The sequence below is a fragment of the Elgaria multicarinata genome, chromosome 2 (genome assembly GCF_023053635.1).
Source record: "Elgaria multicarinata webbii isolate HBS135686 ecotype San Diego chromosome 2, rElgMul1.1.pri, whole genome shotgun sequence".
Lineage (NCBI taxonomy): Eukaryota > Metazoa > Chordata > Lepidosauria > Squamata > Anguidae > Elgaria > Elgaria multicarinata.
In genome coordinates this window covers 84,064,931-84,122,138 of record NC_086172.1, presented here as the reverse complement: position 1 = coordinate 84,122,138, position 57,208 = coordinate 84,064,931, and the positions used below count along the sequence as shown (strand labels likewise).

General features: G+C 43.0%; 1 protein-coding gene across 1 annotated transcript; it reads left to right on the top strand.

Annotated features, from left to right (window-relative positions):
- The first annotated feature begins 3,028 nt into the window (after positions 1-3,028).
- ANO9 (anoctamin 9) lies at positions 3,029-54,704 on the top strand. Its single transcript, XM_063118739.1, has 24 exons — positions 3,029-3,106; positions 21,715-21,771; positions 25,450-25,566; positions 26,957-27,111; positions 28,339-28,391; positions 29,500-29,558; positions 29,992-30,062; positions 30,990-31,118; positions 33,110-33,206; positions 33,515-33,575; positions 35,688-35,770; positions 38,037-38,141; positions 40,719-40,883; positions 40,985-41,021; positions 41,239-41,350; positions 41,672-41,729; positions 41,915-42,012; positions 43,107-43,270; positions 45,578-45,730; positions 46,481-46,628; positions 48,626-48,742; positions 49,706-49,799; positions 50,980-51,092; positions 53,558-54,704. Exons 1-24 carry the CDS (start codon positions 3,101-3,103, stop codon positions 53,583-53,585), a joined length of 2,280 nt encoding a protein of 759 aa, XP_062974809.1. The 5' UTR covers positions 3,029-3,100; the 3' UTR covers positions 53,586-54,704.
- The last annotated feature ends 2,504 nt before the right edge of the window (positions 54,705-57,208 follow it).

The following is a 57,208-nucleotide window of genomic DNA, read 5'->3' as shown; positions in this document are numbered from 1 at the left end:
CTTCAGTCTAACTCGATCTCTAAGAGATATGCCAGCCAGCCAAAGCCACAAATTTAAGGATAACCCTTCATCACCCATGATGTGGAATGCTGAGAAAAAGGCCTCTGGTCATAGAATCATAGAATAGCAGAGTTGGAAGGGGCCTACAAGGCCATCGAGTCCAACCCCCTGCTCAATGCAAGAATCCACCCTAAAGCATCTCTGACAGATGCTTGTCCAGCTGCCTCTTGAATGCCTCTAGTGTGGGAGAGCCCACAACCTCCCTAGGTAACTGATTCCATTGTCGTACTGCTCTAACAGTCAGGAAGTTTTTCCTGATGTCCAGCCGGAATCTGGCTTCCTTTAACTTGAGCCCGTTATTCCATGTCCTGCACTCTGGGAGGATCGAGAAGAGATCCCGGCCCTCCTCTGTGTGACAACCTTTTAAGTATTTGAAGAGTGCTATCATGTCTCCCCTGAATCTTCTCTTCTCCAGGCTAAACATGCCCAGTTCTTTCAGTCTCTCTTCATAGGGCTTTATTTCCAGACCCCTGATCATCCTGGTTGCCCTCTGAACACGCTCCAGCTTGTCTGCATCCTTCTTGAATTGTGGAGCCCAGAACTGGACGCAATACTCTAGATGAGGCCTAACCAGGGCCAAATAGAGAGGAACCAGTACCTCACGTGATTTGGAAGCTATACTTCTATTAATGCAGCCCAAAATAGCATTTGCCTTTCTTGCAGCCATATCGCACTGTTGGCTCATATTCAGCTTGTGATCTACAACAATTCCAAGATCCTTCTCGTTTGTAGTATTGCTGAGCCAAGTATCCCCCATCCATTCTGTTTTGCCCCGTGGGCTGCTTTGACTGACCTCTCCCACATTTTGATCTGTGGATGCCTCACCTCTTCTGAGCTCCAGGTGCCTGACTGCCCACCAAATGTGCAACAGGAAAGGTACCCTGCTTGCCCAGCACTTCTTAGCTAAAAACTTGAGATCCCCTTGATGCCAAGGGCTGAAACTGCTCAAAGTGCAAGACCCCAAACAGGAGGTTTGACAACCTGAATTTGAAGGATATGGCTCCAGCGGTTTTAAAAAATAATAATTTTAAAAACTTGAACTTTTTTAAAAAAATCCTAAAAAATCAATGGCTGATCGGATGCGCTTTAAACTTGGCATGGCTAAAGCCCTTCTTAAGAGCTATCATGTTGCCAAGTTTCATCTCTTTACCTTTACAAATGAGTTTTTTTAAAAAAAATAATTCTAAAACCTCAAAATTTAAAAAAATCCTAAAAATCAACAAATGAACAGATCTATTTCAAATTTGGCATGGCTAAAGCCCTACATAATTGCTTATCATGATGCTAAGTTTCATCTCTTTATCTTTACAAATGATGGAGCTGTCAGTGTTTTTATTAATTCCCATTAAAGTAGAGCTGTCTTTTGGGTGGAGAGGAAAAATCTGGATTTTTCTTCAAATTTCATAATTTTTCCCCTTTCCAGATTTGTTACCGAAAATCCTAACAAATCCAGGTTTTACCTGTCGTATGGTCACCCAAACAGAATCCTGGACTTGAAAAGCCTTTGGTCTGATCCAGCAGGGCTCTTCCTATGTTCTTACGGTGCTATATGAGCTAGCCCATAACAAATGGCAGTCAATGAAAAGTTTTTATTTGCCAGGCCTGGCCAGGGTGGCCATTGGTTCTATTGCCAGAGGACAGTTCTCTATTGAAGGGATCCTGCATTTGAACTGCTGCCCAGCCCAAGTCCATTTTAAAGATAAATACTTAAAGATAAATACTTAAAAGGTTGTCACACAGAGGAGGGCCAGGATCTCTTCTCGATCCTCCCAGAGTGCAGGACACGGAATAACGGGCTCAAGTTAAAGGAAGCCAGATTCCGGCTGGACATCAGGAAAAACTTCCTGACTGTTAGAGCAGTGCGACGGTGGAACCAGTTACCTAGGGAGGCTGTGGGCTCTCCCACACTAGAGGCATTCAAGAGGCAGCTGGACAAGCATCTGTCAGGGATGCTTTAGGATGGATTCCTGCATTGAGCAGGGGGTTGGACTAGATGGCCTTGTAGGCCCCTTTCAACTCTGCTATTCTATGATTCTATGAAGTCTATCAAGGTTTGAGCAGAGGGTGGAGGGTCTTGCCCATCAACCTGGACAGCAGCCTGAGCAGGCCCAGAGGTCACAGCCATCCCCAATGCAGAAATTATTTAAATTCCTATTTAAATAATAGTAATTATTAATAAATTTGCACCCATACATTTGCATACACAAATGTTATGGAAATTGCTGTTCTCTTTAGGCTTTTTTTTTTTTTTTGGTGACACAAACAAAGCCACACCAGGCTCAGCCTGTGGCCGTGCCGGCAAACCTCCACAGGACCCCCAGAAGCTGCAGGTGCCACAGGTTCAAACAGCGAACGGCATGAGCTATTCCCCAAATTAATGTCGACTTCTGAAATTTCGCTCATTGAGTTAACAGGGACTGGAGTGGGTGTGATGTTTAAAATATTTAAATATAAATATTAAGAGTTCATCATCATCATCATCATCATCATCAAAATCTGGAAAGAAAACTACCTTGGCTCAGTCAGTCAGTGTCAAGAGCAATAAAAAGAAGGCGTGCACACCTCTATCAGCAACTAGAAGCGGCAGGGCTTGTCCTTCTACTTCTCAACTCCATTGTCCAACTCAGGTAAGGACGCAATCCAATGCGTGTTTAGGCAGGAAAAAGTCCTCCAACTCCCAAGATGGCTGGGGCATGCTGGGAGTTGTAGGATTACACACACATACCCGTCTAACCACGCATAGGATTGCTCCCTAAATGCTTGAGGAGACGGGAAAAGGCAGCGCTCTCTCCATCCCCGAGCGACAGGCGGCTCCTTCTCGTCAGGAAGGAAGGAGTCGCAGCGCAGCCAGGCAACCTCACGCGGAAGTCCCGTCTTCTCGAGCTGCTGAGATCCAAGGTGCAGGCAGAGCGGAGCATGCCGAGCGGTTCATGCCTCTAACGGGCGAAGGCTACAGGATCGGGTTTAGTTGCTAGAAAGGACGGATCGCCTCCTTATCTTGTTGCACCACGAGAGGGGGAAGCGCCGGTTTCTTTCCGCCATGCAGGTAAGGAAAAGAAAAATCCTTCGAAGGAGGTCTTTGAAAATCCGGCGTTTCGCACGCACCGCTGCGGTTGCCTTTCATAGCCCGCCAGTTTTTTTGTTTTTTGGCGGCTTGGCCTTCGGAACGCTCGTTGTGTTGCGTCCACGTGTGTTCTTGGGAAGGACAAATCGGCGCGATCGCTCGGTCTCGAGTGATCTTGGGAAGCCGCTTGTGATCGCGGCTGAAGCGAGCGTACAATTGAAACAGGTGTTGCTGCGTGGGTCGACTGCCGTGAGGTTTAGATTTCATGTAACGAGCAGTGGAGAGCGGGGGGGGGGGACTCAACTAGAGTGATTTATATTGCTTGAGGCTTGGTCGGCTCTTGAGCTGGTGTAAATCCCGATATATACCGATTTAGATCTTTTGGAAGGAAAAACAAATGACTAATGACTAATCTTCAGCGTGCCAACACAAACCTCAAAAGCCAGGATTAAGGCTGCAATTTTATACACACTTTCCCGGAAGTAAGTTCCATTGAACTCAATGGGGCTTTCGTCTGAAGAGAAGTAAGTTACCAACCGAGAAGTACCATCGAGCAGCGCATTTTCAGACCCTTCCCAAACTTCCCAGCCTGTGACGTACAGGTTTCCTGCTAGGAGTCCCGACCTTAACTTGAGTATTTTTTTTTCTCCGTCTCTGATCTTGAAAATTTTATTAAATGTATATTAATATAAAACTCCCATGTATTAGAGGTTTGTAAGATTGGTGAAAATGCGAGACCCCTTTGTCTTTTGTCCATGCACGAAAAAGATAGTATCAATGATTCATAACTATTTCTGCAATTTGTAACTCTATTCCAAAAGTAATTTTGATGCTGTAGCTACTGCTGAAAGTATAATCAATGTTTCCATTGGTACTAGTTAATTCGTACTATTTAACCATTGCGTTTGTCCTTACATCTTTACTGGTGGTATTGTTTCAGGACCTAGAACTGTGGGACTAGATGGGTTGGTTGCATGAGCTTTGGTGTTCCTCGTTCAAAAGCATGCTTTTGTGTTGATAGTATTGTGGTATATCCTTTGATTTGGGTAATGCATTTGTGTGACTTTGCCAACTAATCAACCAGTATTCAGTTAAGAATAAAAATCTGCTCATTATTTTTTATATATATAAATCACCTAAAATTGCCAGATACTCTACAAAAAATAAACATCATGGGCCTTGGTTGCAATCTAGACTCTAGAGATTGCATTTAATTTGAATTAAATTATTGTGCAGCATGACCCTATGCAGATTTAGGGTGCAATCTATGCATGTTTACACAGAAAAGAAGTCCTACAACTCCCACCATGCCCCAACCAACTGTAGCTGGCTGGGTAATGCTGGGAGTTGTAGGACTTTTTCTGTCTAAAGGTGCCTAGGATTGCACCCTTAATCAGAAAGAAAAACTCCCACCAAGTGGACTCACAAGTAAGTGAGGCTTAAGGATGTAGCCTTAATTGTGATCAGATACAATAATATCGTAACCATTCATTAACAGTTTTGCTTTTTGATTAGCTAATTAACAAGTCTTGAACTGACGGACACTTCTAATTTCAGGGAGGCTTAACAGTTGGGAAATGTATGCAAAATATGTTTACCTTCTAGTGCAGTTTAAAGTTTCCCAAGAGTTTCATATCTATTTAGGCTAGGGTGGTGGTGTACAATTTGCTGAACATTGGAAGGAGGATGAGGCTAAGTTGATTCCTAGTTCCTTATGCCTAGTTACCTATTCTTTATTTGATACAGAGCTGTATGACCAGTCTGAATAAGTAATTTAATTCCATTAATTTCAATGGGTCTACTCAAAGTAAGGCTAACATTGACTACAACCCAGTTTGTGCACAATCTGGGAAGCAAGAATAAATATCTGATGCCATGTTTCTCGCCTGCCCAAGGGTCTCTACTTCCCTTGCTCGGCTTCGTCCATTTTCTTCTGCTGCCCCTTATGCCTGGAACGCTCTTCCAGAACATTTGAGAACTACAAGTTCAACCGCAGCTTTTAAAGCTCAGCTAAAAACTTTTCTTTTTCCTAAAGCTTTTAAAACTTGATTTTGTTCTGACTTTATACTGTTAGTTTTACCCTACCCAGTGCCTGTTTACCCTACCCTGTGCCTGTTTGCATTCTCTTCCCCTCCTTATTGTTTTATTATGATTTTATTAGAATGTAAGCCTATGCGGCAGGGTCTTGCTATTTACTGTTTTACTCTGTACAGCACCATGTACATTGATGGTGCTATACAAATAAATAATAATAATAATAATATCTAGGAACCAACTTCAGCTTTGTGCGTAATAGCCAGCTATTCCCTTTACCCAGGTAACTTTGGGAACCATCTTTCTATGAGCAGGACTAGAGAGCTAACTGAATTATTAGTTCTCTGAGAGTAAAATTCTTAAGTTTCTTTGGGGAAGCTCTGACAATTAAAATGGCATTATTCTTACTATTACATCACCTATATCCCACCTTTTTCTCTTGCAAGGAACTCAAGGTGACATACATGGTCCTCTCAATTTTAACCTCACAACACCCCTGTGAGGTAAGTTAGGCTGAAAGTAAAGGACTACTCAAAATCATTCAGGGAGCTTCATGTTTGAGTGGGGACTACAGTTCAGATCTCCCGAGTCCCAGTTCAGCACTCTGACCACTACAACGTACTGGTACAAAACAGACACAGATTTATATGCCCTTGAGGTTTCAACCATCTTGCAAATTACCTATATGACATAGAATGGACTTGGGTAAGATAATACCAGGTACAGTGATTCAGTGCTTTGTAGAACACCTGTGATACAGCAATTACTGAATACCTTACCCTCTCAGGTTTCCTTTTACAGTGTTTATCTGTCTTAAGTACTGGTTTTACCTATAAATAATACTTTGAGCAGTTAATTAGGAGAGAATTGTAGATTAACTAATAAAGACATTTTGGATACAGATCAATGAGCTGTTCCCCAGCTTTTCCACAGAGAATTGAAAACAAAGCCCCGCTGCACGCTAGTCGTGGTTGCACTTTGAATTTGCGATTTTAACGCATTTTAGCAACACTTGTTCATTGCTGAAGCTGAGTCACAGACAGGAAGATTTGTTTAGCTCTGCATAGAAAGTGGACTCAGATGAAGAGCTAAATTTGCAAGGTGGTGATGAGTCATAAAGCATACATTTCTAAGGCACAATCATTGGCTTGGCGGTGAACATTCTCATCCACACACTGCCTCACACATGGGACTCAATAATGTAAGTAGCTAAAAAAATGAGGCAAGAAAATCCACATTAGTGGATTTTTACATGTATCAACTTAGAACAATTCAAGGCATCCCTCTACATTTTTTTATCTGGAAAAGACTGGGATAGTGAAATACTCAGGAGGATTTACATACAGCCTAAATCATGGGACAGAATTTTGCTTCTTTTTTGTGGTGGAGGATGGGATATAGAGTAGATAGGGATCAGAGCAAAGTTTGATTGTCTGCTGCTTACCTATAAAATGTTCTGTTAAATGTTGCTACATGGCGGAAGTCCCTACAAAATCAGTCAAACTCTTTTACGTATCTTGTTAATACCTTGTATGGCATCATTGATAATGGGGACTAGTTGCCCCCAAAGTACCTATCGTGTTCATTTGCTTTTGCTAGGCAGTCAGATATTCAGGTGGCCTGTTCAGACGACACACTAACCCACTGTGAATCACTAAAAAATGCGACCTACAGTGTGTTAGCCTGTCACGTGGTGGAAAAGTTCCCTCCCCACAGTGGGCAGACTAGCCATGCTCACTAACCATCTCCTGCAGGATGGTTAGTCAGTGCCCATGGTGGTTCCTGTATTTTTTTCAGCCTGTTTTGTAAAAAAAAAAGGTGGGGGGGAAGGGAATGGTAGTGACCATAGAATCCACCGGCAAGAGTGACCACCACTTCCAGCAACACTCTTGGTGGCACAGATATTTTCTATGGTCCATGGCCATTTCCCCCCTGTTTTCTGAATGGAGTGCCTGCTGCCCTCTCGTTTGGCACATGGGGGATGGCGGGATGTGCAGTGTCCTAACCATGGAGGTAAGTACCCTAACCATGGACGGGGTGGGCAGCAGAACCATGGGGCGTGGTATGGTGCCACGATCATATAGTGGGCCTGCTTGTCATGGTTCCATTACCCCTCACCTCTCTATGGTTCGCCTACCCCCCACCCTCTGTGCACATCTACAGGCCCAGTACTTGGGCTGGCAAGATCAGGTTCCAACAGTGGAGAGGTCTTCATGCACCCGGCCCCATCATTCCCCCTTGATTCTTTATGTGAGTGGGAGCAGAGCACAGACTGCAGACTACCAAGACTACCCTTCTATTAAAAACAAACAAACTATCTCTCCTTACTTTCTCACTTCTGTTCTGATGGATCTGGTAAGGAAGGGAGCAATGGCACTGAAGAAGCCTGGAAAGAAGATGACGCACATTAGGGTTGTCAGGGCTCCAAATGCACAACAGCACACCTCCTGAACAGAGCTTGCTGGCGTCTTGGTCTGCTGACCACCAAACTGTGTCTCCAGAGTCTCGCAATGGTGCTACCACATCCAGACAGGGTAGATACCAGCACCAGCAGCATGAGTAGTTGGGTATGTCCCCAAGCTCCTAAGAGGTTGTGCCCGAAATGGAGCCCTGCTAAACAACCTATCAGCCAGAAAGTGGTGATTTCTGAGGTGTTCAAATGCTGAACTGGCCGCAGTGGAGGACACCACGGCTGACCCACAAGGTTTGGAGCTGGCAGTGGGGAGAAAACAGAGCAGCATCACAGAGTGGCCTTGTCCAGGCAGTGCCATCTTCTGCTTTTCAGGTCTACCCAGGCCTCCAGATGCCACAGACCATAAGGTCTAATCCTTTCTTCAAGGCAACACCTACTCCCCTCCTTCCCTTTAATGAGGATCAATTTATCAAATAATAATAATAATAATAATAATTAAGGCTGCAGTAATCAGTGAACTTATATACCAAATCTTTGATAGGCATTTCCCAAGACAGCCCAGAGTGGATATTCCAAGGAAGATAGCAAGGACATTACCCTCGCCTCAGTCTTCGCGTTCCTCCTCCCCGCTCAGATCCATGCCTAAATTAAAGAGGGCGAAAGAAGGATAGCGTGTTAAAGGGAGAGTTTCTAAGCAAGCCCCTGAAAGCAAACCCACCACCTCAATTGCCGCGGTTCACTCCTCAGCAGAATCCAGCCAGGCCTTCCCTCTCACCTTGCTTCCTCTTCTCCACTGGTCACCCTGCTGAGCATAGGATTAGTTAGGGTGACCATATGAAAAGGAGGACAGGGCTCCTGTATCTTTAACAGTTGCATAGAAAAGGGAATTTCAGCAGGTGTCATTTGTATATATGGAGAACCTGGTGAAATTCCCTCTTCATCACCACAGTTAAAGCTGCAGGAGCTATGCTAGAGTGACTAGATTGAAAAGAGGGCAGGGCACCTGCAGCTTTAACTGTTGTGATGAAGAGGGAATTTCACCAGGTTCTCCATACCGTATATACAAATGACACCTGCTGAAATTCCCTTTTCAATACTACTGTTAAAGACACAGGAGCCCTGTCCTCCTTTTCATATGGTCAGCCTAGATTTGTGGTGATGAAGCAACCCTCCTCATTCAGATTTCTCAGGCCAGGAAGCAGGAGAATGGCCAGACTTAGCTCAAACTAAGCAACCTTTTAAGAATTGCGTCGTTAACTCTGGTGATTTCTTCCTTTTGCTCTCTAAAGCACTGACCACCCTAGGCCTCAACTTCCCTTCGCAGGAAGGAATTTCTCCCTCTTCAGCTACCACCTCCAGAGGAGCATCAATCTTACTGGAATCCAAGACAACCAACAGGGCAGTACCTTTCCCTTCACTTTTTGAGAAGCTGTTGGACTCCGAATGGGTCACTGCATTCCAAGGCAGAAAGGGCAGTGTAATCAATCAGTCAATCAAGTTTATTACGGTAAAATAACCAGCAAACATTTTACTCCCTTCTACAGCAAGCAATGGGGGGGGGGGATTAAGGTACGTCTTGTAGATGCCTTAGTGATAGGTCTTGTTTTTGGGAGCCATTGCTCCCAGAGAAGGTGATGCCCGGACTCAAGGATCTTAATGAGAAGTGCTCTGACTGCACCCTTAAAAGAATTCACAAAGTAGCTTTGCTGACCCTCAGAGCATCCTCTGCCTGCTCTCTCTTCACCATGCCCTGATTTGGAGAGCAGGACCCTGCACAAAGGGATCCTTAAATTATATAAGACATCCGCCTTTGTGGCTGATGCCACCCAGGATGCTCTAGCCTACTCTATGCCGTTTCTACACCAGCCCGAAAATCCGGGCTGGTCACAGCTGAGTCCCTGTGCATCCAAATGACGCACAGGGACTCTCGAGGGCAAGCTGGGATGGCCAAATAATCCCTGGGAAAACCCAATTCTTCCCGCAGTCTCAGGATCGTCCCGATACCGTAGGAGGTGTGTGGGCACGCATCCCAGCTTAGTCTCACTTCCCTGTGAGTAAACCTGAGGAGGCAGGAAACAGGCACTGGGCACGGCGCTCCTCAGGCGCTCCGTGCTCATTGGGAGTGGAGGGGGGATATGGAGCGGGTTTTTTGTATTTTAAAAACCTTTAGATGGAGCGCAGGTGCCCTCATCTTCTGTTTTAAAAAAAAGTTGGGTGCGACATCCCTCCTTCCTCCTGGGATGTCATGCGCACATTTGGACTAAGGGGAGGATCTCGTGATCAGAATATCGCAAGATCCTCCTCCTCCCTCTCTCTACATCTGCATGGTGTAGAAAGGGCCCTAGTCTACTCACCCAGAACCATAGCTGTAGCCACTGTTGCCAGGAGGTCCATGTGGTTAAAACACTGGAACACTAATACCTATTCCAGGCCTAATTTGGCCATTGCTCCTTCATGGGAGTTTGCCTGTTTGGCGAAGAGAAAGACATCCTCATGGAAACAAAGGATAAGAAGAGGGCAATGCCTTCATCCCCAAAAAGGAATGAGAAACACCAGCTTCCCAGGCCCTATCCTGCCTTTAATCGCTCCAGAGGCTTCAGCAGATCCAGAGACTTCAGGTCCTTTCAATCATCCTGGTCCCTGCTTCACCCCAAAGGGCCCTCAGAGAACCAACTGTTCCAACTCCTCATAGAGATCCAAGTCCACCCATCAGCAATTCTGATAGGAATCAATCTCAGATGGGCGGGAGGCTGCAGGGATTCCTTCCCATGTGGGAAATTGGGTACTCAGGTCAACCCAGGAGGGTTATTGCATCAAATTCTCCCACATATCCAGAGAAAGGTTTCTCCCCTCTCTTGCCTCCAACTCTCTACCAGATAGAGTCATTATTTCACAAGTTATTCAACAACTCCTGGACATCAGAGCAATAAATCCTGTTCTGCCCCCTGAAATTTCTCAGGCGCACTCCACCAGAGCTGCAGCAGCCACTGTTGTTCTTTCCATAAAAGCTCTTGCATTGAGCGGGGGGTTGGACTCGATGGCCTTATAGGCCCCTTCGAACACTACTATTCTATGATTCCTCTAGCGGAAATCTGTTCAGTGATTACCTGGTCAACACCTAACTCTCTTACAAGACATTATGAATTGAATTCATTTGCCTCAGATGAAGAGGCCTCTGACAGGAGAGTGCTCCAATGGGTGGTCACTTGAGGACAACCACACACCCTTCTTAATCAAATGTCAGCTTGGACATGACCCAGTCTTTTGGACACCTCCTCAAACCATACAGAGAATGGAACATTGGGAACTTATTGTGAAGGTCCATTCTGGTATAGTGTGACAGAAGTGTCCAACTCCACCCTTCATGGGTGGCTGATGGGATGCCAACTGACATACGCCTCAAGATAGTATGCCCTTACTGTGAGTATTGGCTCCTCAAAGGGAGTACCTGTCCTCCTTTGCCTCTCAGGATACTCTTTCCATACTTACTGCTTCACTTCTAGACTCCTGTTTCTCCTTGCTCAGTCATGAAAGAAACTGGGGGTGGAGCCAGAGGAAGCAGTACTTGAAAGATCACAATCATGTGATCCCTGCCTTACTGTGTTGTGCCAAGAGAACAACATTTTCATCACACTGTACCAGAACAGATCTTCACAGTAAGTCCCCAATGTCCCGTTTTCCGCTGCAGGCTCTCAATCCTTTTTCTAGCTGCTTACTGTTTACTCCATCCTCTTCAGCAGGCGCACAAGGAATCATATCCCATACAAAAGTCTCAGTCTCATTTATAGGGCGGTGTATCTTCTTCAGATCTTAGCCTTTTCTTTTACCACAGCCAGTACATGGTCACTAAGATCTCCCTCTCCCTGCTGACAAGAACACTTGGTGTCTAAGTTAAGAAGATTAGTCACCACCTACCATCCGCTTCTATGATATGACCACATTGCACGTTTTCCAGCTGATTCTAATGTTTATTCAGAAGAAAGTCACATTGATTTCATGGGATTACAGTCCGAATATGCATGTGTAGGGCAATCCATACTTTTTGGAAGTAAGGGACTTTAGCCACAGGATATCATGAACATGCCCCTTCTTTGTGGATCACAGTAGCTGGAGTCACATATATAGGTCTTGAAAGGGAACATCTGCCCCACCCACCCCAGCCGTATTTCTAACCAAATTATTCTTCAGGGTCTCTAATATCACTTGACAACTGACCATCTTTACTCCTGGCTATTGTTATAAACAATTAAATGGACTTATGTACTAAGATCAGGGGGTTGCACCTAGCCCTTCTCTGAAAACTCCCCTGCACCTCCCTGAAATCTGATATCCCCTCCCCATTATTGAATGACTACTACCACTACTGCTACTATTATAATTTAATAGATTTCAGTGATACATGCCCTAGTAACCTCCCGGTTAGATTACTGTGATGTATTGCATGTGGGACTGCCCTGGAAGATGGTCTGGAAATTTAAGTTCGTACAAAATATGGCAGGTAGGGTGTACTGAATGAAGCTGGGTGATAAAGCCACATTGCACCAGTGTTGTACTGTCTTCACTGCCTCTCAGTTCATTTCTGGGCTGTTATTGGGAAAAAGCCCCGCTGAACACATTGAGAAATATTGCTGAATAAGCTGCATGTCATACTACATTGTGATGGTACTGGTGAGAGGTTCTAAACATGTCCATTCCTATTTGCATTGGTAAATACAGAGGTTTTGGTTTGTGAAAGCAAACTGGTGTTGCATGATCCCAGTTGTACAGGAGATACTAGGGTGAACCTGTAGACCAGACAAGTTCTTCTGGTTTTTGTATTGTCAGCAGAGTGATTGGTTCTGCAGTTACCTAATACTCCAGATTCTAATCAGTGCTTGGGAGATCTATACGGGGTTTACAAATAAGGAAATAACTAGAGTCAGATATAGCAGATTAACAGCCTCATGTAGAAAAGCCCTAAAAGTGCTGTTTGAAAACAGAAGTGAAACTGGAGGGTCATGATGTCATCTCAAGAACGTGTAAACAACCGTGAATAGGGATTGAGGGGTGCACTAGAATCCAGATTTAACTGTTTCTCTAATCACAGATCACATGATTGATGATGAGTAAGTGGAGATGATTATTCAGGGGGTTCCACTTAACAGGTCAACCTACTAGACAACATTAACTTTGCAAGCTTATACCGTGAAATGGCTGCAGTATATGTTGTTTGTTTGTTGCAGTGATAGTCTTTAACAATGATGGTGTATTGTCCATTTGAGACTTTTAAGTTCAAAGCTTTAACTAAATACATGAGAGAATTGGTATTTGCCAATGATAATGATACAAGGCACTGTCTTACAACCTGGCTGGTCAACAGAGGACTGCTGATTTTGCTCAGAAGTCTAAAAATGGATGGTTGCACTAGCAGTGCCACCTTTGTAATGTCTGGCTTCATAAAGTTTGATAAAGTCTACTAATATAGTAGTCTCAACTACTTATTCCCTAGGCACCCCTGTCAGGACTACTATTGACATTTTTTGAACATTAATATTCAAGGAATGTTTCCTTGAAGGAGGAAGGGGTTCGTAGAATCGCCAAAGCAAGTGATGCTTTGAGAAATTTACAACTGGGGCCTGTAACAAAATCTTGCTGTATGAACTGCTTCTGTTCAGGTTTCCAGACATTCCATTTCACCTTTTCTCCCCCGCTTAACACCCACTGACCAGTTCGAGGTTTTTCTCCTCATCACCTTTAGAGCTTTTTCTTTTCTTTTTCTTTTTTCTTTTTAAATGTTATTCTCCAAGTCTTTCAAACTTCAAGCTTTATATTTCCCGGTTGTGTGTGGGTCGTACCATTTTGACTACATAAGGATAGGCACTTGGAGAATGTGTTTGTTATCAATATATAGAAGTGGGACTGCAAAAAATATTGCAGCATGGAGCGCTTTTATTCAGGGTTTCAGCTGTAACCCTTAACAGATTGCCTGTTACTTGCAGGCAGGTGCATGCCCCAAGACATCACCCCTCAGTGGCAGAGTCTCTTCCCTTGCAAACATCTCTTTAAACTGGTACACTTAACAGTTACCTGTCCTTACTTTTAGGTGGCTGCTGCTGGTGAGTCATTTCTTGCAAGCACCCCTTAGTTCTTTTACCAGCCCAAAGATGTGGATGGATTGACTGAAAGGTACTGCCACTAACCAGCTCCAGTTAGGCTGAGGCCTACATCTTGTGACAAGTTGTGTCAAGCAGCATAATTAGCCATTTTTTTAAGAAAAGGAATGAGATGGATGAGTGTGAAGGCTGAAAGCAAACCATAAAGGTGGAAAAAAGAAAAGAAGCTGGTAAACAAGACAGAGCTGTTGCAAGGTCTACAGAGATGGGTTCACACAACATGCTAACTCATCTAGTGTGGTTTGTTGTTGAACCATGGGTTATCATGTCTGAACGCAGCAAGTTTCTACAGAATGGGTTATTGTGTTGCCTTAACGCAGCACATTTTCCGTGGGGTTGTTAACCATGCAGTGTGGCATGGGTTCTCAAGGTGCCTTGTTTGAGAAAAATAAACCACACTGCATGTTTAATATTCTACACTGCGAAAAACGCTCTGCATTCAGGCAACACAGTAACTCATACTGCAAAAAAAATGTGCCCAGGCAACACGATAACCCATGGCGGCTCTGGGGCTTATCTGCACAATTCAAATCCCAGCTATACTGAACGTTCATAAATAGCAAGGCACCCTAAAGGACACAAAGAACTGCAGCAGGGACAAAGAACTAAAACTATGTGATCACAGCACGAAAACTGTATGAACAGTGCCAGGATGAGGGGTGAGGCAAGCTGATAACAAGCTGAAGGGTGTAGACCAAGGCAGAAGAAACTGAGGATGCCAATCGATATAAGATCACAGGGAGGTGTCGACATTTCTGGCAGCCATCCAGAGGGGCAGAGATGCAAAAGCGAGGGTAGAAGAGGGCCTCAGATGAGAACACTTCCATCTGCAGCCAATGGGACATGCTCGTACTCACGCGGCCTGCTTCTCTAAGTCCCATCCTACAACACACATGCTTACAGGTTGGCCATCCTAAGCGGTGTGGATGTAAGTGTGATGGCAAAGCAATGCTTAGGAATTAGCTGGAGATTCAGGACTGCTTTTGCTTGCTTTTATTTCACATGTATGTTTCTTTCAATAATAGTTACATATAACGTCCTCGCGATATTTAAAGCAGTTAAAAGCAGAACATAACACAGACTCAAGATACACACTTATGCTTTATTGGATGCACAGAATTAAAACACTGCACACATGAGTGCTCCTTCATAGATAATAATCCATGTGATAAGATGCTGTTTACCACGTAGGATAGAGGGTGGGTCGTGGCTGGGCTGCACTGCACCCACTGACAAGCGTTAGCTTGCTCTGCCTGGTTTTTTTGATTGGTGATTGATGACCAGGTGATGCTTAGGTAATAAGGCAATGTTTTCCCGTAGCCAAGAATGACAGATGTTTAGGGGCGTATGTGCTGTCTTTATCCATGGGCTGTCTGCCTATCTGGGACTGTCATGTATGAAGGCAAGGGCCTGTTTATGACTAACACATGTTTATGTGTGCCCAACAGCTGATGGCTCGGGTCTTGTCCATGACTTTCTGATACAGTGTTTTGTCCCAATTTAGCTCATCCTATATTTTCTAGAATGCTTGAATATTCTCGATCATAATGCAGGTAAACACTAATATAATTGAAAGCAAGCACTACAAATCATTTCTAAGGAAAATTCCCAAACTGAATCCCACTATCAATATCACTGGTGGTACCATCACACCCTTCCTTCCTCATAGTCTGCTGTGTAGGAGACATTGACTGTCCATGGGGCTGTCTAAATGGTTGGTTATATGACACAGCTGCCGATTTGCTGCCACCACAGTGCAAAGAGATGAAGATGCCCCAACTTCTGCTGGAGCGAGGTCAGCGCGGCTCTTTCGCTGCCTGTTCTCACTCCGGCGCTGTGCTGGGGGCGTTCCTGGGCAGAAGGCAACCTCCCATTGGTCACCAGAAGACAAGCGAGGTGGTGGGCGGGCTTGGCAAGCTGAATGGCCACTGGAAATCCCACACTACCTCCTGTGTCGGGATTACTCGACGCCACCCCACAGCAGCAGAAGCACTTTTTTTTCCTAAACCGGTGCTGTCAAGGCAGCCCCCATGAGCTTGGCATACACAGCAAACAGGCCAAGAAAGTTCATAGGTTGGTCCAATTAGCATTGAATATAGAGGATCTCCATGTTTAGGGACACCCCTCAATGTTACAGTTCTCCCGCCCCCACTCCATCCCAGCAACCTGACAGTCCGATTGGCACTGTTGACAGCCAAACATAGACAGCCATTGGCTTATCAAATCCTGAGGTTCTGTTCCTTCATGTACACCTGGTATGCTGCCACTCCTTTTTCAGTTGTCCAAATTTTCTGTAAATCCAACAGGCCAAAGAGAATAGTAACACAATAAAGCAATTGCCTGCAGACCAGGACTATGAGCTTTATCACACTAGGGTTTTAATCCACTCTCGACACGGTGGTTTTCGGATTCTCAGGACAGAACTCACATGACGCCGTGCCTGTCCTGCTGTGATCTCTCTGGGAACGTGATGTTTCCCCCACCTCTTGCATGTTATTTTGGTACAGGGAAAGTCTGGTTTTTCTTTTCCGTGAGGGATAACATCGCTGTTCTGTTGGGTGTAGTTTCGTTTCTATTGTATTTCGGAGCATCCCGATTTCTCTGCTGGGGGTGTGTCTGTGAAAGGGTGTGTGTTTAGGGAGTTGATTGATGAAAGCAGAGGGTGGGTGGGTTGTCCTCAAGTGTGCCATTTCAATCTACCTTCCTCATTCTCTCTGGGAACACCTGCTGGAACGTTGGAACAGAGTTGGCATAATCTTTGAAGTGGCGGTCCTTTGGCGTCCTTCCTATCTCTAACAGCATGCACCCTCAAATGAGCGCACCAGCACTCTTTCGAGCTCTTGGAAGTGCATGAGAAGGGGAACCCTGAAATGAGTCCCTAGTTTGTGCTCCAAAGCACCTGGCCTCAAAGGCACGGCTGGGAGGAAGCGGGTTTGCCTGGCCCCCTCACACACTCGGTGCCCTTTCCACAACACTTAACAGACAAGTGAGACTGTGCAGGGGCGCCGGAAAACCACCTTCTCTCAAGTGGCTAAAACTGCCCCAATTCGCCCTGGAGATCTGCCTTGTTGTTCCCAAAAGGAACATTGATCCTGCACTACTTAGGGGAGAGATGTGTGTTGGTTTTAAATAATCTGTTCAGCAACAAGAAAAGCTTCTGCCCAGGAAAAATGCAGCACAAGAGGGGGGAGTCCATCACCCACACTGGAGGGGGAGCGCACCATGTCCATCACCCTCACTGCCACAACTACCAACAACCAATAAACTGCAGGGGGAGGTACAAAGGAGGTGTCGGGGCAGGTGCAATAGCGGGAACAACAAGGTGAGAGTGCATCTCAACGGAATAATAGCGATGTGTGGATGTGCAGGACGGGATGTGTAAAGATGCATGAACCCTAAAAGCGCTTCACTCGCTATGGCTCAGGGCTTCACTCGCTATGGAAACGAAGGGGGATAATGCGAGGGCAAACCAAGGCAAAAGTGTAGGTGTGATGGACCTTTATGATCTGAAAAGCCAACTTGTAAAATACTAACCAACATCAGTTTTACAACGAGTGTCAAATCTGCCTTAATATAAACAAAGAGGGAAAGCCATTATGATGTGTAAAATTCATGTTAGGCTTACAATTATAGGGCCTAATAACTGGGGAGTTACAATGCTATAATGAGCCATTGTGGAATGTAATACTCAAATTATATCCCTTTGCAATGATGTTGTATGACACTTACAGTTTAATCTCATACATTCTCACTCAGAAGTAAATCCCTATGGTAGGGTAGGGAACAGTTTGGGCTTTGGGGCCAATGAGGCCCCCATTAGGCCCTTTGTGTGCCGAATGACATCAAGGTTGTATGGCCACCCAAAGTACCCTTGCTTTTGGGGGCACGGTGCTCCTCATGTCGTGTAGTTCCTGGACAAAATGCCGTCTGAAGCTTCAGCTGGCACTTTGGGCAGGAATTGATTTTGCTGCACATGAGCTTTCTCAGCTTGGGGAAGTTGCAGTGCGGGTGAAGCTGATCTGACCAAGCTGGTGGTTGGAATGCTTTAGAGAGGCTGGAGAACTTCCACTAGAGTTGGACAAAGGAAAAGGCAGAATTTGCGGCAGGCAATGCATGGCTCAACACCAGAGCTCTGCTGTTTTGCATTGCTTGCCACATCCAACTGAAGGATGAAATTCAGGCTTCTGTCAGGCCTGTTTCACTATAGCAGCCCTCAAGTCAACACTGGACCTTGCTGGAGCAAAGGCTCATATTCTTGCAAACTCTTGCAGGTGCTACAAGTGGAACTTTGTGTTTGTTTGGAACTAAGAGGTATTGAGTTTAGTGTAATTTACTCCCAGGCAACTGCAGTCCTAGCCTAGGCCTCACTGAGGTGATCAATCTGTGTCTGAGCTTTACCATTTCAGTCTACATGTGGGGATTCACATGATTGAACAATCCTGTACACACAATTTAAACTAATTTGCTATGTGCAGAGATTTTGTTGGGTGGGGGCAGAATATGAAGGAAATTATGGGAGAGTGAAGTAGTAAAGCCCAGTAGTAAAGCCGCATTAGCGAGAACAAGGTCTCTAATTGATTTACTGCCTCTGGAACTTTTCCTAGCATTGTGGGAGCTGTTGGCCTGGGCGGAATGAAGACAATGAGAGTGCATAACACTTGTTCATGTAAGTGTGACTCAAAAGTAATTTTATTAAAAGCACAGCAGGTTTATTGAATGGGTGGCAGCATTTCCCACCCCCCTCAGGATTTGAAATGGATAGAACCAAAAATCTTGAACCAAAATCTGTTTTCTGCCTCATTTTGGCATATTAGGGTGACCATATGAAAAGGAAGACAGGGCTCCTGTATCTTTAACAGTTGTATAGAAAAGGGAATTTCAGCAGGTGTCATTTGTATGCATGCAGCACCTGGTGAAATTCCCTCTTTGTCACAACAGTTAAAGCTGCAGGAGCTATACTAGAGTGATCAGATACAAAAGGGGGCCTGGCTGAGGGACTGTGGTAAAACCGGGAAATCCGTAGTTGCATATATCCCAGGGAAAGTCTCTGGTCATCCCCGGTTGACCCCGGGATCCCCTGTGCGTCACTCGGACCTAGGGATGACCCCAGGATATATGCATTGTGTTGACATGCCATATGTGTCTGTTTGCTATGTTTTTATGTAAATAGTTTTTTAAAAAAATATACTGTATTATTAATAGTTTAAAATGTTTGTAAACTGCCCAGAGAGCTTTGGTTATGGGGCAGTATATAATAATATAGATGGTCTGCTTGTTAGCCCCAGGGAGAGGTTTCATCTCTCTGATGAATGTAATGTGCCAAGGGTTAAAAGATGGCTTCTCTGCCAAAGGGTGGCTACAGGTGGCTACGTGCCAGATTTGCATTCCTTAATGGTGGACATCATGTCCTAGCAGACAAAGGGAAAACTTTCAACCAATAGAACATCGAATGTAACCTATGACTCATTGAGATTGTGCACCTTAACTTGAAAATTGAATGTAACTTATCTTGCTAATCCAGAACTGACCAATAGAAAGGTTAGAAAGAGACTAACACCCTCTTGTAGTCAGGGCCTATATATACTGTGAGATTCCCTTGTTCTTGGCGCCTCCATTTTATGGAACCGGAGAGCGCCCCCATACTGCAGTATCAGAAGTAAATGGATTAAGTGTATTCTCCAGCCTCGTGTGTTTGATTGGCTATTAACGCGCCGGGGAAGCGGGGCTTTAAATCTCTGGTTGAGGGACAACAAGCTCATATCATTTGCTACATTGAAGAAGGTTGTGAGATGGAGTGTGCACTGAAAGAAAGAGGCACTTTGAAGTTCCCTATGCTCCATCTGTGCCTTGTACTTACCATAGGTTCTTGGGGAAGTTACTTTTCTTTTAGTCTTATCAGTTGTCTTCTGGGAAGTGAGTGTTTTATGGCTGGCCAGGCCCACCATGGCAGCGATTTTATGAATGGGCAAAAAAACCCAAACCCATGGGAGCCATTTTGTGAGAGCACCAATGACACGCTCTCCAGATTCCAAGTGTGCTGACCAATCTGAAAAGGTTTGGAATCCTGGGCCTACTGTGTGCTTGTTCCTATGCTCCCCTCCTGTAGTACTGTGTGAACTGTATATTTGCAGAAAAACAGAATGGCAAAATGTCATAAGACTCCATTACACCCTCCACAGCATCTACCCTGGAATTTTTTGCTTCTCAGGGAAGTGGGAGTCCCAAAACACTATTGATGCAATGACATAGCACACCAACAGCTTCCACAGAGGCTGCTTGAAAAGGTATGGTATGGGATCTTGCACCACAGAGTGATGCCTGGGTATAGCTGTTTGCTTTGTGAATCAGCGGTCATCATATAGTTTGCTTCCATACCTTCCCAAACCAAGCTTAGGCTAATTTTTCTACAAGAGTTTTTCATGAGGGATTCAAAGATATTCAGCAGATATCTTTGAATATCTCCCCTTCTTTTTGAAACAGAACTCTATATTAGGTGGGCTTTTGGTCTGATCCAGCCATGCTCCTAATGTGTCTAATTAGTCTTAAATTCCATCTTTAATTACAGCTTTATAGATTCAATGGTTTAGGAGTAGTTTTTACAGCACTTCACTCTGTACATGTTATAATGCTTAAACAGGAACTGGACTTGGCCCTCATCCACAAGATAGACAGGAAATGTTTCAGATAAGCAGATCTGTTAAACTGGTTTTCTCTGTTTCCCTGATTAGAACAATTTTTTATAGAACTTAGTTAATAATATATACCTGATCGTGAGTAAGTATAATATCATCTCTATCTCTACGTGGTTAATCTTTAATTTATCACCCTGTGACTCTGAACCCAATTTAGCTCAGATGCTGAAAACTCATACCATTTCTATATTTGTTTGGGACAAAACAATGTTTTGGGCTACAATTGCTAATATTTAACACAGTGAAAAATAGCAATCTTTGTGCCTTGTTTCTGGGCTTTCTATGTGAGCAGTTTACTTTGACCCATTGGTTTCTAGCCTTATCTTTGCAGAGGCAGCGATTGAGGTTGGAGAAAACTAAAAGTGGTTTGAAAGAGGCTGTGCTTCCTGTTGTGTGCATGCACATCTCTTGTTGCCTCCGGACAAATAATTTTTGAAACTTTACAAAAGTGAAGTGAATAAACACATCTTTCAAATTGCCTTCAGTGTTTGGGGAGGGGGCAATTATTATCTGTCTCCAGCCAACTTCTCCATATGCCTTGAGCCTAATTTCATATTAGGGTTCTCTACATTTTTGTTTACTCTGCTCCTTTGCTTTTAAGAGTAGCCTGCTATCTATATATTTAGTAGTTTAAACTTCTTGATATGGATATACAGACCTTGTTCACATAACATGACAAGCCAGAGTGCAGGTTGAGTACAGTTTGTTGTTGAATTGTGGGTTGTTGTGTTGTGTGAACCCAGCTACACTATTTATTTATTGCATTTTTATACTGCCCAATAGCCAAAGCATTCTGGATAGTTTACAGATCAGAGTATGGGTTGAATTGTGGGTTGTTATGTTGTGTGAACCCGTCTGCACTAACAAACCACGGTTTGTTATTTTTTATTATTTATTTTTTAAATTGTATTTTTATACCGCCCAATAGCTGAAGCCCTCTGGGCTGTTTACAGATCAGAGTATGGGTTGTGTTAACTACAAACAATCCACAGTTCTCAACCCAACAACAAACTATTGTGGGTTGTTTATGGTTATCATGATTTGCTAGTGCAGCTGGGTTCACACAACACAACAACCCATGATTCAACCTACACTCAACCCACATTCCGGCTTGTCATATTGTGTGAACCTTGCTTAATAATAACCAGGCATGGAGAAATGAAATATACAGGAGTAAGGCAGTAAAAAAAAAGTTGGCAATATTTAGGAACTACATTAGAACAAGATTTAGTATTTGAAATTATATTGTGCTGTCACAAAAGAAAAGCTCTCTTTAACTCTATAAATCTCTTTCTCTAGGATGAAATTGCACTGATGCCTGTATCCCCCTTAGAAGAATATGAGACTCTGATCACAGTAAGTTACATATCTTCTATTTTATTATTTATTTATTTATTTGTTACACTTATATACCGCTCCCATAGCCAGGGCTCTCTGGGCGGTTTACAGAAATAAACCTTTTAAAAGTCAAGACTATGATTGACCTAGTCTTATATCAAAACTAGGGCTTACAGCATATTTACTCTAATTCTAAATAGTGCTGAAATGGAAATACATCTAAGATTGCAAACTTTATTTCCCTAAACCTGCAGTAATAACATGTTACTAGCCTACTTGCTAACAGCATTATTTCAGACCAACATATGTCACAATTGCTACCTGTGGGTGGGATCCAATACTGCTGTTGCATTAATGGAATGACTCTAGCACAGTCAGAAAGTAATGCTCACCAGCACAGCTGGGAACTATCACTTCTGGAATGGGACAAGTTAATGGAAATCACTGAAGGGAAATCCATTGACTTGTCATCTCATTCTGGAAGCTGTGTTTCCTAGGGGCTGTCTATACATTTTAAAAGCCCCACAATGGCTGTGTGGTGGCGCTGTGTAGGTTATACGATGCAGCAGCTATCTTGAAGCCACCGCGGGTCTTTCCTGGTGAGCTTCAAATTTAAAAAGTCAGGGACTTATCCCGACTTCTTTTGCTGGAACGAGTTGACTACGGCCCTTCCGCCATTTGTCTTTGCTCCAGCGTCAAGGTGGAGGCATTCCTAGGTGGATGGTGACCCCTGATTGGTCACCGGAAGTCTGGGCAGAGGACAGGGAGTGGGCCCAGTGAGCCGAATGGCCACCGGAAAGCCTGCACTGACTTCTGCATCGGGATTAGCTGCTTCCACCCCATAGCAATGAAAGCACAGGGTTTTCCTAAAAGTGGTTGCAACCTGATGCCATGAAGGCAGCCCCCCACCCCCACCCCCGGATTGTGCTAGCATGTGCTACTTTCCCTTTACACAACATGTTTAGAGCTGGCAGATTGCCAGTATCGATACTGTCCTTTCTTACAGCAACCTGTGGGTCATGTTACGGAGATCCCTCAGTTAGTCCATCTGTATAGTTTAAGTTCATTTTTCAAAGTGCCAATATTTGACCTAGTTCAATCCGGATCCAATACTATTTAGTTTGCCATGTCAGTACTTAACTTGGACAGAGTTGTTTAAGCACTACTTCTAAATACTTATATTTCTATCTTGCTTTGCCACAAGCTTAAGGAAGGCAGCTTACACCATCTAAAAACAACATCTTAAAACATACATAAAATTGAAAAGTAAAATGCGAACAGCTAAACAAAAGAAGCAAATTAACCCCACCAGATAGTCAAGCACTCTCTAAACAGATGCGTTTCTGAAGTTTTTCCTAAATGCCTGAAAGTATGTGCTTAAACAGTTCTCTTCTGGAAGGTTACACCAGTGCCTTGGGGCTGAACATCTTTTCTAAATCCTTTCTTAAATGGACAAAATATTGGAAAGCAGTATGGCAAAATATGGATCCATGGGAAATAGATGGTTTTGATTGCTCTGAGGAGGAATCAAAAAGGCAGTTGGCTCAAAAGGCCAACTAAAGGAACAAGGGATTCTTAGTCCATTGTTAAACAAGGGTATGCCACTTGAGTTGGTCTAAACTCAGCTTTCAAAACCTCCCAGAGGCATTTACTTAAAGCATTTCTTCCTCACTTCCTCACAAGTTCAAGACGACATGCAAGATCTAAAAACGTTTCCTAAAAGGCTATTCGTCCAGCCTAGCAGTCTTACATAAGTGGGGGTGGTGGAATTTCCCACTTGTTTTATTCTATCCTCCATTCCTTGGGGCCCTGCAGGTTGTTCTCTCTCATACCAAACTTGTAGGGCAGTGAAATAGGGTCACCTACAAACAAGGTAGTGGTTTCTGCATACTCCAAGGACTTTACAGGTATGAAAAGCAAAAAAGGAGACCAATCCCCTCTCCCCACCACTGGGTGTGAGGGCTGTACATGAGTGCAGCCCTCCCAAACGGTTATTTATTTATTTATTTATTGCAGTTGTATACCACCCCATAGCCGAAGCTCTTTGGGTGGTTCACATAAGATATAAACACTTAAAAACAATATACAAAAATTAAAAACCACAAAAACATCCAATATACACATACATTGAATAGGATATTGTTGTGCTCATGTCCTGCTCATCGACTTCCCATAGGCATCTGGACATTGGACTAGATAGGCTATCTAGCACCATCTTAAGTTCCTAATAGAGGCAAATTAATGGATTAAATAAATTGGGCCAGAGTGGGCCAAAGATTTTGATGATATTTTGGCATGGTGAAAAAATTCAAGATGGTTGCTATCAAAGTGTAAAACATTACCTGACAGAAGCCCAAGGAAGATGTTTTGGTGCCTAAATAGGAGTATCTTGGGTCAAGGAGTCAGGTTTGACCAATGTACTAAGTCCAGTGAAACTTCTAGACTTGCTTATTTTGAACTTTGTAAGGGTTATACATATATTTTATTGACTGATTTCATTTTTATACCCTATTTCTGCCAAGGCAGCTAAGGGGATTTACAGTTTTAAAATACTAAAAACAACTAAAAGCTATAAAATATAGAACAGCATAATTCCCTCAGACCGATGATCATCTCTTTAGAAACTTATGGCATGAGCTCCCAAACCTGGGCTCCTCCTTTTCTGCCATTCCTTACGGAATGCTCTACTATGGTGAATACGCAGAGTGACTCTGGACAAATTCCAAACAAAATTATTCTGGTACCACCAGATAGAATTTGTGTCCTGGAAGGTGGCATCATAATAGTAAAATTTTATTCAAAATTTTGTGCAAGTTTAACTGGCTGTACCTTAGCTATTTCTTATCGAGACATTTTGAAATGTGGCCATCTTGTAATTCTCTCCATATTGACTTTCTTTGCAAACTTTTATAAAGCTAAGAGGACTCATCTTTATTCTATCATGATTAGAATGTTCAGCCATTATTCTCTGCCGCAACTATTGTGTTAGAGAACTCAGAATTCCACAGCAGTCCAAACATCACCACCACCTGGAGCTTGAATGGCAGTGAATCCTCCTTCATGAAGGTAAGGTACCACTGCATTTTGAAATGATGAAGCTCATAGCTTGAGGCAGCCAGAAATATTTTTCCCATGGTGACTTTAGACTGTTACAGTTTGTAGGTTTTCTAATTACTTGTGAGCAGTCTTTCCAGTGCTGTGGCATTCTGAGTTCTCTGACACAATGGCTGTAGCGGACGATGATCCTGAATTCGAATGGTTATAAAATTAAAACTATTGTCTCAACTTTGAGAGTCTATGTGGCAAGAGCTATGTGATGATGAGAGTTCTCAAAAGGATAGCTGAGATAGCATTGGCTATAGATGCCTCCCTATAAAGTATACATGTGGAGGCAAACTCAGATTTGCTGCTGCGGTTAGCAGGTTTTGCATAAAGTTTTCCTGCAGATAGAATGGAGAGGTGTACTTTTTATCCATGGCAGAGATTAATAGAATTATAGGAGTGCGAATGCAGTACAGGAGAACTGTTTTGTGTTTGAGATGAAAGTACAATAAGAGGGTGGGGGTGGAATTCAGGGAGAAGGTGAATACATACAATGTGTGTATTATGTATATGCAATGTGTATACATGTGAGAGGGAGAGATGTTGTATGTGACATTCTATTAGTTGATTCAACTGGTTGCTTTCTTTGACCAGTTCCCAACCAAGTGGGATTTTGTCCTAGTTTGTGACAATCACACCCCCAACAGTGAGAAGGATTGCATGAAAAAGAGGTTTCTGGAAGAACTGCGCGGGAAAGGGTTCATTATCAAGGTAAGACTGACATTTCCTCAAGCAAAGTTGGCACCAGGATCTTGTGCTTCCCTTTGGCTGTGGAGCAGACACCATAGTTTGGGGGCCTTTCTTGGCAAACGACCCATAGCTCTTGCCAGGATAGAATTGATGCAAGTAACACACTCATACACTGGGGGAGATGTTTAACGTTGTTTAAATACAATGAACCCTGGTGTCCAGCTAACATTTACATTGCCCAGCATTAAGAACACACTGGTCACACTATTTTTGCAGCAATCTTTAACTGGGAAACCAGTGAGGACAGAGAATAGGCAGCCAGTGCAGTTCTTTTAACACAGGTGTTATGTGAACCTAGCTAGGTGTCCCAGTGAGCTGCATTCTGCACTAGGTGCAGTTTCTGAATCATGCATGAGGGCAGCTGCACATAGAGCACATTGCAGTAGTCTAATTGTGAGGTTACCAGTGCATGGATCACCACGGCTAGGCTATCCCTATCTGGGAACGGGCATAGTTGGCATACCAACTGAAGTTGGTATTTGGTGCTCCAGGCCACTGAGACCACCTGGGCCTCCAGTGACAAAGCAGATCCAGGAGCATCCCCAAACTATGAACTTGCTCTTTCAAAGGGAATGCAACCCCATCCAGAAGAGGCAAACACCCCAATTCCCAGACCTGGGAACCATCAACCCATAGGGTCTCTGTCTTATCAGGATTCAGATTCAGTTTACTGGTCTTCATCCAAGCCATAACTACATCCAGGCACCAGTTCAGAATGTGCACGGCCTCTCCTGATTCAGATGTTACAGATAAATAGAGCTGGGTGTCATCGGCATAATGTGACCCTTTGCCCAAAATCTCCTGATGGCTGCTCCCAACAGCTTCATGTAGGTATTAAATAACATTGGGGACAAGATGGTGTCCTCTGATACACCACACTTCAAATGCCATGGGGCTGAAGTGCTGTCAGCCATTGCTATTCTCTGGAACTGATCCTGCAAGTAGGAGTCAAACCACTGTAAAACAATGCCTCCAAGTCCCAGCTCATGGAGGCGGTCCAGGAGGATACTGTGGCCAATGGTATTGAAAGCCGCCAAGAAATCAAGGAGAAATAACAGGGTTGCATTCCCCCTGTCTCTCTGGTCTGAAGAAGGTTGTCCATCAGGGCAACCAAGGCCAATTCCATCCCAAAACCCGGCCAGAATCCTGACTGGAGTGAAACCAATTATCTGGAGTGGATCCAGATAATCGGTTTCATCCAAGTTGAGATGCCACCACTCTCTCAAGCATCTTACTCGTTAATGTCGTACTAGGTATTGCATCGTTAAGATAGCCACTGAAAAAAAGCCTACCCATGCTCTTCCCCAATCCATGTATGGTTATTCCCTTCACTCTGTTCTCTGATTCTTAGATGATTAAGAACGAAAAGCTCTTTTATGGAATTCATGCCCCAAGTGGACTTGTCCGAAAATACCACGGGCTTCTGAGGAATCCTGACAATGAATTGGAAGACCTGTGTGTAGAGCAACTAGACGAGCAGCAGGAAATACCCATTTCAGTAATAAGGTAATAATAATAATAATAATAATAATAATAATAATAATAATTTTTATTTATTTATTGCATTTATATCCCACCTTTTTTCCTCCAAGGAACACAAGGCGGTGTACATAATCCTCCTCCTCTCCATTTATCCTCACAACAACAACCCTGTGAGGTAGGTTGGGCTGAGAGTCTGTGACCGGCCCAAAGTCACCCAGTGAGCTTCCATGGCTGAGTGGGGACTAGAACCCAGATCTCCTGACTCCCAGTCCAACACTTTAGCCACTACACCACACTGGTAGGAGGAATAATAGTATTCCTCCTGCCTAACTTTATGGTACCTGACATGTGCCACCCACTAGGTATGGCCCCTTCTAAATAGTTCCAAGTGGCAACTGCTATCATGCAATTTGTCATTCAAGTGGAGCAGCTCACAACATCAAGAGCTTCGGCAACTGGGCGGTATAGAAATACAATAGATAAATGAATGGTTAAAATGGTTTTCACCACAGGAATGTAAATGTTAAGAAGGCAGGAAAAAGATTTGGACTGCCACAGAGAGAATACTAGAGAGAATACTGTCCCAACTGTAGCTTCCTTCTAAAATCTTATCAGTGAAGGGGTAAAGCCCTGGGTGTGGCTTTGTAAGCCCCTGTGAAACAACAAAAGCCTTATAACTAGTTAATTTGTTCAAAGCTATTTAACTGTAAAATAGAATAAAAAATAGATGCAGAAATCTTTGTCATTTATTGCAGTGCCTTTGTCCTAAGTAGCCAGAGCACTGGAAGCTAGGAGAAAGTTTATGGCTCACTGAGCAACATGTGTTTTTTTTATTTCTCTATAAGAAAAAGACTAGACACATACTCTTTAAAACACACACACACACACACACACACGAAAGCTGAGAATTTAGGGAAAGCATCTGCAATATCCCTGAGAGGTCAGACCCCTACAGTCTTTCCCATGGCTATGACTCTGGGTAAATTGTTGCCACATGAAGACGAGAGCACATGAGAACAGCTTCAAGATAGGGTGGGTTAATTCTCACCCTACCCTACATAGTCTTCCTTCCCTTTCCCCTGCAGGGGCAGGACCAGTTAGGATTGCAGCCCTTTAAACGATCTATATCTTTTAACCACTCTATACCACATAAAAATCTTTTCTTGGCGCAGATGATGAAAGCTACACTTGTTTCCTGTCTATTGAAGAGTTTACCCTAACACTGCTACTTCTCTGTTCTTGTGTTTATAGGATACGTCTTGTCAGCTTTATCCTGCAGAACACAGAAATTTTTGGTACCAAAGGTACGGAAATATATTTCTCTTTGTTTATATAATGTGATCAGTGTATCTTTCCCTTCCAGTTTTCAATATCCAATCTAGTGACAGTTATGCACACCCAGGGAACATCTGTTTGGATTATTGCAATGCATTTTATGTGGGGCTGTGTTTGAAAATGGTCTGGAGGCTTCAATTCAACCAAAATAGGGTGGCTAGACTGGACAGTGTGATCATATTTTGGCAATACTTTTCCATCTGCACTGGTTGCCGGACTGTTTCTGGACCCAATTCAGAGTGCTGGATTTTTAAAACTCTAAATGGCTTGGGGCAAAGTTACTGGAAGGAATGTTTCCTATCATATTTATCAACTACCTACCCAGACATTATGATCATCATTATCATTTTATCATTATGATTAAATGCATAGCTGCATTTTAAACTGTCTGAAATTTCCAGACTCTCTTCAAAGATGGGCTGATGGGCTAGAATACTCCAGCCTCTTTCACTAAGGCCTGTGTAACCAAGGTCAGATCCACTTTCTCCAGACACAGGCACAGCCAGCACATCAGCCAATGCTGGGCAAAAGTACTGACTCTTGGTCACTGCTATCACCTGGGAGTCTAAAAGTAGTGCTGGATCTGGGAACACCCCTTAAACTGCAAATCTGTTTCTTTCAAGGGAAGGCTACCCCGTTCGAAGCAAGCTGAGTTTCTATCAATTGACTACAAGTGCATCTTTGTTTAATTCAGAGAAATGTAGCTACTTATACCCAGGTATAAAATATAAGTTATGAATTGGTTCTCAGCCATGAGGCCTACTGTCTGGCCTTGAGCAAGTCCCTGTCTCTTGGCCTAACATACATCACAGGATGATTGTGTAGCTAAAATGCCATTCTGTTCCTTAGCAGAATAAGTGATGGGGTATGAACCACCCTCTATTCACACATGTATACTTTAGCCTGCGGACCTGTTCAGAGGTACACATGCTTCTATGGGAGGTTTGCTTTTGCTACTTAATTTTAGGACAGCCAAAGACTTGAGTGTCTCGTTCAAATTAGGTCTTGGTTTATAGGTTCAGAAGTATGTTGGAAGAACAATGCATTTTTGTCTTCTTGTTTTTGCTCTGCTATTAGAGAACTTTGATGACCTGAAAAAGAAGAAAGTCTTTGAAACGGCATTTCCTTTACATGAGGTGAGAAAACCTTGAGGGCCAAACGAGACATGCACCAGAATTTCATCCATGTAATTAAAGTGCACATCTTTTAAAAAGCAAATAGCTATGGGGGCCCTAAGCAGCATTGAGACCATGGAAAGTTGAACCCTTTGCTCCCTCTGTTATGATCCCAGTAAAAAGCCATCATTACCAAAAGCTGCCATTTGTACCAGGAGGGAAGACTCCATTGATGGGTAATGGGGGTGGGGGGCAGGTGGAGAGAGAGGTTAAACTAAATGTGTCTGAAAATTAATTTGCAAATGCTTGAACATAATCAATGGGGGAAAGCATGACTTGGTAGATGTGTAAGCATTCCTGTTCAGTACCTTATAGGGGCTTGCTGCTCAGGTCTAGAAAAATATTTCATAGAGTTGTAATGTATGTGACCATATTATTATATTATTATATCCAGAAAGAAAAACTGGACATAAGTTGGGACCAATGTGGAGACATCCTGTATAAAGAGCGAATTGAAAAAATCAGGTAAAGGAAAGATGATGCAAAAATCTTTATCCTTGAACTTAAAATGCAAAACCACACATGCTCAGTATTATTCTTTTAATCTATGTTGGCATATGTTCTTGTGTATCAGGAAAGTAGATGCAGTTGTAAAGCATAGAATGGCGGTGGGGTGGGGTGGGGGAAATGTTACTTATGTGTTTCATAATGGAGGTAATATACATGGCAGTCTAAAGGTGCCCCCGCCATAAGATTAATAAGTCCAGGGTCAAAATGACCTAGCTGCACCACTGACATCAATTGCTTTTGAGAAATGAGGCATCAGCTGGGCAGCAGGCAACTGGGCAGTAGTCTTAACCTGCAGAAGCTCTCCCCAAATCTGAAGCAAGAGGGAAGCTCCATCACACCTACTTTTTCCTCTGGGTTTCCTCCATGATTTCTAGCTCCATTTCATTAACGTGTCAAGCTAATGGCCCCTTTCACGTGGGTTTGTGGTATCGCGCTATGCCGCTGAAACCTCCCTTTTGCTTGTTTGCTCTTCTACTCCACCCGCCCCTTCTCCTTGTGATGGGCGTGGGCTCCTTCCCCCCCCCTTTGCTCTGGCTTTGTTGTTTAGCGATTTACCGACACAGTGTGCTGGAGGAGGAGAACCACCCCGCCCTCCCCTTTTGTCAGCAAGACTTCCCTTCAAAACACCCCCCCCCCCCAACAAAGGAAATAGTGAGAGGATGGCAGTACATAGGGGCTGAAGGGCGCTTTAATTCCATTTGGGACTTTCTCCGCTCTAGGAAAACACGAAACGGGGAGGGGAAGAGGCGGGGTGTCTGCAAGACAGGAACAATGTCATCTGAGTGCCATGCTGCAAAACTGCAAACCAGGCATGACGAAAGTGCGATAAAACCCTGGTGTGATGGAGCCCATAGTTTCCAGACTTCTGTATTTCCCTTTCAGGATGTATTTTGGGGAGAAAATCGCCCTTTATTTTGCCTGGCTGAGTTGGTACACCTGCATCCTGTTCATAGCTGCTGTGCCAGGCATTGTCCTTCTTATATATGGCTTCATCAGCTTAAGTCCTGTCAGGTGAGTAAACATGATGAAAAAGAAGCTTTGTTCGTGGAAGCTGTTGAGTTATGTGCAAAGCAGCTGTATGTACATTTGCATTTCTTGGTGAAAGGATGCATGAATCTGGGAGCGTAGGCACCTAGAGAATGCAAAGTCATTTCATGCCACCGAAATACGTTTTGGCTTATTCTGACTGGTCTGTATCATACCAACTGATTTGGATAGTGTGGACACGGAGGATTCAGCTGGAACATAGGGAGAGGAGAGTTATTTTAGATCCCTTAGGAGTCGTATTGCACGGAATAGAAGGGAGCCTTTTTTCACCTTTCGCCCCCAGCGCAGGGGACGCAATAAGACTTAGTAGTAAATCTGTCTGATAGGGTTCTAACCCAAGAAGAGAGACAGGTACTGAATTATGGTTTAAGTTTTGTTCCTACACTTTATTAAAATGTGTTTAAAACTAGGGTAGATCTATTTAAACTTACTCGACAGATCAAACTGAGGGAAATGTTTGGCAGCAATGCTATGAATACGACCACGTTTTTTCGTCCTCCATCTAGATTTACTCCTACATCACAAAATCCATACATACAAGTATTTGAGGAATTGGTACTGAAGGGCCTTGAACAGATAGAGAAGAATCCTCCAAAGAGATGGCATAATTTCTCAAGGAAGAACCAGGATACTCTTAAACGTATCATAAATGATCCCTCTATCATAATTAAAGAGGCGGATAAGGGAGGGGCTATTGTGATATTGAATAAATCAGACTATATGACAGAAATATGAAATCAGTTACGGGACACCTTGTGCTACGAACCACTAACAATGGATCCCACTAAGCATACAGCATTTATTATGAGAACGGTAATTAATGAGGGAAGAATGGAAGGAATTATTAATGGTCAAACAGCAAACTTCCTATTAAATGCGTGATAAAAAAGTGGATTATTGGGACAAAGTAGCCAATATATGGGACAGAGTAATACATAAGGTATTGAAATACTATTGTGATTCAATTTTTGATTGTGGTTGGAGGGTGGATACCCCACCCCAGTGCTGTTTGATAAATATAAGCAACCTCCATCCCGTTGGACATAACACCTGCCCTAGTGTTGATTTTCTACCTGTGGTATCAATATATGTGGTATCACTCAGTGTGCCAGTCCGCAATGGCAGATTGCAGGGGTAGAGGTGGAGTGGGAATTGCATTTGTGGACAACAGATTGCCTTGTATCTGTCTATCATCTGTCTGTTGGCTTTGATTCCATTAGCTCGCTTTTACTGAATAATAGGGCTGTGCGCGGACCCTCCAATTTGCCTCAGAGGCCGTTTCGGAGCCCCCAAAACAGCCCTGATTCACCTCAGGGTGCTTTGGGGGTTGCCCGCTTCACCTCGGTGCTGAAGCGGAGGCGAGATTCTGGTACTTCAAAGCGACTCGGCCTTTTGTGGGTGCCAGCTATGCAGCTGGCACCCAGAAAAGCCTCCCTTTTCCCCCTCTCCCTCCTTACCTGCTTCTCCTCCTCGCTCCTGCCACCATTGACGACGACGACGCATGTGAGAAGAACCAGGCTGCGATTTTAAGATATTGCAGGGGCTTTGATTAGTACCTCTATGACCACCATAGTTTGTGGCCATAGAGGTACTAAACAGTTTAGTACCTCTATGGCCACAAACTGCAGTGGCCATAGAGGTACTAATCAGAGACCCCACAATATCTTAAAATCGCGGCCTGGTTCTCACATGCGGTGGTGGTGGTGTCGATGGTGGCAATGGCAGCAGGTAAGGCCCAGTGCCACTCCGAAGCGGCCCAAGCTACCCGAAGCTTCGGGGCCGATCGGCTTTGGGGCGCCTTGGGCTGACCCAGAACTGAGGCGAGGCGGGCCGAATCAGCCCACCTCGCCTCGGTTTCAGAGATTTGGCCGAGGCACTGCACAGCCCTACTGAATAGAAGTAATAGTGGGATAGCAAACCAATCACTGTGCACTTTGCTGCTCTTCCTGATTTAGCAAAGAGATCTGTGCAGCCAACACGACCATCATGTGTCCACTCTGTGACCAGAAGTGCCCGTTTTGGCAATTGTCCGACACTTGTACATATTCCAAGGTAAGACTAACCTACGTAAATTGTATATTTGGACAAAATACTCAGGGCTGTTAGTGGAAGTTATAAAGAGCCCCTCTCAACCTATGCAGGGGCATTGTGTCAGCCCATGTAGAGATTTGTTTATACAAGGCCCTGCTTTTATCCTTTTGTGCTCCTTTCATCATGTCCTAGTTTTTCAATGGACAAAAGCCTTCAATTAAAAGTTGTTTCACCCACTGTCCTCCGCAGCACTCCCAATGACTTTGGTTTTTGCCATTAGGACTCTCCCTGCAACCGTGACTCTTGTTCTTCTTTCCTTGACACTTTAGGTCACCCATTTGCTTGACAATGAAGGGACAGTTGTCTTTGCAATATTCATGGCTCTCTGGGGTAAGCTTCAGCATGGGTTGATCTACAGCCTGTTCTGGGCTTGATGAGAAGCCTCCTTCTTCTCAAGTGTAAGCCCCTCTCCTATATCCAATACAATCTCCCCACCCCAGGAAACATTAAACAATTTTTATTCCCATAGCAGAATAGGAAATATCTGATGGGGAAAGCTTACATTTGTTTTGAGGACTGATATCTAAACCGCCACTTCCATAGAGGAGAATCATGTATGCTTATGAAGAGTAAAATTGGGTTGTGCCTGCATGGGAGTGGGAGGGACAGTGAGACTGTGTATAAGAACCAGTGTGGTGTAGTAGCTAAAGTGCTGGACTGGGAACTGGGAGATCCTGGTTCTAGCCCCCACTTGGCTGTGGAAACCCACTGGCTGACTTTGGGCCAGTCACAGACTCTCAGCTCAACCTACCTCACAGGGTTATTGTTGTGAGGATAAAATGGAGAGGATGATGATAATGTATGCCACCGTGGGTTCCTTGAAGGGAAAAAGACGGGATATAAATGCAATAATAAGTATAAGAATTCTGGCTCGGAAACCTATTTGATAAATGACAATGGGCCTGTTCAGACAACACGCTAAGCCATGGTTAGGCCACTAAGCCTTTTGCAGCAAATAGTGAGTGAGTGTGTTTAACTGTAGTTATGTAGCCACCATAGTTAGGAATGGTTCACACAGCACTCTAAGCCATAAAGTTTAGCTCAAAATGCTTAACCACCATGGCTTAATGTGTCATCTGAATGATTCTAGTGTTCTGTAGCTACAATTTGCGCATTCTCATCCAGTCTTGGCACTTTGCACGAAGGTTGCTTAGTGGACTACAATAAATGTATGTGATAGCTCAGTAGTCGATACTCCTATTAACGGTTGATTGAGGCCAGTTTACCTCTGAGATTCCAAATGTATGTCTGTTTCATGACATCCTTGGCACTTCTTTAAGGGTGCCATCATACAGATTAGATGCCTGATAGATGGGGGCCGGAGCCCTGCAAGAGCCTTGCAGGGCAGGAGGACTGGCAGAAACGTTCTTAGCCTCTCCATCCTCTGTTTCTGCCTTTTGAGCTAGATGGCCCTCTGAGCCAATCTAGTTCATTCACCATGCTGTGGGTGGGGATGGGAACAGAGAGGCTTGTCTTTTTTCCCTCCTCATCCTCTTCCAAGGTAGTGACACCGACCTCGACCTCGGGAGAGGAGCCTCCATGGGGTTTTCCAGCGGCTGGAATGGAGGGGAATCCCTACTCAGATTTCCCGTCCTCCCCAAGGTTATAGTTCTGCCTATGGCCTTAGGAGGGGGAATACCCAACATTCTATCACCTCCCCCCAATGCCATCTAGGGGCCATAGGATTGCTCTCAGGTTCCAGTCTTGTATACAGCTTGGAGTAAGTCCCATGGACCTCAATAATACTTCCATGCAGGAAGGCAGTAAAATGCACTTCCAGAATACACAGTAGTGGTAGTTGCTGTATTACTTCATAAATCCATAGGGGTCCTTCTAGGATTAGGTTCATCATGACTCACACTCTCCAAGATCTTTTGTTTGGAATGACTGGCTAACTTTCAAACTATCATATTTATTATTTATTTATTTATTTATTTATTTATTTATTTATTACATTTTTATGCTGCCCAATAGCCGAAGCCGAAGTTCACAAAAATTAAAATCATGAAGAGCATAAAAACAACAAATTTAAAACACAAATACAAAATACAATATAAAAAGCACAACCAGAATAAAAACCATACAGCAAAAATTAATATAGGTTAAAATATGAGATTAAAACAGCAAAATTTAAATTTAAGTTAAATTAGGTGTTAAAATACTGAGAAAATAAAAAGGTCTTCAGCTGGCGACGGAAAAAAACAATGTAGGTGCCAAGCAAACCTCTCTGGGGAGCTCGTTCCACAACCTGGGTGCCACAGCAGAGAAAGCCCTCCTCCTGCCTACCCAACCTTTCTCCACTTGCTGAACACTATAAAATGGACTGTCCTGTCCAGAGTAGTTGGTGGGTGGAGGATCCCTGTAAGAAGTTGGACAGGATGACTCTCTCGTTCCCTCTACAGATATAATACTATATATACTGTATTTTATACCTAATTATAGCCACTGTGTTTTTGGAGCTGTGGAAGAGGAAAAGAGCTAGAGTCGTCAGTAAATGGAAACTCTATTTTTGGGATGAAGAAGAGGTAAAGTTTAACTTTTGCCTGTTGCCATCTTTATTTTTGTTCTCCACTATGCCAGTCTTACTCTTGGTCTCAATGGAAAGGAAGCATCTCTCTGCTGCCTCTGGGTATGAGGAAAATCTCTCCCTTAACAACTCTAGTATAAGTAGATCCATGAACATGTTAGTGGTGGTGTCCTGCTTGACGTGCAGATTTGACATTCAGATGTCACCTTAAGCTAACAGTGATGCTGCTTGGCAATGTTGGTAGACATTTCGAGGATTCACTAGTCCAATTCTGTAACTGCTGAGCCTTGTTTGTGGACTGGCTTCCTGAGAGATAGCATCTGGTCCTCAAGTTGCCACCCCACAGGAGAAAAGAGTATATGGAGGAAGTAGCAGTGTTAGAGATGGGATGCTCCGGCAGTCCACTTCTAGGGAGGGCTGCGGTCCGTCATCCTTTACCCCTTCTTCAGAGTATTCCTTCATTAAAATTAATCTCTAACTAGACTCTATACCATAACTCAGACTTCCCCGCCCTAGTGCCTTCCAGATGTTTGGGATTACAACTCCCATCAGCCCTAGCCATCATGGCCAGTGGTCACGCATGATGGGAGTTGTAGTCCAAAACAGAGGACCCTGGATTGGAGAAAGAAGACTTACCCATCTGTGTACACCTGCTTCTTTAACATCTTCAGGGAAGCTTATTCTTCCATCCTTCACAATTGCAAGCTTATGGATTCTTTCTGTAGTTGAAAAAACAGCACTTTCATCATAGAAGGGTCTTTAGGGGGGCACAATAGACCTTAGGTTGCCGGTCTGAGAAGAACTGCCTGGAGAGCTGTTGCAGTCAGAATAGAACAGTGCTGGACTAGACTCAGTAGGACAACTTGGAAGGCAACTAATGTAAAGGAGGCAGATAGTCACACCTGCTGCTTTTGATAGGACCTTAGCTCCACGGTGGAGCCCATGTGTTGCATGTACACAGTCCCAGGTCAACACTTGGATCTCAGGGAGCAAGTCTAAGAGAGAATATTTAGCTAGGTGGACCAATGGCCTGATTCAGAATAAGGTTCATATGTTCAATGCTTACCTAATAAGGCTGTTAGTTAAGTGATAGAGTACATTTTTCTGCATCTGGCAGTTCCAGTTAAAAGGATTTCAGGTAGGATGTCTGTGAGCAGATAGACTGTGCCTGAGACCTTTTAGAGAGGTGAGTCAGAGTGGTGAGCAAGATGGACCGAAATGCTAACATAAGATAACAGAGCTCCATATGTTTATAAGGCCAACAGATAGCGTTGTTTACAAAAGTTGTTAATGGAGAGCATGATGATTTTGCAATTGCAGCATAAAAATTGACTCATTTGATTGTGTCTTAGTTATGAAAGAAAAGATGTCCCAGTAAAACTCTGAGAACAATTTGACACAGATGGCCAATATACCAAGGGCGGTGGATCTCATTGGTACTGCTGAGCTGAAATACTCCCTTCTCCATCCTCATCACATTATCTACAGGTTGTAAAGTAGGGGACGGGGTGGGGGGCATTTCAGCGGGTTTGTGAGGGACCTTGCAAACAGCGACAAGGTCACAGGCAAACTACTCAGAAGTGACAATCACATGCCCCATTGCATGCCCATTGTTGGGCGCCTCTCTTTTTTTTTCCTTGCAAGATGCCAGAGTGAGGGGAGGGAGCATTACTCTCCCTCTAATGCTTTCTTCAGTCCTAATCACATAGCCAGATCTCATTGACTACAGAGCATCCTGATGAAGCCACATTGGAGTCAGGGCAATGGCTCTTCTCCTGTCTTTAGCATCTTGTAGGTAACCCCCTACCCCACCCCCACACTCGATGGTTGTTGCTGCCAGAATTGCAAAATATGTGACAGTAAAAAAGGTGAGCTGAGAGGATGGTGTTCATGAAACCTTCACCCCCATAGCCTGTCTTTTCAGCCAAACAGGCATGGTGAATATTTGTCTTGGAAAACCAAAAACAAAAGGAGGCAAGCATCCAAGCCAGGTCAGAAAAAAGGAGAAACAGGTTCTCAGGATGCAAATAATTTATTTTCACGAAGCCTGAAATGTTTCAGCCTGTACTTTATTCAAAGGCCTTCCTCGAGAAGTTGTTAGAAGATAGTGTGTACAGAATTTCCTCTAGCAAGATAATTGCCTCCTGTGATAATCTATGGCATGAAAATAAATTATCTGCATCCTGAGAATATTTGTCTTGGCCTTACACATTAGTGAAAAATATAATAAGGATTCATTAGTGTGACTATATTTCTGTCTTTAGGAGGAAGTGGCCATGGAGCTCATCAATAACCCAGAGCATGGTACCGAGGAGTACCATCACTCGTACATGCGCAGCTTTCTTGTGCTCATCTTAGTTCTGTTCATGGTAAGTGATTATAATTTTTCAAGGCACAGCACCCGGGTTGAGACTGGAAAAGTCATTGCAAGAGAGCAGATAGTTCAGAGGAAGCTTTGGATTTCCTGATTATCATGTTCCTCTAGAATAACTCAGCACAGTAATCATCACATTTGGTTTTTTCATTGTCCTGCTACAAGACCCGACAATAAAGCTTTGACATACACCTCCAAAATGAGAGAATGGGTCAGCGGAGCAGAAATTGGATGGGTATATAAGGTCCAAGTTGTCCCATGGAAGGGCTATCAACAGTCCCATTCTCACCAGTTTAAGGGCTCAAGTATTCTTTTTCTGGCCAGTGCTAGTTAATGCTATCTGCAGGCATATTAACATACCTGGTGACTTTACATGATAGAACAAAACAATTTTAAGGTGCATATATAGAAGTTGAGCCCCCATCCCACACATATTAAACCTGCAGTTCTGTTCTGGCACAGGCACATCTATCTTCCATCCTTGAACTTGTTTAATAGTTTTTTCTCTCCCTAGGACATCCTGGGAGGAGTTGTTTTATGAGGGATACTGGGAGATTTCTAACAGAATTCTTACCACCACTATCAGTCTATGATTCCCAGGATCAGGGATCCACAAAAGTTGGCTAGCCTTGGTAGCTAGCCAAAAATTTGGAGTTGCCAGGGTTCTATTGCTTCCCTAAAGGGCAGGATATCGTGCTCCAAAGCTCAGCACAGGGTCAGGACCATTCCCAGCTCTAGGTTTGGAACTAGGGAAGGAGTGGGTGGAGAAATCATTCTGGCAGTTGTGCTGCCCTTCCAAGGTGTTCCATGAAGCACAGTGTGTAAACAACCTCCAGGGAAATAGACATCATCCATGCATTTGCACTTCGTTTCAGTGGGTTGAAAGGTTGGTCTGAGGCTTGTTTTGACACTATACATCCAAGATGCTCCAAGCAGTTGCAGTGCAAAAATGACAAGCCCTAGCCGATTTCGCTCAAGAAAGAGAAACCTCAAAAAAGAGATAGAGAAAGAAATGCACCCATGCAAGGACTTAGCAAAACTTATGTTGGGGAAAGAGGCCACTGGCAAACAGACCCTTCCAACCATACTAACAAGTGTTGAAAGGGAACCACCAAAGCCAACCCCAAGAAACAAGGGAAATTAGAACGTTATAAACAGCGACCGACTTTACATCCCTTAGCACTAATGTTTTTGTGGGACTATTCTGACCCCAGAATAGTTGTTTTAAATGGATATTGTTGTTTTTATGCTTTTGATGGTTTTGAATTTTTGTATATTTGTTTTTAATATTCACTGTTTTTAACTTTTGTAAACCACCCAGAAAGCTATGGGGTGGTATATAAATGTAAGAAATAAGAGGGCTGGAGCTTGTCATTTTTGGCACTGGGATTCCAAGGCCCTTGGAGCATCTCAGAAATGCAGCAGCAAAATTTTGACCCCACCCTTCCTCTCCAGCTGGAGCAGGGGTTGATAATCATTGTTGCAGTTGCGCTGCACTTGACGGGCTTATGCCACCTCTCCCTCACCCCTCCCACCCCACCCACGTGGATGCCTCCTTTCCTTTGAGCAGGAAGGAACCTTCACAGTGAGTATCCAATGTTCAGTTCCAAGCAACTCCAAATTGTGCTCCACAGTACAGCACAACCTCAGGAATGTCATGCACACCAGAGGGCATTGGGACACTTGCTGTGGTGAGGGTGTTGAGCAGAATTGTGGATTCTTTGGGGAAGCCATCACAGATAAAGTGGAAGAAACCCAAAATGTTTGTAGTGTAGATCTGCCTCTTGCTACAATCCTGCCACCCGTTCTCCTTCCAGAATCCTACAGGGATGACCTAGCTTCAGTCGTCCATACTCTGGTAACCTCCAAATTAGATTACTGCAATGCCCTCTACGTGGGGCAGCCTTTGAAGACGGGTTGGAAGCTGCAGCTTGTGCAAAATGCAGCGGCCAAGATTGATAACTGGAACAAGGAGGTTTGAACATATAACACCGATTCTGGCCCGCTTTCATTGGCTACCTATATGCTTCTGAGCCCAATTCAACGTGCTGGTTTTAACCTATAAAGCCTTACACAGCTTGGGACCACAATACCTGATGGGACGCCTCTCCCGACATGAACCTACCCGTACACTGTACTCAACATCTAAGGTCCTCCTCCAAGGTCCTCCTCCAAGCTCGGAGGATGGCAACAAGGGAGAGGGCCTTTTCAGTGGTGCCCCCCCCCCCCCATTATGGCATGATCTCCCTGATGAGGCTCGCCTGGTGCCAACATTGTTATCTTTTTGGCGCCAGGTCAAGACTTTTCTCTTTTCCCAGACATTTAATAGCATTTAAAAATGCTAAGTTGTTTTTTTAACGGACCCCAGAACTGTTGTTTTAAATGGATACTGTTGTTTTTATACTGTTTATGTTTTTGGTGGTTTTAAACTTTGTATACTTTTTAATGTTCACTGTTTTTAACTTTTGTAAACCGCCCAGAGAGCTTCTGCTATGGGGCGGTATATAAATGCAATAAATCAAATCAAATCATCTTTTCCTTAGAATTCTATCAGTCCACCCTTTTTTTTTAGATTTGTGTGCTGATTGGCATTGCCCATGCTCTTGTCCTCTACCGGGTCATGGTGACTGTAATCTTTACTCAGTCCAACTCTGAATTCTTTCAAGAACGAGCCACTACCATGGCAGTATTGACAGGGGCTGTCTTGCACTACTTGACCATCATCATTATGAGCAAGGTATGGAGTCATGTGTAGTGGATATTTTCCATCTGTCTGACTTGCAGATGTTTTCCATTGTGTCTTATTTATTTATTTATTTTGCCTCTTGTCTGTTGCAGGTGAACAGGCATGTAGCACTGTACCTTTGTGAGCTAGGTAAGAAAAAATGGATGCTTTGTACATGAATGTACCCACATAAAATGTGTTTGGATAGAGTAGCAATAGGGGGTACATTTGGATAAAAGAATTTCCCATAGAGAAGTCCCAAAATGCTTTCATGATGGGATTTTGAGCAGGATAAGGCATCCACAAGAACAAGAACGGAGGTGCCAGGGGCCACAGCTAACTTTGGTGTTCGTGCTCTTATTTCCAGAGCAGCCAAGGACATTCACTGAGCGTGAGAAAAACATCACAATCAAACTCTTCACCTTCCAGTTCTTCACCCATTTCTCTTCTCTGATCTACGTTGCTTTCTTCCTAGGGAGGTAAACAGCAAGTAGCAAACTAGGAAGAGTTCAGTGTGGCCCACTGGTGAAGGTGGTCAAATCGGGAGAAATGAGATTGAGTTAAATCTCTACCACTTTCAGTCTCAGATCTGCACCTGTAAAATGGAAACAATGGTGACCTTCTTCTTACACTGGATGTGAGGACAAATGTATGGGTTTTTAATTGTAGAGAGATTTACAAAATGACCAGTGTTGCTGGGGGGGCCGGAAAACAGGTGCAGTGGTTGTGATTATTAAAACTGTGTGATTATAAAACTAGCACTAGTGTTAGAAACTGATTGTATCGCATTTCCTTGTTAGGATTAATGGTCGTCCAGGAAACTATGTACGTATTAGTGGCAAGTGGAGACTGGAAGAAGTAAGTTACTTTGCCACAATGGTTCCTTTTCTCCACCTCTTCTCCTGGTGGCCTGTTCATTAAAATAATTTCCCTGCCCTTCTCGTTCAGTTTCGTGGCACATTTTCCAGGGAATCCTTGCAAAAGTGACACTGGAAGGAGCCCTTGGATCCAAAGCATCTCTTCCTCTCTCTTGCTTTTTCCAGTGCCATCCTAGTGGCTGCCTCATAGATCTCTTTATCCAGATGGCTGTAATCATGGTGTTAAAACAAACCCTGAGCAACTTTGTGGAGTACATGCTTCCGTAAGTCAGCAAAACTTGAATGACTTGGTGTTCGGGTCCAGATCCAGGTCCTCCCATTTTAGGGGGGTATTGTGGACTGGCGTAAGGGATCTTGCATTTGGGTGGCCCGTGCACCAATAGTACATCCTTCTGTGAGGACTTGTGCTTTGGCCTGGAGGAAGACAACAGGCTGTTGGGTTTGGGGCCAGGAAACCATTTTGTTCCTTCAGACCAGATTGGTTAAGATTGGGGTGTGGCTGGGCATGGGGGATTCTCTTCTTCTGCGAGAGAGGACTTGGCATGTTTGTTTGACGCTCTAGGTCCAGGCCAGCATGTGCTAGGTGGGATGATAGGAAATACGATCCAACATATCTGGAGGAGACCCACTCGGGGAGAGCTGTTGAAGTGCATCTTCTTCAGTCTTCTGGCATATGTTGGCCTGTATTTCTATGCGGAACAACCTCTTAGGGAGCTAATCCGTGAAAGATTCTCTCTTGGGGTGGGCTGTGATTTCACGATGTATATCGCGTCCTACACAAGCACGTTGGGCACTTCTGGGGTGGGGGGTGGGGTGATGGTAGGCGCTACTCATGAGCAGGTGCTTTTTGTGAGAACTGGGGCCCTCTTGTAGGGGCTATCCACATGGCTGCAATGCCTGTGACAGTCCGTTTTTCAGGGCACCTTGATCACATGAACTGCATCCGCTGCTGCACATACACTGCTCAAGGATAGATGCTAGTTCTTCGATATTGTGCCTCTTCTTAAGTGGAGCACAGCCATAAGCTTGGTAGGGGGCCTACTTTATCTTAAGGCACTTGTATGGACTACTTCAAATGTGAATCAAGTCTGTGAGGAGCAGTTCCCTTTGCATAAGCATTCAAATATCATGTGACCCTTTTTGAGATGGGTTGATGCAATGTCTAGAGAAGAGACATTCTGGCCTTCACCAGAGAACAGTAGTTGGCACAGGCCTCAAGGAAAGGGAACCCTGGCAAGGACAACAGTTATTGTTGCCACCTTAAAGGTGGATGTTCACGGACATCTTTGGGAACTCACAGATCTTGTACTTTGAAATTTGATGTGTCTTGCTTAATGTTAGATATTTGCCCCTGCAGCTATGTTCGATACAAGTACCGACGGCTGTGCGGAAAAAACAAAATCAACAGCAAGGTTCATATGGAGGAGACAGCTCAGGACCCCTGCAAAGAGGAATGGCTATGGAACTATCAGCTTAACGAAGTCAATGTCTTCAGTTTGTTTGATGAATATATGGAGATGAGTAAGTGATGTAGAGTGAAAAGGCTTCGGGGAAGATGAATCGCAAGGATAAACAGGGATACTATTCAGCATTCTGTCACTGGCACTCACATTATGCTTCATCAGCTGGCTGGCTATTTGGTCAGTCGAGACTAGATTGTAGTTTTCAGAGAAATGGAAGTGGAAAGATATAAGCTTTCCTTTTGTCCAGTTATTCTCACTAGTGCAGTTATTCTTCTATCATCTTCAGCTTGGTGAAAGAGTTATGTTCTTGCTCTAGCCCTACATTACACTGGCCCCGTTCAGACAAAACGCTAAACCATGCTGCTTAACCACAAAATGGTTAATGGAATGCATTAAGGTTAATGCATTCTGTTAACCATTTTGTGGTTAAGCAGCATGGTTTAGCATGTTGTCTGAACGGGGCCACTGAGAATGTTAAGGTGTGTATCAGGGTTGCATATAGTTTGTGCAGTTAAACAGCAGTTTAACTGTTGTGCAGTTAAACAGCAACAATGTTTGCACCCAAAAAAGCCAAATTCTGCAAAATTCCCCACATTTGCTGCATTGTGTACCTCATTTGGGTAGTTTTATTCAGCCACTTTGGAGCTCTTTGGGATAGTTAAGACACCTACATTTAGTTATTTTTCACTTAAAACCTTTGATTTCCTAACTGCTGGTATTGTGTTAGAGCAGGGATGCTCAGGCTCGGGGGCTGAATCCGGCCCTCCTGCAGTCCCAATCCAGCCCTCCAGGGTTCAACAGGTAGCCATGCCCCCTTTCCTTTGACGATCATTTCGTCATTTCCGCAGGTTTATTCCTGTTCTGAAATCTTGAGATGCCTCTCCTAAGGCTGTTACTGGCAGTAAGAGCATTAAGCTAAAATATGCTTCTATTTTGGCCCCATCCCATTTATTTATTTATTTATTTATTTATTTATTTATTTATTTATTTATTACATTTCTATACCGCCCAGTAGCCGAAGCTCTTTGCCTTTAGGCCCACTGCATTTTGTCTTCTTCCCCACCTACCACTGGGATGCACTTCTCCTAGTGCACTGGGATGCACTTCTCCTTTTAGCTTCTCCAAAACTAAATTCAACCCATGGGCTGGAAAAGGTTCAACACCTCTGACATAGACCTTTTTCTTACCCTGGTTTAAACTATCAAGCTCACTTCTTCCTTTTAGGCTGCCAGGGACATCTTTATTTACTTAAGTTTTATCAATATCTGTAAGTAGTAATATTGTGTGATTTCTTTTTATTGTAAGAAACTGTCCCAACAATTGTCAAATTTGTGGCATTATTACTGGTATGTTAAAACATCAATAAACTTCATTCTATTCTAAATTAATCCTGTTGGTCTGGGTATTGGGATACACGGAAACCTAAATTAGGGAGCCTTTCAGAGATGAGAAGAAAAAGAGAGGGGAATTAGTGTTAGTATAATACAGGAGTTGCTCCTCATTTTAGGACCTTTCATAGGCCCAGTGCACTCATTCAGATCAGGGCATAGGGTTCTGCATTTCATCCGTTCTGTGACAGAGGTTAGATTTGCTGATGTTGAGGCAGGGCCTTTGGGATGGGGGCCTTGATTTGGGGGCTTTCCTGAACATGGCTAGTAGTGCTCAATGCCTCTGTGTAAAGGCATTTAAAAGGGCTTGCCCAGCCCTTCTGTTTTGCAGAAACCTTCCAGAATGGGCCCTGATTCTGTTTACTGCAAACCGCTGTTAAGAATTGTGCCCTTTTTTATGTTTTGTAATATTTCATTGGATACATCAGTGTATGGACATCTGAAGATTATATACTTGCCACATCCTTAAAAACTTATTTTTTTCAGCTTGTGGAATAGAAACCTGCTTGTTAAATGCATGAAAGTTCAGAATCTTGGGATGCTGAATTCTGTATGTGCACCAGTTTCTTTCTGCACTTTTGCAGTGCAACGTCAATTGCACTGCAAATTGCAATGATGCAATTCATCAATTGTATGAATACAATTCATCAATTGTATGAACACAGGGAACCCTGTGTTCATACAATTGCAATGAACACAGGGTTCCCCCCTTCCCCCACTATATAAATGTTCGATTCCTTGCAAGAGAGGGATTTTAATTGTTGAAACTGAAGCATTCCAAACTGAGGCTGCTTTATGATGGCGATGAATAATTGTTCCCTTGGAAGAGGGACTCTGCATCACTGTGCTTTATGACATGCTGGCTATTGCACTGAGCTATATATACACCCTCTGGCCCAGCAAATATAGTCTTTGCTAGAACTTGCCCTTAGTTTGCTGCCTCTTTTCAGCATGCTTCTTTTTTAAAAAATCTGCAGTGATCCAATACAGCTTCACCACTATTTTTGTGGCTGCCTTCCCTCTTGCTCCATTGCTGGCCTTTATCAACAACGTCATTGAGATTCGGCTAGATGCTATAAAGATGGTGAAATTGCAGAGGCGTATGGTGCCCAGGAGGGCCAACAATATTGGTAAGATGAGGATCAAAGAAAAGGCTTCAATTTCAGACCGCTTAGAAGAGGCTACCATTGTACCCTGAAGTTGTAATTGTTAATACTGAAATCTTTTTGGAGTGATAGTTTACCCAGACAAGGAGTGGAATGAAGAGGTAGCTCTGCAAAAAGAAATGACAGCATAAGAAGAGCCCTGCTGGATCAGATCAAGGAACCATCTAATCCAGCATTCTGTTAACACAGTGTGGCCAGTCAGCCAATTGTCCTTCTGTCTTTGCCTGGTCAACAAAGGTGACTCCAAGTCTTTGAGCCCAGGCTACCGATCTCCAGGAAACCACACCCTGCCAGGTCTGGATTTGGGTGTGCCTGTCCATGGCCTTGGCTCGGTCCTTGCACCAACCCCCAGTACAAGAATTCAGTTAGATGGTGGTTGGAGAATAAAAGCAAAGGGGATGGTTATGGCGGAATCCTGTCCCCACTGTTTGCAAAGCTCCAGCCAGGACACAGGACACCACCTGCTTCAACATTTCGTCTCCCTACCGGGGTGCAAGAATCCTAGCCTTTTTCACTCCAGTTGAAGATATTATAGTCTATAGTCTGTTTATATACTGCTTGAACACATTGTGCTCAAAGCAGTTCACAGAAAATAGATAGTATTGTTAGGTTGTGAAAAGTAGGGAGAGAGGGTTTATAAAAATTGGGGCAAAATGTCTGCTCTGCCAAACTGACCAAGGAAATGTCTCTTTTTGGCTTCTTCCCCTTTTACAGGGATCTGGTTGTATGTCCTGGAGGCGATCGGCATTTTGGCTGTAATTGGCAATGGACTAGTGATCGCTCTCACCTCAGACTTCGTTCCCATGCAGGTGTACAAATACATATACGGCCCATGCGAGAAGAAGCACAGCAGTGGTGTAGAGTGAGTTTCAATAGACAACCTTAGGTGACACAGCATACGTTCATACATCAATTCTCTCTATGGATCTTTGTTATGTATGGCTAACGGCAAGCAGGGTAGGAGAAATGGAATATGACTAGATGTCAAGAACCATTCCTTCACTGTGGTACTTGTAAGAATTAACTGATGGATCTGAAACTACTCCTATTGCTAAAAGTCTCTTTTTATGAGACCACCCATAAAATGTGGCATGCATTGACAGAGGAGGAATTTAGTATTTGTATTTGTGCTTTTAACCTGTTGGTTGTTTTATTATGGTTTTGATTTTTGTGAACCGCCCAGAGAGCTTCAGCTATTGGGCGGTATAAAAATGTAATAAATAAATAAATATATAAATAAATATACTAAAATGGAGCCCCCAAAAGTATTGCACTAAACAAGAGTACCTCTCCCATCAAAACATCCAAGAACCCCGTGCCTTTAAAGTGCTTTGTAAGTTAATTGAGATAGATATACACCAAATGTTTTCTTCTTTTTTTGTATAACAGTGAAGTCAGGGGAGGTTCTTCCGGTAAGCACAGGATCAGTCTAAATATTTTCACATGTCACTGGAAATCTGAAATGCAGCATGTTTCCCACCTTTTCTAACATGAAATAGAAAAAAAAAGTCAAGGTAATCTATAATAATAAAAGAGGATGTCTGTCTGTCAGCACCATAGCACCAAGACTGTAAAACATAGGCACCTGAAACTTGGCTTGCATACAGAGGGGGTGCCCCTCATGGGCATTTTTTTTGAAATAAATGTGTTAATTGTAATTTAAATGTGTCCATGTATTTGAAGCCTCTGGTACCATTGTCAGTCACTCGGTAGCAGACCTCCCTAACCAATGCATAGCTTTGCAGTTGATACAGTTTGAAACTAGGAAAGGATAGGATGAGCCTCACCACAGGGGAATGCAGTGGACAGACCCCTCTCTTTATTTTATTTATTTATTTATTTATTTATTTATTTATTTATTTATTTATTAAATTTATATACCGCCCCATAGCTGAAGCTCTCTGGGCTGTTTACAAAATTTAAAACAGTGAACATTAAAAAGTATACAAATTTAAAACCATCAAAAATATAAAAACAACAGTGTAAAACAGTATCCATTTTAAACAATGACAGTTCTGGGGTCCATTAAAAAACAAACAAACTTAGCATATGTTGTTAAATGCTGTTAAATGCCTGGGAGAAGAGAAAAACCTGGCACTGAAAAGATAACAATGTTGGCGCCTGGCGAGCCTCATCAGGGATATCATTCCATAATTGGGGGGCCACCACTGAAAAGGCCCTCTCCCTTGTTGCCATCCTCCGAGCTTCCCTCGGAGTAGGCACTCGGAGGAGGACCTTAGATGTTGAGCGCAGTGTACGGGTAGGTTCATGTCAGGAGAGGCGTCCCATCAGGTATTGTGGTCCCAAGCTGTGTAAGGCTTTATAGGTTAAAACCAGCACCTTGAATTGGGCTCGGAAGCGTATAGGTAGCCAATGCAGGCGGGCCAGAATCGGTGTTATATGTTCGAACCTTCTGGGGCTATAGGAGTGCACCATGGAAGGGGCCATGTCTACGGGTGCCAATCGCCATGGCTTCATTCAGATGGGGTGGGCACCATGTGTTCAACTCTGGCAGCTGTGTAACTTTGCATGAAGGTGTTGCTGTATTAAACAAAGGGCTATTCCAACCCATGCAAAGTTGGGAACATTCGTTAATAAATAGAAGCATCTCAATTTTGTATGCATCTCTGAAGATCAGCATTGAGAATATAAGGATCTAACAGATTAACAGTTACAATTCTAATTTAGGTTATTTGTTAAAATATATACAAGTAAGTTCTATCATAAGTTGAAAAACACATGACCAGTTTTCAGATTACTGAAAAATGGTTTTTTTCTTGCTAGAGGCTTATAACCTTCATAATTTGATCTGGACCATATTGCAACCTAACTAATTGTTACCATTGTTGTTGCATGTAGCTGTTTGACAGGGTATATCAACCACAGCCTTTCCGTGTTTGATGTCCAGGACTTTGAGAACCACACAGACCTAGTAGAACTTCAAGACTCCATGGGAAATAAGATAACACACTGCAGGTATTAACATGTTGTTTCCATGCCCTCTGCTTCTATGTGAAAATGTCACAGCTCAATCCATTAAGCAATGTCTCACCGTAAGCCTCCTCCTCTTCAATAGAGCATGTGTTATCTGGTCAGCATTACAATGTGGAGTGGGGTTCCCCCCCCCCCGTTTATATAATAATTTCACAAATCCTAGCACATGTGCCTAAAACAGCCTAAGTGAGGGAGAACTCCAGATGATTACTAATTCTTCTGTTCCTCTTTGTGGATGTAAACTGCACATCCACAAAAGGCATGCTCAGAACTAGGTGTTTGCTCCTCTTGAAAAAGGAATTCAACTGTATATAGGGTGCTTCCGGACAGGAAGGGTCCTAGCACTAACCAGATGGCATTGTGCAGCTATTTATTCATTTTTAAAAATTATTTATTTATTTCTTCCATCTTTTCTTCCTTAATGGATTTTCCACAATAAGAAAAAGATGGAAGAAAGTACTGGGAAAACACAGGTTGGTTATCAGTAGAAGACTACTGCCCAGAAACTTCTGTGAATAAGGCAGGGTGATGGCATAATAAAACCCTTATCTGGAAGCACCCATAGTTTAAGGGCTTCCATTAGCCCAGTAACAGAAGAAACCCTACTGTCTGCATTTTTAATCTGATAAAGAGAACAATACTCTCTTGGTACTAGACGATGATTATTATTTTCCCATCTCCATTTATTAGCCTCTGAAAAAAGTATAGTAATCATTTTATTAATATTTCACGGTGGCTTACAAATGTTTTTTTTTTAAAACACAATTACACTAAAATAAGAAAGAAAAAGAACAATACTAAAAGAAAACATTAGAAGTACATTCAGAGGGGTAGGCATGTTAATCTGTTGCAACAAATGCAACAAAAACTCTTATTGAAACAACAGACAAAAATGCCAAGTAACAGTGCTGCAGCATTTATGTGTTGCTCTGCCACTTCCTGCAGGTACCGAGATTACAGGAACAGTGATGACTATGGTTATTCTATGCAGTTTTGGCATGTTCTTGCGGCACGTCTTGCCTTCCTTATCTTGTTTGAAGTAAGTGTTTTAGTTGGAAAAGCATTGGATCAGGTCTCCTTTAGTGGGCTGAGCCTTAGAAGATTCATTTCAGCTGAACCAAAACGTAAGAGTGCTGAAACAGGGCTGCGTATGGGTATTGCTTTATTAGTCACATGCTTACTGCAACATGTTGTATTGCACTGAGAGTATCTTAGGTCTCTTTTAGCAAAGTGTGACTCAAACTCTTCAATACTGGTGAGAAATTTAATCAGGAAAATTATTCAGTTGCACCAGCATAAGCAAAAGTTGGTTGAAGGTCTGGACTCCAGTAGGGCCAATATAAATGTTTTAACTGATGTCTTTATTGTATACATGAGAAAAAAACAAGATCTACAAACAAACAGCTCCATAGAAAGAGAAGATAACCCTGCTAGCAGCTAGGACTTTGCACTGCAGCAGGCAGAATGCCATAGCAATTGGAGCACAGCTGCATGGCAAGAGAAACTGGCCTGCCAAAACCTTCTCTTTTGCAAAGCTGTTACATTATTATTTATAACCTTTGCATTCTGCCCTTGGTCTACAGAGCCCAGGATGGGTATACAAATGGGGTTTCCCATGTTATCTGCTATCCAGGTATTGTTCAGGCCAGACCTGCTTAGCTGTGAAGATGGAATTGTGCATACAGTCTGTTACCAGAGCCCAGGAACAGAACCCTTTTGCCAATTAGCAAAGGGCAACCATACTTAGTCTTGGCTACGGACTAAATAGAAGGCTTGTGTTGAATTATAATGGGGACATCACTTCAGTTTGCCTCTGGATGTAGCAGAATAGTGGGTTTATAATGCTGCCAGTCCAGTCCTTTCACAGGCAAAGGAGGCATTTAGATTGATTGTAGTAAGAGCTTGATTTAGACCCATGTTGCTTAATGATCACAATGTAATGAAACAGTTGAGTGTCCAAAAGAACTTTATAAACTCATTAAGAGGAGTTGATTACATTGACTACTGTTGGTCATTGCCTAAACGGATGGGCAACATGGTCCTCCAGCTGTTTTGGCCTGCAACTTCCATCAGCCCTAGGCAGCCCTGCCGCTGGTAAAAGATGATGGGAGATGTAGGCCAAAAGATGGAGAGAGGCACAAATTGCCATTCTTGGTCGGTGAATGCAACCTGTTTTCTGTGAGGAATGAAATCTGATCCACCTGTTTGGCCCTTTGCAGCATGTGGCTCTGTGCATCAAATTGATTGCAGCCTGGTTTGTACCTGATGTCCCCAGGAGGGTTATGAATTTGAATCTGAAAGAAAAACGTAAAAATCTGCTGAAAAGACTCAGGTGGGTGCTTGATTTGCATGAAGTCTAATTCTCTTGAGAGACCAAGCAACAGACAGTCAGACTGCAGGTTGACAATTGGGGAACTGTGGTCTCTTCCAAGTTTATACATGTTCTTGAAGCTATTTTTTCTCCTCCCTCTGCTTCTTTACATCGACTTTTTGTCTACTGGAGGCCATCTAAAACTCAGCCCTTCTCAAACAAAGCATTATTAATTGTAACCAGCAAAGGATCCAGCCTTTCTTTGCTAGTTCTGGCCTGCCAGTGAGTGAAGCATACCTTATGCATTGGCAAATGAGACAGACTCAAACAGTTCCAAAGTGAAACAAGACAGAGTCTCTGATATCTCAGACTGTGGCTAGATCTGCACCAAGCAGGATGTAGCACTATGAAAGCGGTATATAAGAGGCAGGAGCCACACCAAGCAGGAGATAGCACTATGAAAGTGGTATATGAATGGGCCCCAACAGTTGTCAGTGCACTTCAGTACCACTATAAAGCAGCAGGGTGGCTCCTGCCTCTTACATACCGCTTTCATACCACTTTCATAGTGCTATATCCTGCTTGGTGAAGATCTGGCCTGTGACTAGGCATTGAAGGAATCAGTGCTCTCCTTGGTTTGGGGTGCCTCAGACAATATGATGAATATGCTCAAATGCAGATAAGAATCCATCTTCAATCTTCTTCTGTAGCAGTGATGACAGGGAAAAAGTCCTCCACCATCAATGCTTCTGCTCAGTTTTCAGCTGAGCGTTGTCATGTTGTTAAAGAGCTCCTTGGTGTAGGCACTAGAATACAACAGCATGAACTTTTGAAAGGCTGCTTGAGTAATGCACTGGACATTTTATGGATAAGGCTGCTTGTATCTGTGCCAACTTTGATGTTACTGTTTCAGTGGAGTTGGAGTGCACTTTTTGGTCAGGTTGTTACGGATAACTTTCAGCTTATCTAACCTGAGGAGGTTGACAAACTGCTTGGAGGATTGAAACCTACCACTTCCTGTTTAGACCCTTGCTACCACAAGTTCTTTAGATGATTGCCCATCCTGACCTGTGAAAGCAGCCTGGACTGGTCTAGGTATTTGGACCTCAGAGGTGGACAGTGTCCCACTTTTCTTGAGGGATGGTAAAGTTCTGATAACCTTGAAAGAAGTAGTGGTGAGGCTTTTGTTGAAGAAACCAAGGTTAGAGTCTATGGTTTTGTGTAACTGCTGCCTAGTTCCAAATTTGTCATTTTTGTACCGGGTATTATATGGTGGGCTCTCAACTCCAGGCAGTGTTGGATGATATTGATTATTTCAATACAGTTCCAGACCTGGTTATGGGACAAAAACAGCTGAGATTTAATCTAAGTAAGATGAACGTATTGTGGCTAGAAAAAACAGCTACTATGGATGGATATTTAGAACTAGTCTTAGATGAGGTTGCATTCCTCCTGAGCAACCAAGTGCTCAGTTTGAAGGCCTCTTGGACTCTGTGATAACTGGGAAGCTCAGGTGGCTGCAGTGGCCAGATAAGCTTTTTAGAGAACAGACCTTGCCTCAGTTATCCAGGCATTGGTGTAAAGGGAAAAAAAGAGGGCCAAAATTTTAGCATACCTGGTATTTAATATCTATGCACACTTACTCTCAATGGCACCTGATTTGGCCAAAGTGTTGTAGGTGAGGTGCTAAAGCTTAAAACATCTACTCAAACTTTAAAATTGAATCTATTTAATTAATTTATTTATTTAAAAGGAGAAATTTTAACCCTTTACCCAGCAAAGCAAAGATAAGACCATATTCACAAGTCCTGCAGCTGTATGGCCACCATTCACAAATACTTTACCAGCAAAGGGGATCTTCTGCCAGCAAAGGGAACCTCCCTACAATACAGACCTCATTAATTGGGAGGAGGACCACGAGTTTCATTTTGCTTGGTCTTAAATACTCTTCCTGGTAGCTCTTCTTTTTCTGTCTTCTTGCTGTTGTCACTCAGTAGAGGGAAAGGGAGGACAAGCAACATTGAGGAGGAGTAACAGCAGGGTGCTCCTGATGACGACCTCCCTGTAGCAGCATGAGCCTATCTATGCCAACTTCAGACAGTTGTGAAAGTAGTAATCCCCAAATCAAAGCAAATGAGTTATTGTTTTTCTGCAAATTAATTTTCAAACTCATCGTCATGGTCACAGGAAGGTTAAATAGCTACGAGGACAGCTAGAACAACTGAAGTGTACAGCACACAGCAGATGTTATGGCAGCAGACTATTTCATGATTCCATTCTCAGATGATTCCAATAAATATTCTTGTATCCCATTTTTCTTTTTTAAAAAATCTTAAGAGTAGCATATAAAGGGTTCTTAGTGGTTTCTCATCTAGGCACTAACAAGTCTACAACTCCTTAGATTCATTGTTGTTTTTAGGATTAGATGCTTTTAAAATGTTATGGAATGCAACCAAAATAATGAGAGCTGTTCCTGTTTATTTTAGGGAAGTGAACGACTCCACAGATGTATAGTGAAATGCTGAGGAGGCAGTTGGGATCAAGAGAAGAAATCCTAGAACCAAGTGCCTAGCAGAATGGTGCTATAGGCTTTGAAGATGCCAGTTGAAATCTGCAGGCCTAGCTTGACATATGACCTATACTGTTCTTGGACTTTTTCTCTTCACTGAAACGGAATAATGCAAAGATAGCTTTGCATGGTACAACTGCTTTGAATATTTCCATGTTCCCAGGAGAAGTAAAATGGTGAAAATAATGCCACAAGGCAGAAGTGGGAATGTTTACACAGTCGATAAAATAACACATTGCTGAAAGCCTAAAAACATTTTGGTTTTGCCAAAATTTCCGTGCTTTTCTACCATAAGTAGTAGCACGCAGGATCTTAGAACTGACACATGCTGGCACCACAATACATCTGGCATTTACTATCTACAAAACTCGACACATAACTATCTCAAACTTACATGTATCATAAGCACGACTCATAAGCCAATAGGAAATTTCTTAACTCAGATTCTCAGTTCATAGGGGTACATCAATATCTCATTTTCATTTTTATTCTTTATTTGATGATGTTCCTTGTTTTGGATAGAAATACATTGTTTGTATAGTGTGGATTCCTTAAGCATAATCCTGAGGTGCATGTGCACTGTTCACCTAAAGTTTATTTTTAGAGTTTGCTTCTGGACAGTAATCCCAACAAAGCCCCCAGACTGCTGTTTAAACCTAGAGTTCATAGGGAAACTCTTCAAAATAACTCCCATATGTGTTGCATTTGTGCCTTTTGGATCAACCCCCTTGATGTTTTAATGACATGGCATTTGATATAGGGCAGTTTTCTTGTGTATCAGTTTGTAAAATGAGTCCAATTAACTACCTACCTCACTAAATGATGGGAGGTTCAATTCAGATCTCAAAAGCACTTTAAGGCCTTGTCTATATTATAAACATTTCTTGATTTTTGTCGTTCCAATGAGCCACTGGGGTAGATGCTGATATCCAAGCTACAAGTAAAGTCCCTCAAAGGTAGCAAATTTGCCTCACCTGACTTTTTCACATACAAATTGTGTCTGTATAGATGCAGCCACATACAAAACTGACCAGTATAAAAAATATCCTTGAATTCTATATTTGTGATGCTGTTAGAACCCAATTAGAATCCAATACATAAACAGCATTTCTGCCCTGTCCAGAAACTCTGTACAGCTTACAAGGACAATACAATTCCATCATTAATTCACTCATCCTAAAGAAGCTGACTGATCATAGTATTGTGTATTTACATAAACCTGGAATGTAGAAAACGAAACGGCACTAGTAACTTTAATCGTTGCAAATAAGGGGATTTTAGCAAGTGCAGTTGGTTGCGTCATGGTGCTAGAAGTGTGACAAAAGCCACACCTGCCAAAATTCAATATTCTGCACAAACATTAAAGGCACAAGCTCTGTGGTTCACTGTTCTTTGTTTCTTTACATAAGCCATTTCATGTAAAACACCCCCTTGTGCTTCCCTTCCAATCAAGTATCTAATAATGCTGAGAAACAAAGTACAGTAAGAAGAATAAGTAGCAAACGCAGGTTATCTTTTAGATGCAAGTTCCAATTATTTGTGTCCATTCGCCTTGTATTACATAGATTGAGTAGAACAACTGAATGAAGGTTGACATTGATATGTAACTTTTATCATCCTGACATTCAAATTCTCACATTTTTCATTGTATGCAAGTTTTACCACATCTTATATGTATTGTTAAGTTACTTGCATTAGAACGGAATCATAAACTGTAATGGTGCAGCTTACGCTAAATGGTACTTCTATATTATTTTTACCCTGACTTTCTGTAAGGACTCGAACTGTTGATTTCAGTGATCAGAATTTTACTCTCTGGTTTCTGAAGTCATTTTTGGAATTTGGACTTTTGACTCAAAAGATCATGCAAAAATGAAATAACCTTTAGCTGCCTAACACCCATGGACTTACAATAGATGTTAGGCACCTATGGTTCCTCCCTCCTATCTTTTCTCCCCTTTTTCTTCTTTCTCCTTTTTTTTCTTTTGTAATTTCTAAATTTCATTGCAAGTTCAGTTTGGTCAGCAATCCCAAGTACTTTCATTGAAATCCAATGGGACAGATTCAAACTAGGTATGTTCACACGTCTGTATAAAGTCTTAATCCTAGAAGTGTTTTGCTCAGGGAATCTCCTTTAAAATGGTGTCTTAAAGCAATAGGATGTGCCTCTGTGGATTATTTGAGCAGGAATCCCTATTGAATTGGGAGCCTTAATTCAAATTGCAGTTCCTTGGGCTTTCTAATCTTGTGTTTCTTATCCTGTTTAGACTTGTACTTTTAAAGAAAACACACAATTATTCTGAAATTCTGTGCAATGTATAATTTTTATTAAATGAAATTTTGTATTTTGTATTTTGTTTTATTTTGTTCTGTACAGCACCATGAAAACTTGATGGCACTATATAAATAAATATTAATATTAATAATAATAATTATACAATAAACTTTTAAAAAACAAAAATCTACAACTTTTAAAGAAAAAGAGTCAACTGGCGTTATTTTTGTTGGGAAAGAGCTGACAGGAATCCTGTGTTTGGAGAGAGAATACAACAATTTTGCAGTAACCAAAGGTTAGGGGTGAGGAACCTGTGGCCCTCCAAGTGTTGCTGGACTACAATTCACATTATCCCTGGCAATTGATCATGCTAACTGGGGCTGATGGAGGGCCATAGGTTCCTCACACCTGCCATAATTAGTGCTACTGGGAAGTGGGACACTACACCTTGTAATCTTTTTCTCCTCTCTTCCCCATTACATGGTTGCCAATTCTTCTCAGAATTTACATATGTGGACTAGAGGTTTCCTGTGAAGTTCTACTTTATTTTTATTTCTCTCCCTCCCATATATGGTGCTGTTAGTCACTTCTGGTACCAGGTGGCCCTCTGGAGGTACCAAAGCTCTGTCACCAAAAGGAAGGAAGGAACCCTCTGCTTTGGCATCCACCATGAATAGGATGGCAGATAAGGTCCAGGGGCCAAAGAGACAGGGTGGGGTTTAGGGTACCCAAGTTGCAAAGGGAAAAATGAATGCAGGTGCCACCGAAGTCCCAAATCAGGGCTCCCTGTGGTGGCATTGAAAGTAAAGCGTGACCTGGAAAGATGGGCTGTTTTGGAACCTGCCAATCTCCAAATGTGTTGGACTATAGCTCTCAGTATCCCTGGAGAAGGTGCCAGGTTGAAGAAGGTTGTATATGATTATTGTTGTGATTAGTAGCTAATCACAATATTGCTCATCTCTTTTGGGAGACAAGGTTTGGGATTCTGTTTTTCTTTTTTGGGAAATCCAAAATCAGTCTCTAAACTGAATTCAAAATGCCCTCCGACAGGAAACCTGGGGAAGCAAAGATAGTTTTTAATTTGCGTCTTTTGCAGAGAGTTCATTGCTCACGGATAGAGCTCATGTTTTGCATGCAGAAAGTCCCAGGTTCGGTCCCCGGGATGTCCGAGAAAGGCTGGGAAAACTGCCTGAAACCCTGGAGAGCCATTGCTGTGGGTCATTGTTGACAATCCTGGCCTAGATGGACCAATTGTCTGACTTGGTAGGAGGCAGCTGCTTATGTTCAATTTTG

Coding starts and splice junctions, on each gene's coding strand:
- ANO9 (XM_063118739.1), top strand. Junction 31,119..33,109: donor ATCAGCTTAAGTCCTGTCAG/GTGAGTAAACAT, acceptor TTCCTGATTTAG/CAAAGAGATCTGTGCAGCCA. Junction 51,093..53,557: donor AATCTGCTGAAAAGACTCAG/GTGGGTGCTTGA, acceptor TGTTTATTTTAG/GGAAGTGAACGACTCCACAG.